This window comes from Lycium ferocissimum, unplaced genomic scaffold (assembly GCF_029784015.1).
Source record: "Lycium ferocissimum isolate CSIRO_LF1 unplaced genomic scaffold, AGI_CSIRO_Lferr_CH_V1 ctg60, whole genome shotgun sequence".
Lineage (NCBI taxonomy): Eukaryota > Viridiplantae > Streptophyta > Magnoliopsida > Solanales > Solanaceae > Lycium > Lycium ferocissimum.
Genome location: NW_026726189.1, coordinates 127047 through 197319, shown reverse-complemented (window position 1 = coordinate 197319; position 70273 = coordinate 127047). Strand labels below are relative to the sequence as shown.

Sequence of the window (70273 nt, the reverse complement as noted above, 5' to 3'; positions counted from 1 at the left end):
TAAACGTTTTCCAATTCGGTGATTAACTTTGAAATGTATGCTTCTAGGGTAAAAGGGCTTTGCATCGCACAAAGTAAAGAAAAAACTCCGGTTTGCGATGTTAATGGCAATTATTTGTTCTTGGAATAATGATATTACTTTCAAGGCTCACATAATATAATTTGCAATCATATCATGTTATTTATCTAATATATATGATGTATTTTTATATATCTTTTGATTTTTGGTAACAATGTTGTGCTTTGTTTCCGTTAGTAGTAGTGAGATATTAGTATAGCTTTTTAGTTTGACGTGTTCAATTTACTTTGGCTTTTATTATAGATTAGAAATTCTTTGCAGAGAGACACTCTATTTTCCTATTGATGTTTCTGATTTATTGGAGACAATTTAATGTTTATGCAAGATTAACATTGAAGCATGGTGAGCATTTATCTCAAACACGTCACTTATTCATCTAAATATTGTTATTTGCACTTGTGTAATATAAGTTCCTTTTTCCTTTTCCCTCAAATGTCTGAACACTTTATAATATGCAGGGACGGACCTAGGTAGAGACAAGGGGGTTCATCCGAACCCTTTCGGCAAAATATTACACTGTAGGTATAAGGTTTTTTTTTTTTTTTTTTAACGTATATATAGTAGATGTTGTATCTCATTGACTTTTTTCATGTGTTTACTTCTTTATATTTTTTAATCCCTTAGTGAAAATCGTGAATCCGCTCCTGATAATATGTAAATGATTGATTTATCATCATGGATTGGTCTGATTTGCAATTGAAAGTCCAATATTTCTAAAAGTTATCAATGGGAACATATTTCATGTTAGGTGCTGAGAGTAACAGTGATAGTAATTCTTTGGCCAAGAATTTACAGTTTTTTGGCATTCTCTTCTTCAATCTTTTCACCTTTCTGTTACTTTAAAGATATTATATGTAACTCTTCTCTAAAATTTATTCTCATTAATTTCTTTCCTAATTAATTTGGACACCAAAAGACTTGAAACATATGAACTTATGATTATTCTCTTTAAAGTAAATGGGGTAACCATCTTTTACCTAGGCAACATTCCAGGTAGGGAGTTGTAGCTTCATTTCTCCATCCAAAGTAAATGAGGTAACCAATTTTCAATTGCGGCTTACAAATATTATGTGACACTTTTTTTTTTTCTCTTGTATTTCTTTTTTCAAACTACAAGCAGATCAAAGTTGCTAACTAGAGACGTTAAATTTTTTAACTTTTGCAAGTCTCCTATAATGCTTTTTATATTACTAACATTACTAAAAGGATTTTTTTATTTCAGCTTAAGGGTGATCATAGAAACTCAAATACTCACAATGAGATATGAAAGTTCTGATTAATATATACAATAGGTTTTTTTTTTTTTAATTATATGAAATTATAACCCGTGAATTGCCAAATGATTTTTATCCTTTTGCTAAGCCATTATTTTCTTATTTGAAGGAAAGCATCATATGCGACTGCCATGTCTTCTTTTTTGGTGACGTCATTTAATTTATTTTTAGAGTTATTGTTCTTATGAGTAATTGGTGCTTCTTTTTTCTAGCCCTCTTCTACTTTTCATCTTTTATCACTTGGTACTTTCTATGTGTTGGAACAATTTTTATATTAATAAAAAAAGTTTTTCGTGATGCAGGAGTTGATATATATGTTTTGACTAATATAATTGTCATTAGGTAATTTATGTAACTTATAAGAAAATTTAGATAAATAGGAAATTTTATGATGACATAGAATTCTTAACCAATATTATATCAAACCGCGCAAAGCGCGAGTAAATTCGCTAGTATATTAGTAAAATGAGTCAGGCTTAATTTACTGGGTACTAATTGAGAGTCATCTTTTTGCGCGGATTGTCCTTTTGGGCTGGTCATTAAATTTTGCCCCTCATATTTGTGGTCTTTAAGTTTTGCCCTTCGCTTGAAAAGGTAGGCGAATGAGGTTCTGGGTTCGAACCCCCACCCCAAGGCATAAAATAAAAAAATAATTTCTCAAGGCAAGCCTGGGGGCGTGTATGCCGGATCCGGCATAACTAAAAATCTGCCCATAAGGCATAACTAAACTATGTCTTAAGGAAAAGTTATGCCTTATGGGCAGACTTTTAGTTAAGGCATAACCAAAAGTATGCCCCAATAGGTCAGAACTTTTCCCTAATGCATGGACTTTGCCTTATAAGGAAAACTTTTAGTTATGCCTTAAGGAAAAGTTTCGCCTCATGGGACATACTTTAGTTATGTCTTATGGGACACACTTTTAGTTAAGGCATAACTAAAAGTATGCCCCATAAGGCGGAACTTTTCCTTAAGGCATAACTAAAAGTTTGCCTTGAAAAGTAAAATAAAATAAAATATATGCCTCAAGGCAAAGTCTGCCCCCTCCGGCAGACTTTTAGTTAAGCATAACTAAAAGTCTGCCGGAGGGGGCAGAGCGAAATTCAAATTCTGCCTTGCGAATTTTTTTAAAATTTTTTACTGAGCAAGGGTTCGAATCCGAAATTCATGGGTTTTAGGCGAAGGGCAAAACTTAAAGACCAGCAATTTGAGGGGCAAAATTTAAAGACCACCCAAAAAGAAGGACAATTCGTGAGAGTCTGTTACGACTCTGTAAATGGAGGTTGATTTCCGCAAATGTTTCTTTTCAAGCCCAATTCATGTTTTGTTTCTATTTAAAAGTTGTACAGGTATAGTTCTCAGCTGATTACTCTTCTTAGAGATATTTCTAAACCTTATAAAATATTAAATTGACGTCTAATGTTTGCAATAACTTAGACCATGAACTAATATTTTCAAATATGATTTTCAATTTACTCAAAAATAATTTTTAAATTATAATCTAACAGAATTATAAGTTGCAACAAAAATAAAAAATAAAAAGTCATTTACTAATAATTATTCCAAAAAGGAAACCGGTGAAAATTTCTGGTTGACACAAGAAAACGTGCACCCACAAGCTATTAATATGGCCCTGTAAAATTGAGGGCAATCAATGGGCCACACAGAGAGACTTCACGCTATTGTAGCCCATTTTACCTGTAAGGGTGGATTGTCATTTGGGCAATTGGCGCGAATGCCCTTCAAATGCGCTGGTCTTTAATTTTTGCCCCCGTAATGCGTGGTCTTTAATATTTGCCCTTTTAAGTTAAAAGATAATAAGAAAAAGACTTTACTACCCCTACCCATAACATATAAAAATCTGAAAGTCTGTAACGAACCCCAAACATTCAATTAAACCTATCCATCATTTCAACAACAAACCTTTCAATCGTTCCATCGTTCCAACATTTCACCTAGAGAAATCTCCATTGATTTTGCTTGCTACAACATCAAAAAAGATAAAATACATAATATATAGCGTTTCAATTGAATGTAATTCAACTTAATTTGATGCTTTATTAAGTTTAGATTTGTTAATATTTGAAAATAACAACAAATCATCTTCTATGAACTAAACAACTGATATGCAGTTGAGATTCACATTGCGAATCATAATTTTACTCAACAACATAGAATTGATCAAATTTATTGCTTTGTTCGATTTTGATTAGTTTATACATTCCATTTGATTAGTATACAATGCTCAATGACTTAGACTTGAAATTATAGTAACTTAGTTGACAAAAAATAATCGAGGCAAAGTTGAACAAGTATGCGGAGGAGGCAAAAGTTTACTTTACAAAAGAACAAAGTATCTTTTGTTAGAGGCAACTTTCATTTTCATAAGTAAAATAAAAAAATACACAAGTGTTAAGAATTAGACAAGTATGCGGAGGAGGGCGGAAGTTTACATTAGAAAATAACAAAGTATCTTGTTAGAGGCAAACTTTCATTTTTATGAGCAAAACAAAAATTTACGCAAGTGTTAAGAACTAGAAAAGTATCTTGGAGGCGAGTTTACTTTACAAAAGAACAAAGTATGCTATTAAAGGCAACTTTCATTTTCATAAGTAAAATAAAAAAAAATACACAAGTGTTAAGAATTAGACAAGTATGCCGGAGGGAGAGTGCGGCGAAGTTTACATTAGAAAAGAACAAAGTATCTTGTTAGAGGCAAACTTTCATTTTTATGAGCAAAACAAAAATTTACGCAAGTGTTAAGAACTAGAAAAATATGCGGAGGAGGCGAGAGGAGTTTACTTTACAAAAGAACAAAGTATCTTTGTTAGAGGCAACTTTCATTTTCATAAGTAAAATAAAAAAAAATACACAAGTGTTAAGAATTAGACAAGTATGCCGGAGGAGGCAGAGTTTACATTAGAAAAGAACAAAGTATGCTGTTAGAGGCAAACTTTCATTTTTATGAGCAAAACAAAAATTTACGCAAGTGTTAAGAACTAGAAAAGTATGCGGAGGAGCGGAAGTTCACTTTACAAAAGAACAAAGTATCTTTGTTAGAGGCAACTTTCATTTTCATAAGCAAAATAAAAAAATACACAAGTGTTAAGAATTAGACAAGTCTGCTTGGGGCGAGAAGTTCACTTTACAAAATTACAAAGTATGCGTGAGAGGCAAACTTTCATTTTTCATAACCAAAACAAAATATTATTAACAAAACAACACCAATAACACATAAGATTGCATAAAAATCAAAATTATTAACAAGACAATACCAAAAAATCAAGACACACATAAATTAACTTAATTCATGAAGTTATGTCGAACAAGCATAACTTTATGCCGGAACCCATAATAACTTCGATTTCAAAAATCATAAACTCTGCTACGGACCGGCATATGTTGCCTCGTACAAAAACATTCTTCAAAAAATCGATTATTAAACAAAAACGAAATATGAACATAAAAAAAGTCATTTCACAGCAAAACTTCAAAGATTCAACAAAGAGAAAACCAAAACGCATATCAAAATCAGCTAAAATATATTACGACATTCATAATACGATATTCAAAAAATCAAAATATATACATGGGGAACGAAACTAAAGTTGAAAAAATCGTAGAGACACTATAACAAAACACTATAATTTTAAATAAAAAAGGATCAATTAAATATAAAAAATGACGAAGACAAAGATATCAATTCAACAAACAACAATTTAACATAAAAACAAATATTGAAACGAGCAAAAGATCCAAATTCGTACCTAAGTTTTAGAACAGATGAGATAGACACAAAAAAGAGGAGGAAAGAAGCAAAAAAAAAGAAAAGAAAAGAGCAAATGACGAAATAGAAAGAGTTTTAATGGGGTAAGGGTAATTTCGTCAAAAAACTTTCATTAAACAGGCGGCAAGGGCAAAAATTAAAGAAGACATAAATGAGGGGCAAAATATAAAGACCAGCCCAAAAGAAGGGCACTCCGTGCAAAAAAATGTTGTCATTTGTTCGTCGCTCTTTTGTGCTAGTCTTTAATTTTTGGCTCCTCAAGACAATTTTTTTTTTTAGATAAGTTTATATTTTTACATCATAATCCTATAAGTTATGCTCCGCCCCTTAAAAAAATTATGCCTTATTAGGCATATGTTCGATCTAGAAAGGCAAAAATTAAAAAAGACCAACCCATTTGAAGAACAAATCGTGCAATTTCTTCCATTGGATTGCCTCTATAAATTCTCTCAGTAGTTGCTCATTTAAACAAGGGAAAAGAGTCAAATTTACCGCTATACTTTGAACTAAGGGGCAAATTTACCCCTAATACTTTGAACTTTTCACCTCTACCTCTACTATTATCAAACTTTGCAAAAACATGCCCAGCCCTAACGGCATGCTGACTGGTTGCCCAAGTGGCTTGCCATGTCAGCCACTTGGCAGCCTGTTAGCATGCCACATGGAATTTTTTTAAAAAAAATATTTTTAAAAAATTAAAAAAAATTGATTTTTTTAAGAAATAAAAAAATAATTTTAAAAAAAATAAAAAAAGTATTTGTATAATTCTTTTTTAAAAAGTGTGTTTTTTATAGGATTTGTAATGTTATGTTACTTAAATAGAAAATTATCCTCACGTTTCGTAAATATTTCTCCTCAGTATGTATATATATGTACTTTATCCTTCCGAAAATTCAATATCTCCTCATAGGGAATTCAATTATTTATCAAATATTTATTTATTAGGCATTAATTTTTTTCCCTACATTTTAATTCATTCTACTATCAAAATGAAGATAACATAGTCAATTTGTACATAAAAATCATGGTATAGAGAAGACAAAATGATGATAGGTCCCTATACAAAACATACTTTAAAAAAAAATAAAAAATTATACAAATACTTTTTTATTTTTTTATTTCTTTAAAAAAATCGGTTTTCTAATTTATTTATTTTTTAAAATTATTTTCCACGTGGCATGCTGACTGGCTGCCTAGGTGGCTGACATGGCAAGTCACCTGGGCAGCCAGTCAGCATGCCGTTAGGGCTGGGGATATTTTTGTAAAGTTTCATAACGGTAGGGGTAGGGGTGAAAAGTTTCAAGTATTACGGGTAAATTTGCCCCTTAGTTCAAAGTACAGGGGTAAACTTGACCCTTTTCCCTTTAAACAACGGTAGACATGTCTTTAGTAGATAAAAATATATTGCGGATAAAGTTGCTAGGGCAAGATTCTGTTGGAAATTTATTTAAATATAAATATTTATTTACAAAAGGGTTTTACTTGAGAAGGTGTCTTTTATGAAAGGAAGTGTCCTTTCAAAATTACATAACCACTCTTGTCTATTTAAAAGAATGATCTTGCCTTTTGAAGTGAGATTTTTAATGTAACTTTGTTCTTCCTCCCAAAAACTCTTTTTCTTGTACAAAAATCGAGTCAATTCCTCAAATGGTCATTGAACTTATAGAGAAATCTCACAAAAGTAACTTTGAATTTTTTTGGACAATAAGGTTATCAAACTATGTCATTATTTCCAATAAAGTAAACCATTCCATTTTTAGACATAAGACCCTTAACCTATTTTTTAAATTAACAAATTCATTTGAATATTTCTACTTTATTTTCATAATATGAAAAATATTAATTCGAACAAAAGTTTCAGAATATTGCAAAATTGTGTCTAAGTAACCAATAAAAGGATACGGTTGAATGATAGTAGAACTGAGCACGGTACTTAACTATAGATTTTTTTAACTGACTGTAAATAATTTTCCTTGATATATAAAATTTAAATTATCAAAAATAATATTTACTATTTTTATATTCTTGGAGATGAACTTGTAATATTGTAATTTTATTTAAGTTTTATAAATAATGTATTACAATTAATATAAAAATGTTTTATACGGCTAATTGTAAACTGAACAAAAAATGTTTTATTATTTTGATTGTAATATATTAAGCTTTAGAAAGCATATATAAATGTTTTTATTTTTACAAAGTAGTTATCCAAAAAAAAAAAAAAAAATTCCTTGAGAAAATTTATCCAAATATTCTCCCAATAAAGCAAGTTTATTCTAATTCTTACAAACTAATAATAATAACACGCATCATGCATCTACATAACGTCTCATGGATCTCAATTATGTCCAAGCATTTCCATTCAGTAAAATGTTTAACATCTGGATTTGAGCCATATAAAAAAATCAAAATAGTTCTACATAAGTTGATATAGAGCCCGTTTGGATTAGCTTATAAGTTACCTATAAGCTGTTTTCAGCTTTTTTGAGTATTTGGCTGGCCAGCTTAAAGCCATTTTGTGCTTAAAATAAGCCTAAAAAATTAATTGGGTTTATTTGGCTTAACTTATTTAAAGCTGCTTTTTTTAAGCCCATCCAAACAGGCTCATAACAAAGAAAGCCTTATAACATACTTAAATGGTTATATTGTTTTGTTCTTTATAGCTTGAAATATTACGTTGAATATTTCTATTTTATTATTAAAGTATGAAAAATGTTAATTTGAACAAGAATTTTAGAGTATCGAAAAATTGTGTCTAGGTAATAGATTTATAATTTATATATGGGTTAAGGGGTCTTACGTCTAAAAATGGAATGATTTACTTTATTGGAAACAATGACATAGTTTGATGACCTTATTGTCCAAAAATTTTCAAAAGTTACTTTTGTGGGATTTTTCTACAAGTTCAATGGCCATTTGAGGAATTGACTCTACAAAAATCCTGCACTTAAAAATCAGAAAAGTTCTTGCTTTCCTAAGACGGAATTTTCCACTGTTTGCTCAGTGTAGATTTCCACAGGCTTGTCATATCCACTAAAACTATTTGCGTACAATCCCATAGCAATCTCGTAGAGGAGAGGGAGCAAATATCGTTTTTAGGAAAGCGTTTCGCACGTGTTTCAAGCCTTCAATTCTATGTTCATTGTTCATATTGTCAACCCTTCATCTTTGTATTCTTCTTCATATATTTTTTGTGTTCTTGGTATATATTTTCCAACGGATTCTACACTTTGAATATGCCACATGATTATATAAAAGGTTTTGGATTAACCCAAATCGGAAGTTTAAAAGTTGGAAAATCTATATACATGAAAGAAAAGCAAATGGATATAATTCGCTTTTAAAGATGCCACAAACGACTTATGTTCTTTCCTCGGAACTATCTGCAAATTTTAAATTCCTTTGCTAAAGTCTTTATATTCTAGGACACCATAAATATCATTACAAATTTGATTTGAAGAATAAGTATTCTCATTTACATATTTTACCTAGTACTACTATGTGCTATTTGGAAACATAGTATGTGTGAGTTGTACTACTGTTGTTGGTCCCAAACTCGGATAAAGGAAGAAATTGCAATAGATTTATCTGTTAACAATAACATAAAACTAATCAACTTGTGACAAATTTTCATACATAGATATAAATACAATAATATGATCAATGAAGATGCATAAATTGCCTGGAATTGATGTATAGCAATAATAGTAATAGTGGTTGTATGCGCTATTTGGGCATTTCAACGAGTTTGTGTGGCCTCTTACTTCAAATGTTATAGTCAGTTTAGAAATATCTGTTTCTCACCAACTTGGTAAAGGGCAACCAGGCCAACTTGGTTTACTTGGCCTAGCAGTTGTCATGCATCATTCCAATTTTTTTTTTCTGTCTTGTTAAATCTTACTAATTGCTTAGACTATACGTGATACTGCCTGCATTCATATTATAATCTGTTTCTTTATTAGTTTTTTTTTATGATAAAAAGTAGTGTGAAACTTATGTTAATGTCCGAGAGCCATCTTTTCCACATTGCTTTTTCTTTTAAACTTTTTTGAGTGTAGGTGGTAGGTGAATACGGGAGAAGGAAATTATGAAGAAAGATTGAAACTTAAGTAAGAGTTAAGCTTTGTCATATGGATGGTATAAGAAGACTATCACTGTCATATTATTTAAAAGGTAATTATAAGTAAATATCTATTATAAAAATAAAAACTAATCTACTATTCCCAATGGGTAAAGCTATGATGATAGTTGAAAAGTGTACATTATTGAACTGTTAATAATACTACATCACGTACAAGGTAACCAAATATTAATTTAAATTTTTTCATTTAATAAGAGTTTTAAGTGAATAGTGGAGAAGGAAATTATGAAGAGGGATTGAAACTACTTTATGAGTTTATCCATTTAATTTAAGGAAAATATTTTTAAAAGATTCAAGTGTTATGTACTGATAGTTCAAAAAATACTAATGCAATCAGGTTACTTATATGGTGATCGTAAGTAAGAAAACAAAAAACAAAAAAAATATTATAATATATACTGTAATATTCCTCTGTTTAAAAAATATCTATTTTCTTTTTCTTGCAACTATTCAGTTTGAACTTTCTACGTGACATATTTAATATCATAAAATTGGATAATATTTTTGTTCATATTTTAAATTTAATAGCATAAAATTCAAAAGTCTTGTTTACTTATGATCACGGAGATTGAGACCAGTTTGGATATAAGTTCGTCAAATCAGTTTATAAGCCATTTTTTAATTTATTTGGGTATTTGTTAAAATAAAAATCAACTTAAATTAAGTTAAAAAGTGCTTAAAATAATAGAAATCAAGAAGTTGCTCAATCCCATTTTTTTTTTTACTTAAAAATTATTTTAATTTGACCAACAACTTTACCCTTTTATTTTTTATATTTTTTATTAGTTTCAATACTACTCTTACTTCTAAAAGTTCTTTAAACACTTTTATCTAAACACGTAACAATTTATTTATAAAATAAATTTAACACTTATACTTAAAAGCTACTTTTTTTTCGGCTACTCTAAACGGGTTTGAGGTGTAAAATCACCTCATGATTGGTCTTAAAAAGACAGCGCGTGAGTTATAAAGCCGCCGTAATATGAAAGGAAAGAAGTAGGAGTACACGCGTGTTTATTCCGTCATCCAAAACCCGACAAAATAATATTAAAAAAAAAAAAAAAAACTAAAAAGCAATCCGTCCAAAACATTATCCAAAACGCAGCCCATCCAATTCAGCCTTTACGTGTCATCTACCGTTAGATTCTTCCACGTGTCACCTTTACCCCATCGCAGCCGTTCCCACTAGCCGATACCCGAACCTTCCCGAATTTATGCCCTGTCACGCATTTTATCCAAAACTCCTCACGTGACTCACGTGCCGCCAGCGCACACCAATTGTACATTACAAGCGCGTGTAATGGACACGTGTTCTTACTTTTATTTTTATAAGTGTATATATACATATAGTGGAAGCTTCATTGTCAATTTATAATTATTAAGGGAGTAGTAGTAAAGACGAACATTGATTTCTCTTCTTCATAACAAACATAAGAGGTTTTAGATATTTTAGTTTAAGAACAATTCTTTGTGTTTTCAACTATGGTTCAATTGATGAAGGTGGAATTAGAGGATGCTTTGGATGAAGCACATGGCCCACTTAACAAGCGATCAAAACTTTCCTCTTCTATCCAAGTCTCTTCTCTTCTCTTTGTCTCTCTGTTTTTACTTCTTTTTGCATGTTCACAAATTTGTACACATGCTCTGTGCTAATTTTGTTTTCTAGATATGCTTCTTCTTTTTCTTTTTTCTGTTCAATTTCTGTGCCTTTCAATTGTCTACAGATTTTGTGTTTGTGCTTGGGTTGCTATATAGCATATAGTAATAACAGATGTATATGTTCCTTCATCTTCATTATAGCGTTAAGTGGACACGAGCTTTAAAAAAAAGATTTTCTAGACATAAGTTTAATATAAATAAGGGCTATTAATTTCAAAATAGAATGTTAAGGTTAAGGATTTAAGTTAATTAATTTAGCAGGCGACTTACCATTTATTATAGATTGTAAATCAATGCTTATTAAGTATAATTACTTGCAATTTCCTGCTAAGTGACTTTCTCTTACACATAGCAAATTAGATGTATTAATTGAATTATTCTGATTGATAATATTAATATGAATCCCCTCAAAAATGGATCTAATTTTATGTGCTTATTATCCTTACCAAAGATCAAGGATCTAACAGTATGTAAATATAGAAAGGTGTAGAAGACAACAAAATGGAAGAGTGTCATATATAAAACTTTTATTAATTTCTATAGAAGAATGATTATTGGTTGAATGGGTATAAGTTGTAGACTTATGCTTATTGATGGATTATTACTAGCTAGCCATTTTATACTGCTCTAGGGTGATTCTTGTGAAGTTTTATTGTATGATTAGCTTATATGAATCGCGTATCTTTTTCCTACAGCAGCAATTAGTTGTAGGAGCTGATGGATACCCAGTACCACCGTCTCAGTACAACCCGTTAGATGAGCCGAGTCCATTAGGTTTGAGCCTAAGGAAGAGCCCATCACTCTTGGATTTGATCCAGATGAAGCTTACTCAGGGGAACAACTCAAAGGTGGGAAATCATGGGAAGACGGAGCAGAAGGGTAACTCTGGAACTATCGAAAAGCTCAAAGCCTCGAACTTTCCTGCCACGGTTCTGAGAATTGGGAGTTGGGAGGTAATATTGATGTTTTAGTTTTGAGTATAGTTTGTAATCTATAAGTTGAAGTTTAGAAGTGATTGGAATTCTGTTGTGTATGTGCAGTATAAGTCGAGATACGAAGGGGACTTAGTAGCAAAATGCTACTTTGCGAAGCATAAACTTGTTTGGGAAGTCCTTGATGGTGGTCTCAAGAATAAGATAGAAATCCAGTGGTCGGATATTATGGGTTTGAAGGCAAGTTACCCCGATGATGGACCTGGAACTTTAGATGTAGTGGTAAGTGGTGATGAGCCATCTCTTTTGTTGTTATTATTGTGGAACTGTTTCCTGCCGCTATTGGCGAATTTACTTCCATAATACTCTTAACTATTACCCTAAAGGTGATGAAAGTACTTAAAGATTCTTGTGTTGCAGCTAGCAACACAACCTCTTTTCTTCAGGGAGACGAATCCACAACCTAGGAAGCATACTCTGTGGCAAGCAACATCTGATTTTACTGGAGGACAGGCTAGCATACACAAGTATGTTTCTGATCTTGTTTTTACTTGTTAGCAATTTATCTTTGATGTGTTTATGCACCGGCACTTATAGTAGTTGCCTTTACCAGATTTTCCTTGTTTTTCTGGGACGCTGACTCCCCGAGTACTCATTTGTTGCCTTATCTTTCTAATAACTGTGGTGTCGGGGCCAGCTTGCGTGCACCTCAACTAATTCTACGGGTACCTGCTACCTCTCACTAGCACAAATACTAGGTAATTCTGTCACCAAGGTTTGGACAGATGGGAAGAAATTACCTAGTGTTTTTGCCTCAGCTTGGATTTGGCCCTGTGATCTCATGATTCTCATCCCACTTTATTGGGTGCCTAATCTGTTGCTTATTCTATCGTTCACTAGAAGTGTCAGATAGTGACTGACAGCTAATTGTCGGGAAATTTCTCCACTAATGTTGTTCTACATCTTTTTATTCTATAAAGTTAGAAATCATATCTTGTTTTTATTATGTAGAGACTGTAGTTTGCATGTGATCAACACTAACCTAAATATTTTCACTTTTTTGTTCGTTTATTTGTTGGATATCACTTAGAGCATTTTTCGGAATTGAACGTAGAGCTTGTCCTTAGCAAGTCCCTGGCATACCAATACACTACAGGGTGTATATGCATAAACTGTATTTTTTGAAATAGTTGCACCTCCTGTATTACAGCTTGAATACTACAATATGTGAAGATTTCTTAAACAAGAACTAAAGTCTTCAGTATGTTAGGTCGTCTGATAATTATGTAGTAGATAGTAGAAATTTTCCGAGGAAGTATGGAATCAAACTAAACCACGTCACTTCGGCATTTCATCTGGATTTAAGTTTCTTCTTCTAATTTAGACAAACCTATTGTCCCACCCTATGTACGTAGAGGGCTTTAGTGTGGTCATTTCAGCTGCATTCTCATAGCGTACAAGTAGAAACACTAGAGACTACATTGAGGACACCGGAGGCTACATAGAGGGCCAGAGAAATTTTAAACCCTCTCAAGTCCACATAATGCCGCCCTTATTCAACCCTTTGACAAAGAAATTCCTCGTAAGTATCACTTTTCTACAAATGTATAAAAATTGCATAAAACAGACAAATCATGTAAAATACCTTAGTTAATGTTTTAATTGGTCGAGACTTTGGTGAAATATCAGTAGTTGTAATGAAGTTTCAATGGTTGACTCAATTTGTATCTGTTATGAAGTAACCTTTCCTTTTTTCTTTTGATAAGAGCCCACCTATATAACAACCTAATAATCATTGCCTGATTGATGTTGAGTAAAGTGAATTCAATGGAGACTAAAGGTAATAGATTTTCTCCAAAATTTGATTGTTTAGGGTCCCCTTTCTGTCAAATAAAATAAAATAATAAATCAGCCGGCTGAACCTGACCTGCAGCACCCTGAAGGCCTAAATCCCATTTTTCGGGGCTGTAGTCATCCGGATCGGCCTTTTGTCATTTATTGTGTTTAAGTTGTGTATGAACTTGACATGATGGTATTGATGTTTCTATGCTTGCTTAGTTAGACCTATTTGTGATCGCAATTGCTGGCATTTCCTTGATTATTATGTCAATGGGTTCAGTTTTGATGTTAAAACTCTCCTCCCTTTTTAATTGGTTCTTTTTTTGTTTGTTTGTAGGCGACATTACTTACAGTGTGGACAAGGCTTGCTAGGAAAGCATTTTGAAAAGCTTGTTCAATGTGATCCCCGTCTGAACTTCCTAAGTCAACAACCAGAGATTACACTAGATTCTCCACATTTTGAATCCAGAATTTCAGGATTTGATGACCCAAATGTGCACTCGGAATTTAATATGAATAATGAGAGAAGTACCACCTTTCTCAACTTGCATGGTGCCGCTTCACCTTCAGGAGCCCATTCTTCTTCTTCAAACGGAGAGCAAGATTTTGTTAGTAGACGATTGGAGAACATTCATCCAGAAACACCTTCACCAAGCTCAGGTAATTATATATTAATGCTCGTCTAGTAGGACCCTAAGCTTTTTGAGAAGTTCGATTCTTCTGCATGGTGCATCTTATTTCTCTCTTCTTTACGTTTCTTAATTTTATGTTTGCTTGGTGGAAGAAGGGCTGTGGTGGTTCTAGAGATTACATTCCATTTCTGCTGCTACAGTTTTCATTTGTTTCTTGAAGTTGTGTTTAAGCATATCTTGAGCAATTTGCTATAATCAAGACCATCGACACCTCCAAATTATAGTTGAGGCTTTATTGCACATAATCATGATATGGTCTTAACTGATCCTGAATCAGTTCTAGTTTCTTTTGAAAATAATTATGTCATTGTTAAGGCTTGCTTTCCGTGAATGCCTTTTAATTAGATGCACTGTCCTTTAACCTGCAGTGATGGATACAAGGGCAATTCATGATGTCATGAGTAGAGATATGGAGCAATTGAAAGGCCTCAGGAACCTAGATCAGATCCAAGTGCCTGGTCTACATCCTTCCATGTCAATGAAAGATTTAGTGAGCCACTTTGAACAACGTTTGTCTGAGCAGGGAACTTCTGAAGTTATAAACCTGTCCAGTGATGAACGGCAAAGCTTGCAGATTCTGGAAGAGATCTCAAGGTGCTTGTTTAGTGACACTCAAAATATGCCAGCATCAGATGAGAAATCCCTCATGACAAGGGTCAATTCTCTGTGCTGTCTTCTTCAGAAGGATCCTGCAACAGCTCATAAGAGTGAAAACTATTGCGATGTTGCAGTTGGAGGAAAGAAAACTGATGAATTGATCAGTTTCTTTCCCGCAGAAGATCCTTCTGCAGCAGAGGATAAATCGAATGATCCAGCTCCGTCAATGTCAAGAAAAGACTCGGTAGGGGATCTGTTACTGAATCTGCCAAGAATTGCATCGTTGCCTCAGTTTTTGTTCAATATTTATGAAGATTCCGATTACCAAGCTAGGTAGCATCAGCTTAGTTTTATCATCATCCAAAAGGATGGTAAAGTTACTTGTATATAGCAGGCATAGCGTCCTCCAAGACACTGCTTAGCTACAGTGTCCAGTTTAGGATTTGACTTGTAATCAAAGCCTTCTAGATGTTGTGCGGATATAGTATATATAGTCGTCTTCTATTTTAGTTTGTGGAATATTTCTCAAATCGTCTGAATAGTTTCTTAATGACACGGTTTCATCATTTTGCGTTAAAATTTACCAAAACATGCAACTAAGTGGTTTTCACAAACAGAATCTTCACATAGAATAGGATAGATTGTTATTTTGTTCATTCGGAAGTCTTTCGAAATCCTTCTTAATTTTCTTTTTGTAAAATGAAAATTCTGGTTTTGTTTGATGAATGTAAATCTTGGTTTCTTCTTTCTTACTATCTCGACTTTGTAACATTGCAAGTCAGGGATTGCCCTATTGGTCTTCAGTCTAAAACTTTTTGAATGAAATACCAACCAAACCACAAGCCCAATGGTACAGCATTTGCCACAGACAGTACACTCACTCGCATGATTGAAAGCCTGTTTGGATGGGCTTAAAAAAAAGCAGCTTATAAGCTGTTTCAGCTTATAAGCCAAAAAAGAAAAAAAAAATTGAGATCTTTTTTTAAGCTAAGTCTAACGGGCCAACTTATTTTTTTGGACTTATTTTAAGCACAAAATGGCTTATAAACTGACCAGCCAAACACTAAAAAAATTGAAGACAGCTTATAAGTTATTTTCAGCAACTTATAAGCTAAGCCAAACGGGCTCTAAATACTTCCTTTCATTTTATTTGACAATTTATGACGAGACTTGAAATTTCAAAGAAAAGCAGGCTTCTTGCAATTTCAGTAACATTTCCAGAAACTGTTGCCATTCACCATAAAAGTCATAACGTTGTTAAGAGGCGGTGACAAGGCCAAATGTAATAAGGTTTGAGAACATCATCCACTTGCCCATTACACTAGATCAAATAAAGGAAGTATTAACACACTGACATCTTACACAAGGAGTAGCGCTTTTAAACAGCAAATAGTAGTGCGAATCACACTAGCGGCATTCGCAGATAGATATATATTACATCTTGAAAGCACAACAACCACCTTCTATATCTGTCCTATAATTGTCTAAAGTAATCTACAAAAAAATAAAGAAGCCAACTAATTAAGAATCATCTGTACCTTCATCATCAATGCCATCATCGTTGTCCTGCATCATATTCATAAGCATATTTATCTGGCTTTGCAACGTAGCATTTTGCCTCTCTACATCGGCACGCTTGCTTCTTTCTTCTAGCAGCTGTATTTGCAGATGTTCCAGGCATTGAGCATCTGCTTCTAACTGTTCGTTCAGACCGTCAATCTCACGATCCTGCAGTATTGTCACATGTTTAGTGTTTCTGTTGAATTTAAACTGGGCAAGATGTAAAATTGAACACATAAGGAGATAGCAAAAACAGAACATGTAGATTAGGAAGCAAACAAATGGTAATTTTGAGAACATCACCTTTCTATTCATTTCCTGTAGAGCGATTCTTCGCATACTTTCAACAACATCCACATTTACAAGCTTCCGTCTCTTTCCAGCAAGCCAACCTTTGGGGTAGCAAGCAGCGTCAAAGTCTGGTGGGGGTAGCAAAGATTCAGCTGACGGCCTTCGACCATTTGCATTCGTAACTGGCTCCAACGGTTCAAATAGCGCCTTCCTACGCTCAGTAAGTTCAGTAGAGGGTTGGGATTCCTGCATCTTTTCATCAGCTGAAGACTCTTCTTGCTTTTGAGGTGTTTCATCAGCTTTAGCAGTGACTTGGTTGTCCAAGTTCTTCACACTGGCTACTAGGTGAAGTATTTTCTCAGCATGAAGAATGTATTATACAAAATATGAATTGTGTGAAATGTGTGTTTATTGGGCTTATAGTCATCAGTTTACTACCTTTGAGTAGCATGAAATGCAATAGGACTACAATTTCAAAATTATATTCTCCAAAAAACCAGCACAACTATAGTATGTTCAGAAGTTGATGACTGGTTCAAGTTCAAATATCACGAGTCACTCTTGTCAACATAAACAATATATTCCTTGTGCCAATTAGACACTGGTATTATAGCATCTTAATCGATTTTCCCTTTGACCCGTTGCTTCACTTTCCTGTGATTTTTATAGATCTAACAGAAGTGATATGAAGATTTAACAAAGGTCTGATATGCTAGCCCATCATCTAAATAATATTTTGTTGGAAATACTATTCCAGTTTAGAAAAATTCCATATACGAAGCTCAAGAGCTCATCCGCTCACTAAGAGCCCGTTTGGATTGGCTTATAAGCTGCTTATAAGCTGTTTTTAGCTTTTTTGAGTGTTTGGCTAGCCAGCTTAAAGCCATTTTGTGCATAAAATAAGCCCAAAAAAATAATTGGGTCCATTTGGCTTAGCTTATCTAAAGCAGCTTATAAGCTGAAAACAGCTTATAAGCCCAAAAAAAATAAGTTAGCCTACCCCAACTTAATTTTTTTTGGCTTATAAGCTGTTTCCAGCTTATAAGCTGCTTATTTTAAGCCCATCCAAACAGGCTCTAAGTACTAATCTTCTCCAGTTGATCACATGGAAGAAACAAGAATGCTATTTGACAATCGTTCTTGAAAAAACTATCAGGCAGTGGCGGATTCACGATTTGACCTTTGTGAGTTAGAGTTCATGATTCTACCACAATCCATTTGATTTACTTGGTTCGAAATATATCATTTGTACTTATTTACTGAAAATTTTAACACATACTCCCTCCGGATCAAAAAGAGTGTCCAATTAACCATTTGCACATACCTTAAGAAAATACTAACTCCTAGGCAAAAATAGGTAATTTGACTAAAATATTCCTAACTAAATAGATATTGAGATTTGATCACTTAATAAGGGGCAATTTTGAAAGAATAAGGTTAATCGTTTCTTGATTTGATAAGTGGACACTCTTTTTGAGGAAAAAAAGGGTAAATGGATACTCTTTTTGATACAGTGGGATTATAATTTAGCCCGAAACTTCCCTTTTGCTTTTTAATTTTGGACAATTCTTCGCAAGTCTTTTTAAGGGCCCGTTTGGCCATAAATACCAAAAACTTTTTCACTTTTTTTGGAATTTTTAAAGTTGGAGTTGGAGTTGGAGTTGTGTTTGGCCATAGTTTTTGAAATTGTAGTTTTTGGTGAAATGTAGTGTAAAAAAGTGAAAAAAATTGAAAAATTTTGAAAAATAAGTTTTTCTTGTTTTCAGTATTCCAGAATACAACTCCGGAAAAAAATGAATAATTTTTATAGCCAAAGTGAAAAAAAAAATCGAAAAAATGTGAATAATTTTTATAGCCAAACGCCCACTAAAGCTCCACAACTCATCTTCAAACGCATCTCGAAGAATTTCCAAATAAATTAAAGGGTCCACTCGGAAAAAAAAAAAAAACATGCGTACATTAAAAAATACAAGTCAACAACGTAGGGCCAAGTCACCATATCCTTAGACAAGATCCGTGTGAAAAAGAGTAGTCTTTCTAAAATAAAATATTATAACAGGAACCGGTCATAGCTTATACTTATACAGGCAAATTCCTTAACAAATAAGTGAAAATTCGCAGAAGAAACATGTAATGAATTAATCCGGACACACTCGTCACAACAAAGACAACCAAAAACAATATTATAATACTAATAAGTCACGGAGTAATTTACAAGAAATTGGTTTTTATTCAAAGATCAAACTTTGTTATTAGCTAGATATAGCAATGACGTGTCGGCAAAGTCGCCACCGAATCTAGCTACCGTTTGACGAAATTACCCTCTATTCCCCCAACCTCTGCTGTTCCGAAATCCAACATAATTGATGTTTTACAAAATCAAGAAAAGAAAATCAATAATTAAGGATATTTTAGTCCAAATCCCTCTTAATTTTAGGAATTAGTGAATTCCTTAACCCAAGCTTAAAACATCAATTATTTTGAACTATTCAGAAAGCGAAGAAGATTTCCAATAATTATTACTGGCCGTCCCAATTTATATGGGGTATTTGACAGGGCATCAAGTTTAAAAAAGAAATGAAACTTTTGAATCTTGAGTTCTAAAACAAGCCAAACGAAATTTTAGAGTTAAATATGTTAAAGGTGTTATTTTGTTTTTTAGAAAGAGTAATAATTTTAGAACTCAAAATGACAAGAATTCACTTCAAATCTTGGCTCTGTCTATATATCCTAGTCATTTCCACTTTCCAGAGAGAGATCTAGTGTACCGCATGCAACTCACAATCAATCAACTCCATTTTTTCAACTTAATCCCGTCAACAAATTACATACATGCAATCAACAATTAAATTCAGAGGAAAGGGAAGAGAAAGAGTACCAGATCGTTTCCTTGACTTCCAGAAAACAGGAGTTGAAGTAACTGGTGAAAATCCCTCAAGAATCCCTTCCATCTTCTGCTTATTTACCTCCATATATATCACTTTCAACTTTCAAAAACTCATCCAAAAACAGAGAGATGAAAATAAAGGAAAATTCTTAATTTTTTGTCTTTTTTAATTCTATGAGCCAAAAAGAGAGAGAATTGATAGCGTAGGAGTTGAACTTAGTGTTGGTGGTCGTTGTAGGTGTGATCAAGAAACGTTTATTACCCACCTTATTTTTTCACACAAATATTGAGGCCCTATTTTTGTCTCTTTGACAAGTAGTATAAAAGAGGATATGGTTTAGGAAAGAAGCATAGAGGGTGACGAAATGATCAAGGCTTATATTTAACGGTTCTGATTTAATTGTTGTATCTGTTATTTTGTTTTTTTGTTTTTCTTGGTGATGCTTGGTTTCTTGTTTTGTGTTCCTATCCATGCCGGATCCCACACCTTATTTTTATTGTTTTTTTGTTTTTCCTAGTTGGGACAAAATGCTACGTGGGTTTTTGTGATTTCTTCTCTAAAGACACCCATCGTCAACGGAGTCCAGCAATTTGACGAAAGGTTATACCCGCGTCCGTCGGGAGTCTACTCTCCATGGGTCATTCGCACTTTTGGCTCTATTTTGTGTTGGTCTTTAATTTTTAGCCAAACAAATTTTTTTTTTTTTACGGACATAAATTTATGTTTTCGTATCATAATATCTCACAAAAAAGATATCTCGCATCCTTAAAGATTTTATGGCCCCTAGACGTGAGCTCGATTTTGAAAGACAAAAATTAAAGACCAGCCTATTTGAAGGACAAATCGTGCAACTAAATGAGGGTCATTCGCACAAATGTCCCTATTTCGTGGTGGTCTTTCATTTTTGGCCGTCTAATTTATGGTCTTTAATTTTTGTCCTTCAGTAGTTTAGGCGCGGTAGATGTTACACCTCATACTTTTATACGTAGATTTCGTCGCGAGTTAGTCGTCGTAGACTTGGAAGAGCGGGACAACCTTCGAGATCATATGGGATTAGACATGTCTATCTTGAGTGTATACGAGTTTAAGACCATGTTTAGTTGGTATTGGAAGGTTTAGGAATCAAGCGAATCAAACAAATTAATTTTGTCGAAACTCGGGGAAAATTAGGCAGAATTCTAGACAGGATTTTGGCCCAACTTTCAGGAGGTATATCTCCTAGTATATAAGGAGTTATGGAGTGCATAGCCTATCTAAATTCAAGTTCAGAGAGTCTTCTTTCCAATGCAAGTGACAGTTTGTAACCTCTGCCTAGCGATTTTAAAAAAAAAAAAATTCGCCTGAGCAGGATTTCGAACCCGGGACCCTGAGGTTTTAGACGAAGGCCAAAAGTTAAATACTTTCATTTTGATGGCCAAAAATTAAAAACCACCCCAAAATAAGGACATTACTGCGAATGACCCGAGGACTCACCATGTTTAGGATGGACTGGACGTTGTGGACTCCTTTAGGCCCCAAGATGATGGATTGGTCTTGGGCCTTCTTATTACCTTTGCTAATTTGGGATTGTGTATGCAGGGTGTTGAAAAGAACTTAGACTCCTAAATTGAAAGAGGAATTTTCACAAATGACTATACTTTGGGTTTTTTTTAAGGCATAGCTACACTTTTGCTAATTAAATTTCGTAGCTACAGTAATATGTATTCAAATTCGATTGTATTCTAATTCGGTTGTACTCAAACAACATAAATGCAAAAAAATACAGGGATATTGAGTTATATTCAAAATTCACCGCATTCATTTGTATACAAAAAAGAATTTGAATGTAGTCAATTCGGCTGTATTTATTCGTAGCTACTTTTACATTGTATTCAACTTACTGTATTTAGATTCGGTTCTATTCAAACAACATAAATGCAAAAAATACAGGGTTATTCAGTTGTATTCAATTCATTGTATTCATTTGTATACAAAAAGATCTCATTCGAAATACAGGCAAAAAATACATAAGACACACTGTATTTCACACTAAAAAAAATGAATACACTCGGGTCTAAGATACGAGAAATAAAATAACTCCGATTTGAGATACAAGAAATAAAATATACTCGAATCTGAGAGACAAGAAATAAAATACACTCAGATCTGAGAAAAATTCCGACCATAGAAGACAGTAATGGAGGAGAGATGAGGGCCAGAGAAGACGACGGCGGAGATCTGAGAAAATACACTCAAATCTAATAATAGATTTCTCGACGCGGCGGTCTACGGCCATTGCCGCCGCCATCGCTAGTGAGGAGCATACGGAGGGCTTTGCGGCGGTGGAGGTGAATAACTAGGCATGCCTTGGGCTACGTGTTGGGCTTCTTACTACTGCACATTGAGCTGCCAGAAGCTTGAATTTCGTCGTTAAGAGGAGAAAATCAGAGCCATCTGTCGTTAATCAAATGGTTCTCCGTTAACGGCGCCGTCATTTCTGGCACCGGTGTTTTGTTAGATCTGGAAGGCGAGTGGTGAGAGATGGAGTCGATACTATGGCAGTGCTAGAGTTGAGGGAAAAAGGAGAGAGAGTTGAGGGAGAAGAGAGAGAGGGTTGAGGGAAAAGAATGATACAGTGGGAAGGAATGTATATTAAAAGGTACTCCCTCCGTTCCATAATAAGTGTCACCTTAGCCAAAAGAATTTGTCCCATAATAAGTGTCACCTTAGGAAATCAAGACATAAATTGGCTAGTTTTTTCAAATCTATCCTTAGACAAAAGCTGAAAAATTAAAATAACATCTAACTGATAATTGGACAAGCCATATAGTAATTTGGTATTGTTAGATTCCCAATGTCAAAAGGACTACTACTCATGCATGCTCTAATCAAGAGGAAAAAATAATTTATTTTTATTATGTAGGAGTAATTTAGTAAACTTCACATTGCATTAATGATTTCTTAATCTGCTTGTTTTTTGCTAAGATAACACTGACTATGAGACAAAGGGAGTATTAGTTACCTTGTGTAATTGAAATACAACATTTAACTACTAGATATAATTAAGGCAAAAGCGCTTGGGACCCCCCTGAACTTGCAACTTTTTATACAGTGCACAGCTAAACTATGCGGAGGATTAAAAACCCCCCTGAACTTGCAACTTTATGCGTCGCGTCCCCCTTAAGTGTCCACATGGCACAGAAGGTGACTTCAAATGTTCATTGGCGCGTGAGGGGGTCATTTTTTGTCCACATCGGACCCCACGGTTAAAAACTTAAAATAACCATTTTCCTTCCCCCGAACGTCTCTCTCTATTCTCTTCCTATTTATACACCACAACCCCTTCTCCTCCACTATATATTAGAAATTTCAAGAATTCTCCATTAAATTTCTTCTCTTTGCCATCAATTTTCTTCCTTTCCATTAATCTTTGAACCAATGATTTATAATACTAGACTAATTATGGGTTATTGTATAAAGGTATGTTAATTGTTAAACACCACGAGGCACGAACCCATTGTCATTAACGTGAGATACTAACTACTATTCGCTTAATTCGAACAATTTATTGTTAGGTTTTGAAGTATATATACGAGGATCCACACGAATCTGCAAGAATATTGATTTGTTAATTTCTTTGGGATATAACTTAATTACCACAAACTCACCACATGGACGCAAAGTTTTATGGTTACTTTAAATTTAATAGCTCGGATTCGAAAAAATCTAGTACTCATATTAGTTAAGTTGGACATATCGCTTGGGTTGCTTGTCTCAAGTTTGAATTCATACTTATGTTAATTGTTGTTAATTTGTAAACCGAGATTAAGCATGTGAGTTGGAACAATATCTGCGTAAGAAGATTAAAATGCAAGCTCGATCGAGGCATACTTTCTTAGAAATGCAAAAATTTGAATATCTTTGGAGGGCGGACTTTTAGTTATATTTAGTTATGCGGATCCGTGAGACTTTTAGTTGTGTTTAACTAAAAGTACGGAGAAAACGGCGACTTTTAGTTATGTTTAGTTATGCGGGTCGTGACTTTTAGTTGTGTTTAACTAAAAGTCTGCTTTGAGAAACTTTTAGTTATGTTTAGTTATGCACACATTCTCATATCGTTTCTTATTCTTTGTATTATACGGTTATTAGTATTAGGAAAACTTAATACATTGATACGTAATGGTGATTTTCGGGTTCGAAGGTTGAGTATTTTGGAAAGGAAAGCATCAACGATAGAGGAAATAACAAAAGAAAATATGAAAATGCGGGAGTTAGCCGAATATCCTTGAATGCTTATTGTTTGGGCTCCTTCTACCGAAAGTTAATTATTTATTAGATTAGCTCATTGGTGGAGGAGAAATGAATCTACTCACTCCCCCTATACTTCCTAAAGAACAAATGTAATGGAAGCTGTACAATGAAACGTGCTTTTAGAGAACATATGAAGGAGACAAACCATCGGTGAGGGGTTGAAATTTTGACGATAAAAGAGGTTTAAATCCCAATGTTTAGTTTAAAGTTAAAATAAATGGGTAACTTGGGTCGGGTTGTAATTATCTACGTGGATATCTACGTGGACAACCACATCGGCATTTTTTACACGTGTACGGCGCGTGTTTACACGGCTAAGGGTGTGGACACTTAAGGGGGTGTGGGCACTTAAAGTTGCAAGTTCGGGGGGTTTTTAATCCTCCGCATAGTTTAGCGTGTGTATAAAAAAGTTGCGAAGTTCGGGGGGGGGGGGGGGGTAAAGCGCTTTTGCTTATAATTAAAATAAGTGTAGTTACTAAATGTAAATACCCCTTATATGTTCTCTACACCACATGAATTTCCCAAATTGAAACACGGGAATATAACAGACGCATTTCAATGGATGTCACATCTCGACCTCGTCTGAGATCTATTGTCTGAGATTGCAGAAGAGTACCAAAAAATGCGCCCCGGACCACATTATCTCTCTGAACAATTTAACTATTTTCTCATTGTTGAAGATTGCCAAAAGTAAGATGCCGGACCACATTATCTCTGATCTAAAACAGCAGCCTTTAAGTAATAGTAAAGTTACATGATCACACATTCATACCGACTGATGATTATTTTAGGTAGGCTACCTACCTACATATACCCATATCACACCCCCTTGAAATACGGTCCTTTTATGGACCTTGGGTGACAAAATAGCTTGTGCACCGAGCTGTCCTTTGGTACACCATTTAGAAATCACAACCACAAAAACACAGAAGAGGAAAGAATCGGATATGATTTCTACTTCTAAAAGTAGCAAAATTCCGACGTAGACTGAAACTTGGAGGAGTTTTACAGCCTGACAAGGTGCAAGACTCTTAGTAGCCATCACACCGTAACTTACTATTTTAAGACACTCCCAGCCAACGGAAAAGAAAGAAATGATAAAATGAAGAAAAGAGACATGCCATATACAATATTTGTACCATCCAAAAAAATTATCAGCTCTGAAACCGAAGGTATATGTATCAACAGATGCACAGGAGATCAAATACCTCCTATATGTCCGATCCTCGTCGGTCATTGTTTAAAAGATCGGCTGTAACTTGTAAGTTTCCAGTTTAATATTTTTTTCTTTCCAGGGGTCAAAAAGCTGAGTTTCTATGTAACTTTACATAATGGGCTAATCTCTACCCATGGGGCCCGATTCTCACCCCACCTATATGTACAGTTCGACGAACTATACCCTAATCCTTTACAAAAAGAAGCTGGGAGCCCTTCCATTCTCGTTTGCAACGCCAAAATTACAAAATTTAAGCCCCCATCCAAAACAATTTGAGTAAAATGATCACATCATGTTTCACCTAAAGCACAAGGTATGCAAGGGGGATTTTCTGACTGGTCTTTTGGTGTGATAAGCTGCAGGCAGTGGTCATGAAATACATGCCCACAGGGAAGAACAGCAACGGCTGGTGGAATAGCAGGTCGAGAAATAGGGCCTTCAGGATTGAATGCCACATCCCTCTTGCACAACAAGCACTTCTCTCCAATGGGTTGAGGTGATTCCTCCAAACCTGCTGAAAAGATTCCAACTCTACATTATTACAATGTTGTTTCAACAGTAATATTTAGCAGTAAAATGAGTACATTATCACTATTTTCACACAGAAATACAAACAACAACAAAAAAGATGTATTCGCTCTTATGACTTTGTGTAATGCCCTTCTGAGATACTGATATAATGCTGGAGTTCTTAGATTCCCTTCCAGTTGTAAGGGGTCCAATTCCAGATTTTTTGTACTGATGCACTATAGTCTTTCATGAAATAAAATTTAGCTACAGTTATAAATAAAAAAAGAAACAAATGAAGAGCGCAAGTGGCTGAGCGTATAGCTGTCCACAATTGGCTGGTTCTACTATAAACTTTCAGTAAAAATTGTGAGGAGAAGATGTGGCTGAAAAGCCTGATTGGTAAATCATAAAAGAAGAGAAGACGCGGTTCTGAGTTATTTATACCATTGCTTACCAATATATCACAACTGAATCGCACGCTACATGAAAATAGATGGAGTACATAAAACACTCAACACGTAACAGAGCTAATGGAGTATATAAAACACTCAACACGTAACAGAGCTAAGTTGACATCCTTGATGCACCTGTATACCCACCATATTCGCTCAACTCAACAGGGTGCATTGCCTACAGCTATGATGGAGAAACATAGGTTGATTTTTTGATGTCACCTTTTGGGTGTATGTCTGTGTAAAAATATAATTCACATAAAGTACCAAGAAAAACTTCGCATTTGTTTTGGTTCAGTGACTTCTCAATTCAACAACTAAAATATATATCATACGGTACATTTATCAGTGTATCTCAGCATTTGTAACCATCCATATCCCGAATCCTATAATTTAGATGACAAATCCAACATATAAGCATGTGTATTGTACTGTATACCTGTACCTGGCTGTCCATGTAACTTATGTCCTCGACACATGAGGAGAATGCAGCAAAAGACCTCTTGAGAGTGTTGAATAAAGGATGTTTGACTAAGTCAAAGATAATTGAGTTGGGGATAATTTTTAAAATATTGGGGCTAAGTATTAAAATATCCGAAAATTTCATATAACCCGTTTTCATATATTAAAAAAAAAAAAAAAAAAATTGGGTTCCTTCTCCTCTCATTCTATCTTCTCCTTCCTATATTGAAATTTCAAATTTTGGGTTCCTTTTCCTCTCATTCTATCTTCTCCTTCCTTCTCTCTTTGTTCATCCTCTTCTTCCTTTATCTTCTCTGCAATTTCTTCATTTTCTCCTTCTTGTTTTTGTATCTCTTGTCAAGATTTGTAACACTAGAGGGGATTATGCAGTCCATCCAAAACAACCAAGAATTATTTAAACAGCTTGAGAACAATTTCAGGTTGTTTAGTTCAAAATCCAGGAAGTTGTTTAGATATCCTGAGAATTGTTTAAACAACCCGGAAATATTTAAACATCCATTGGTTGTTTAGAGGCGAAGGAAGAGGAGGAGGCCGCGCCGGAGGATGGGGCAGAGTGAAGGGGGACGGGGAAGAGTAGGGGATTTGTGTGAATAAGAAAATATTGGGGTTCTAAAAAAATGTGTCATTAACACTAATTAAAAAAGAGATCCCCTTCCCATTTCTTAAGACTTGAGTCTTTGACACTTAATTCAAAGACTCAAAAGTCTCTTATAATTTTTTGTCTCTAGTCACATCTACGGTGTCAAAACTTGTAAATTGTTGCGATACAGATGCCACAAGAAATAGAAACACAATAGTGATGCAGTATTTTGACACATATAATGCAGCTAGATGAGTGATAAAGTCAGAGCAAGAGGCAAAAACACAGACTTTCTCCGATGAACTCACGGAAACGCTAACAAACAATTAAGTTGCGTATATATCCGTGGTGAAGAAACAGATTGCATACTATTTCCAAGACTTATAAAACAAACCATGTGAAAAGGGAAAGCACCAGAAAGAGTATCTTGTAGATCAAATACTAACAAACTACATTACAAAAATACAAAACATAGAAGCATGTGAGATAGCTTGAGATACCTTGCGACTTTACATGGGGAGAAGGAGAAGATGCAGGAACTGGAGCATTAGTATTCTGCCTCAGATGCGCTATCAGCTGTTGATTGTGTTGAGTCAATGTTCTCCTTCGCTGACAGGTCGGAGCAGTTGGAGGGGCTCCAACTGCTCTTCTTTTAAGGGAAGTGTGGCCAGGAATATATGAAGCCTGAGGGGTCACATCAACCTTTGATATTGGAACGCCTTGACCTTGGTGTAGCAAATGTAATGAGAGCACAAATCAGGAATCAGCAGGTTTTGGTTCTAAAATGTGCATGCCACCAAAAATGCAAAAGATAGATATTGTCAATGGAATAACCAACGCTAGAGAGTTCCTTATATTGGGTTTTCATGGCATACCAGCATGATACGGGACTCCACTAACATTATAATTGGCTGGTGAAGCACCTTGATGCCGACCTACATGACATCAGAACAATCTCTTCAGATGTTACGTGGAGGTCAGATTACTTCAAATACATACAAAAGCAAAATGGAGCATTTATCTGATATGAACAAAGTTAGTAGATACCCATAGCCAAAGGGGGGTGAAGAAGAGCAGTGGGGTGCATTTTAGATCCAAGATCTTGAGACTGATACGAATTACCTACAAATGGTCGCCAAAGCAGAAAACAAAAAATGAGAAAAGCACCAAACAAAAAGTACAATGTGAACTCAAGCTCTGCAATGTTCTAATCTCTGAGTTACGTGGATTTGTTTAAGAGTACGTAGCCAGTATGGGATAGTGGAAGTATCTGGAACAGGTGCATCCTTTTTTTTAGTGTAATCTGAAGAGTCCACACGGAATACCTAAACCAGTTCTACATGGGTCCGTCAAAGCATATCAAGATCCATGCAACGTAGCATATCTGCCACACTACTTCCAAAAGTCCAAATAGGTATAAATGAAGTCAACCACTTTGACTGATGGGCATAATCATCATCCTCATTCTAATTATCATCTTGCACTTTGTTTTTCTTAGCTAAATCAGAGGCCATTGCACTTCACTTTACAGTGCCTGACTAAGGATTTCATATATATTTCTGGCTCCTTTTTTTTTTCTTTTTTTTTTTTTTTTTTGAAAGGTAAACTATTTTTCGGGCTTCTTTTTTCATTCTATAAACGCATTTTTAAAAATGATGAGATACCCTCTCCATTGAAAATACAAGTGCATGCTAAAATAGTTCCAACATGATTTACCCCGTCTAATTTGCTGGATGCCTCCCGTCCCAGGAAGAACACCTTCTCGAGTAGCTTGAGAAATAGCCCCGTCATTAAGCTGGACACCTAGCCTCTTAGGAAATTGATTGCCAGGGGTAGGTTGGATGCCACTCCATCCCGCAATTTGAGCTCCCACTCCTTCAGGAAATGCATTATTCCCACAAGGATGTGGAACATTAACAAAAGATTGCTGACCTGGAGAAATTTGATTAAAGCAGAGTTAGGCACCACACTAAGTCAACAAGCAGCAGCTGAAGTAGACAAAGAGGCAAGTTATAGAATCCATGAGGACAAGAGAAAAATATATAAGAGAAACTCAAATAGCCATGCATGTAGCGCCACACGAAAAAAGAGAACACCTAATCAAAATCACATGTTTATAGCTCACATTCTCTCATCCTACTCATTAAAAAAGTGGTTGTAGAGTCATGTTTAGGCAGACCAACTTTATGACCTTACAGGCCTATAATTTGTCAAAACATCAGATCAACCATTTTAACACCTCATAGACATAACTCTCTGAAACGTAGTGCTCTGCCAACTGACAAGACAACCAAGATATAGAGCGCACAATTACAACTTCGTCTACCCCCCACAGCCATAGAAAAAGTAGAATACAACATCTATTTCGATTTATGAGTTTACTTTCATTTTAGTTTGTTTAAAAAAGAATGCCTCTTTCATATTGAGCAAGTTCCATATTCCAACATTCCATTTTACTCCTAAGGACACTTCCTAACAGGAATGGCGTGACATATATAAGACTACAAGATTCAAAGGGTACTTTTGGTATGTTTACACACCTTTAGTTTAAGTTTACAAGATTCAAAAGCTTTCTTTACATTCTTAAAACTTCCTGTCCAATTTAATTAAGCCAAACAAAAAGCAAACAATCCACCGTATCCATAAAATGAGTGTTGCAGAAATGCGGAAGCTAAGATAAATACAGAATCATACAAGATTAGATAAGATTAAAAAAGTGTCCACATTCACCAGATGGTGCAATATCACCAAATTGAGGATAAAACGAGAGGTCACTTGAGATAGTTTGGTCATGTCCTGCTTCGACCTACAGAGCACCAGCCCGTAGGTGTGAAACTATGGTGAGTGAAGGTGTAAAAAAGGAAAGAGGTAGACCAAGAATCACATGAAAGGAAGTTTCCTCAGAAGACCTACAATTCTTAGAATAAATGCAAACTTAGCTAGAGATTGGGTACAATGAAAGAAAAGGGTCCATAATCGTATAGGTGATATCATAGGGAATAACTTTTAGTCTTGTTAGTACATTAAATTTTTGGACCTATTGCTTTTCTAGGAGTAATTTGACCTTATCATAGACTTATACGGCAGTAATATAGAGAAATTCTAATAGTTTATTATTTATATTTATATTACATGTGTTTTAACTTATTTTTCACTTTTATCTTCATTTGGTATGATGATGAAATGAATTGAGCTTAAATGGAGAAACGTGGCAGTGGGGATTAGCCAACTCCAACCAAAAGCGAAAAGCGCAATAAAGCTCCAAGGTCAATTGGGGATCTAAGCGCAAATAAAGCGCGGGCTTTAATAAAAAAAGGCGCAATGGTGCAAAAATACAAATATATTATATGTTTAGTCTAAGACAAATAATAATAAGCATGAATAACAAATATATGGACAAAGAAATTGTAAAAACATTATGATAAAGTGAAATATCAATTATCTAGTGTCCCCTCTTCAAGAGAGGCTCATTGGCAAGGAAAAGCATGTCCCCTGATGATGACACTGAAGCGCACATAAAGCGAGGCGAAGCGCTCAACATGTTTTGAGCCTCGCTTTAGGGCTTAAGGCACTTTAAGCGCGCCTTTGACAACACTGACTCCAACTTGCTTGGAACTGAGGTATAGTTGTTAGTGTTGTAACCTCCACTGCTATATGGTAAAAAGTACTCTTCGTTCTGTCATTTTAGTTTATCTGGTTATGAGCATAAGTAGGTATGAACTCGAGCAGAGCCCATATTGACTCACAGTCAACCAATACTCTAATAGGCCTTACTATTGTCGCTTAAATCAGCTCAGATCCCATATTCTTAGATCTAAATCCAGCAAGGACAAAGACAAGATTAGTTTTGACACAGGTTAACAGAAAAGTTGCAACTTATGGAGACCAAACGTCCAAGCCAGCAACTTATCAGAATCCCAAATCCACAATCCATCATCACAGCTCCACCCTCAACTCACCTCCACCCAAAACCAGGAGAAAAAAGTAGTGCATCATTTTTGAGATGCACCGAAAAAGAATAGAAAAAGGAAAAAGTATCTTCAATTTTTAAGCAGTTAGGAACCTTGTTTTCCGGTTGTCCACTAGGAAACGTACCTTATCCAAACATATCCGCTTGGAAGCGAAGGTAGAAGAGATCATTCCCTAAAAGTGTGTCCAATTACGTACCACGTACTTAATAATGATTGTGTTTCAAAAAGAGGGAGTTAACGAAATATCACTGCTCCCACTCCCTGAGCAGAATACTACTATTTGGTTGAGTTCAACACCCTTATAGACCCCCCGCGACACCTCCAAAAAGTTGAAAAGTCAAAGACTCTCCAAAGAATAAATGCACAGGGGAAAAAATGCATAGGGAAGAGTTCTCATTAGAGCTACTACTTTCTATATAATTCTGCATGAAACGTAAAATAAGCAGAACAAGTGCACTCACTTTGCAGTTCAGTGCTTGTTAACAATGGAAAACCATCAACTGCTTGAGTTCCACCCAATGAAGATGGATAACCTTTCATGGACATGCAAACCCAAATTAAGATAATTCTCACATTTTAAAAGTTCAACAACTTTGTAAGAAGAATCTACTATTCTAGTATAGTGGTAAAACCTCAGCACACCCATTTCCCTGTTCCAAAGATGACATAAGCTTTTATGGAGATATAAGGCAAACAGTGCATGTATGCTAGTCTCATCCTATACCTCTTTCTTGAAGAGACTTAAAAAATAATCTCGCACTTGTAGATTCTGCCAGTGTAGGTTCTGGATCTACTTCTGGAGAAAATTCACGTACTTCACTTTTAGGCACGGAATAATTTCAATCCAGAAATATTTGATAGGATTCAGCACTAAAGTTGTTTAAGACAATTATGTTAACAAGTTAGAAGAAAGCATCATTTCACGGAGCAAACTCCTCACATGGCCCAAACAACCTATGCAAACACAGTCCACACACTGATAAGACTTGAAATATGGCCTTGTTCCTAGAGCTCCCACTAGATCCTTTATTTCTTTACACACTGTTCCCATTTCTCATAGCATTTTGTTCACACTGCATCACTAAGGTATTTCCTCTTTATTTATCAAGATGTCTGCAAATGCGACTTAAAAGAACGATAACTTCCGTTGGAAGACGAGAGTGTTTTCACATTCAAAGAAGCTAATAATATCGGTCAAATCAATTTCATTTTCTTTTTTTGATAATGATGGTCAAGTCAAATTCATTTGCAAACTTTCTTTAAAATGAGGTCTATAGACTCTCCAACTCAGAACATATATGGCAAGAAAAGTAACAAGCTGAGCCAATTAGACTCAGGAATATTTTTGGATTTCTGATACAGTAAGCAGAAAAAATCAGTTCTGATTTTTGACAAACTGTTATTTCAGTTGCCATGCATATACACTAAAACTCCTTGCTGAAATTAAAAGTGAACATCTTTGAAAGAAGAGGCCGTTCTCTTGAATAATGGTCATTCTCTACTAGGTAAAAAAAGGATCAAGAAATCCAATCATAAGAAAATATCAGCATAAACTAGTGTTAAAGTACAAAATGGATAAATCGATAACTGTTGGATTCAGGAAACAGAAAAAGAAGTTCATAAACACACCTAAATGGTCTTGCCTCACTCTGCCGCCGCCATGACTGAGAATAGGAGATACCATGGAAGATTGATTCCTGGGAATGTTTGTTTGTAGGTTGCTCTGCTGCATAAGAGTTGGTTGAGCTGCTACCCCAACAGGTTGAGCAGATTGAATTGCTGCCATTCTACCAAATCGAACATGAGGGGGTAAAGTTGAATTGCTGCTAAATGGCAATGGATGAGGAGGCAAACCACCTGAATTGCTGCTAAATGGCAATGGATGAGGAGGCAAACCACCTTGGGCATACTTGAGAGGATCAGGTTCAGAGAGTCTTCGATCAGCTTTACCAACAGCACCTAAATTTCTGGTGTTAGATGAGTTGAGTCGCGCATCTGGTGTTACATACATAAATGGAGGTGAACTGCTTCTAGAGCCCGGAGCAAGCACAATTTCATCATCGTTTAAAGGGCAGGTTGAAACACTCGAATTCCTGGCTGAATTTGGCAAACCACCACTATCACACTGAAAATTTGTAATACCACCAGGACCACCATGAATTAAACTTGGGAAATTTCTTCTCATTTGTTGGGCATGAGAATTGTTACTTTGTGGCAAAACAGATTCCTCCAGTCTGCTCCTGACCTCTTTGCTGCTGAATTTAAGGTTTGATCTATCCTCTATGTTACTTCCTACTCCAAGGGTCAGAAAACTACCATCAATGTTCTCTGGTGAAGGGAAAGGAACAGGATTGACCCTGGCATCATTATGAATTCCTATTCCGCCAATGCTTTTAGTATTATGCATGTTATACCCAATGTCAAAAGGACTTCCACTTGCCTGCAAGCTATTTTGACTAATACCTCTTGCTTTCCCAGTCCTTTCAAAACACCCAGCTCCACTGCTTTGCATAGGCATAAAATTCATGCTCGCCCCAGGATTCTGGATTCCCTTGAACAAGACACCTTCATTCATGAGACTATTTGAGGCCGGCATGTTGTTATTCATATTCAAATGGTTTATCTCTGCACCATTTCCTATGCAATGTGGCATTTCTGATGGAAAGCTGGGTGCAATATTTCTGACGTTCATTAAATTCTGTTCAAGATGTTGATGATGCAAGGTATTGAGATTCTTCAAACCGTTTATCTCAAAGTTGTTCATCTCATTAACATTTCCTGGAAGAGGACGGACCACAGGCAGAGATACGAAAGGGAAGGATGCGACATTAGCCCCTGAACTGAACCCGCCTTGGATATCACCGTTATAATCAGCAGCTCCACTTTGTCGGATGCTGAGGGAAAGATCATCAAAAGCGTGAAATGAAGTAGGGTCTGGCAGGTCCTCTGGTTCATCACGTCCCATTGAATAGCTTGATTCTGATCAATTAAATCAAAAGGTAAGCTTGACTACTCCCATTCACACAAAGATATCTACTTCATAAACTAGAGGAGATGACAAGCAGAAAGAAAAGCATAATAAAATTATACTTAAATGCTCACCGAAGCTGATGCTGTAATTGCACATAGAACAAAACAAAATCTTCTAAACTATTCTAGAGATGAGCCGGTTAAACACTCTTTTGGGTGGGGGAGTGATCCACCTTGGTGTCAAAGAACATAGAGTATTTAGATAGAAAACGAACATCATGATTCTGAGTTCTGACCAATTTAGAAGAGTCATTTCCTTCCATTGCAGAAGGATAAAACTAATCATTTGCTACCAGTTGGCTCAAAAATAAACCAAATGAAACAGCTTCAACAAAAGCAAAGTAATGCAGTAACATCACAGTTGAAAGACAAATAGGTGACACTATCACGAAATTCTCAACGAAAGCAAGTTTAACCACAATAACTTTTAACCTTCTAGATTCCACTGCTAATAAGGATAGGAAAAATCACATTTTCACCAGATTGATACACCATTAAAGCAAGATGAACAGGTTGAGAATACAAAAAAAAAAAAAAAAAATTAAATCACACATTTCCATATGAAAGGCTGTAAAAGGGGATGCAATTCACAAAATAATCAAGAGAAGCCAAAGAATAAAGACAGCCAAATTCTTCGCTCCATTTTCATTTGTCAAGACCTATTAAGGCTCCCTTCATATACTTCTCGTGATTCAACAACAACAACATACCCAGTGTAATCCCACAAGATTGATCGCTATTCCAAATTGAGATATACGCAAAGATAACTTTCGATATGTCAATCATGGAAACTAAAGGTTAACTACTTAGAGCAGTAGACTACACAAAATGTGATCACACCTCAGGGACAAAAACAAATACAAATCAAGAAGCACCAGAACATCATCAAAAGCCCAAATAACAAAAAATGAAAACAACGAAAATCAAACCGACATACAGAGAGATAGCAGAAAAATTTCTACCCAGTAAGCACGACACACAATCGTCTCTATTGCCTACTCTTGAGCGTTACAAGCCCTAAATGCCATTTTACCGCACTCAAGAACAGTAAAACCTAGAAAATGGAGGAAAACGGATACCCAATAAATTCCTCTTTGTGATTATTACAAGAATCCAATAACGGAAGTGCACATTTAATGGAAAAATAACAAACAATAAAAAAAAGTCTAACAATCCAAACAGTATTACTGTGTTTATACCATCAAAACTGATCACTAATCTCCCCACATTAATTACACCATCACCCCAACCAATTTCAAAAATTAAAACAAAAAATTTATTCAAGAACTTTATATCTATATCAACAAAAAGATATTCAAATTCATAGATAAAGATTAAAATCTGTACGAACTCGCCCGTGTGTTTAGAAGAATTCGTACCAGTTATGATCGGACAATTTTTCAAAAAAATGAAAAAATATAGAGAGAGAAACAAAGGGGGTTTTAGAGGGAGAGAGTGGTGGTGGTGGTAGGGGTATGGTGTATGAAATGTTGTATATATGTGTGTTTTTTGGCGCTTATAAGGGCTCTAATAGTAAGAGTTTTTAAAGGGTTCGGTGTGGGACCAGTTGTTCTTTTTTGCTCTATGACACGTCGACTGGGAAAGCTTTACTTTACTTTGTGGCTTCAACTTCCTAGATGACGTGCCATTTTTGATATGTGGGCTTTTCGACCTTTTTTGAGATAATCCTGAGGGTACTTTTGGAATTTAAGAAAATTCGAATATAAACATGGCGTCCTTAGAACGCGCTGCACCCACGGCTAGAGCCGTTTAGGAGTCTCTAATGGACAAGTCAGCGTAAATTAAGCGAATTTAAATCGTTGACAAGATAATTAAGTTGGATTATAATGGGTCATTTGCACGATTCCCCTTCAATGGCACTGGTATTTAATTTTTAAAAAGCCATAAGCAAAAAAATAAGTTGGTGTGGTCTTTATTTTTTTTTTGGCATAAGTTGTTTTCGAACTTATAATTTGTTTTAGATAAGTTGAGGCAAACAAACTCAATTAATTTTTTGGGCTTATTTTAAGCAAAATGGCTAAGTTATTCACATTCGGGTAAAAAAACTAAAAACGAACTTAAGGCTAACTTATAGGCTCCAAACGGGCTCCTAGTCTTTAATTTTTACCCCTCAAATTGTTGGTCTTTAATTTTGGCCATTCGCCTAATACCCCGAGGTTTCGGTTCGAACCTTGATATTTTTTTAAAAAATTTGATTTGTTGCAAGTTAAGCCTATTCGTTTTGACTTGGCTAACCTTCGGGCAAAATTAGGCCTATTCGAATGGGTTTTTTGCCGAATAGAACAAATATTGATATTTTTTTAAAAATATTTATTTGATTTCAAATTTGAGTTTTAGGCGAAACACAAATATTAAAGATTTCAAATTCGTGCTTAAAGACCAGTTAAAGAGCATTCCACACAAAAAAAATGGATTATAATCTGTTCAAATTTATTTAAATCAAGATGAGCGAGCAATTCATCCAATTTAAAATTATTTTTCACTTGTCTGTTTGTTTGTCTATAATTTATTTTATTCAATTAATAAATGTAACGAAGAACAAAAGTTTTTTCTTTTTATTTTTTTCAATGATCATGTCTAACCAGCCAAACCTAAATTAACCTTTCAAGTTTTGTTAATAGTCAATTTGGACTGTATGGGTTATCTAAATTTTCAAATGAGCTAACTGAGGAAAAGGCAAATTAATCCGTATTTGGCTCAATCCGCCATTTGTTAAATACATGGATTGGTTGAATAAATTAAATTTTAATGGCTAAGCTTGACATTCTGTTTTCGACTGGTTCTTCGCAGAGGGCCAATATTTCACTCAAATTAAAGTTGGATAGTGTTTTAACTTTGTGATTGCTGTTTTAACTTTGTGATTGCCCTTTCACATTAATGGTGTACAATTTTAAAGGGGGGGGAAAAAGAGCAATCCTAAGGGAAAGTAGAAAGAAAAAAAGGAGACAAGACAAAGGCAAAGACATTGAAGTCTTTGGCCACGGCCCCAGTTCACATAGAAAATTGATTATCCATGGCACCGCACAAGTGAGATTCAAGAACAGGACAACATTATAATGTTATAATGTATTGTCAGCAGCGATAAGACATGTCACAACCCTCGTGAGTCGTGTCTATCCTAACCTTCTGTTTGTCAATTCTTCGCTGCAAAGGAAGTGGGGGTTGAGTGGATTGTCAAAAGTATGCTTTGGTAGATAACATCTTGCTTTTTCTAAGGGGTAAAATTTGCAGAGGTTTTATTTTCGACAAGTGGTTTAACAGGAAGTAGTTGTTAGACTAAAGAAAACTTGAAAGGAAGACTTCATTTAAATAAAGAAAATAGGGAATTGTTAGGAATCTAGAGAATTCTTGAACTTGAAATTAAACTATCAAGTGGAAGCAATTATACCCTTGGGTTTAAAAAATTTTAAACAAGTATATATACCCTTGGGCTGCCAGAACTCTTTTCTCCACCAGTGAGAGACATGTTTCTCCTCAACACAGGGAAAAGGGTACGAATAATTCGAAGACCCCACAAAAATTAGGTCCCAATTCTGTAGGTCCACGTAGAGATGGCAATAAGGCACAAATAATGCGCATGGACATAGTAAAAAGCAAAATTGCGAAGAGAAAAAAGATTATTCAGCATAAATAAGTGTTGCAACTTGCAAGTATTCCGAATGTCCAGAGAGAGTGAACGTGTACTACAAGAGTACAAGTCCCCTTCAGCAGGTTGAATTTACTAATCCATAATGCCAAAAGTTAACGGAATGCAAAATACTTGAAATATTGACGACGTACTCATCTCCACCCTGCAAATATTTTCTTCTGTAGGAACTTGATTATCTCCTGATGAACGTCTTTTCACAATATGCCAAGGAAATTACTCCTAGAAAAGATGAACTATGCTCTAAAAAAAGAAGAAAGATTAGTGAATTTAGGAAGAGAGCAAAATTGGATATCGTATTTCTATGCAGCTACATAAAAAAGGCCTAATTTCATCCCAAGACTATTATTGTAGCATCATAAGCCTTCCATGGCTAATTCTCAGAAGACAGATACTATTCCCTTTTTAGATGCTGCTGATGGTTACGGAAGAATATGCAGCCCAAGGATGCGACAAGCCCCATGAGGTAACCAGCTATAGCTCCATAAGTCACACAAATAGGCCATTCCTACATGCAAATAGCAATTGTCCGTGGATGAGAATGAGCATAAACCACTTACTAAAACACTCTCCTAACCAAACTATAAAAAGGACGCTTCCCCCCACTTCTAAGACCTAGAGAATGAAAATGCATATGAAGAAATTAGCAATCAAGCACCAATGGAACCAGTGAGTCGCTAATAACTGTGGCCTTTTTAACTGGTATAAATGCAGATTAATTAAGCAAAACAACTACACAAGAAATATGCACCAGCTACTAGTTGGCACATCTAAGACAGTAATAGAAAATCACCAAGAGCTAACTAGAACAAAGACGCAACTAGATATAAACAAATGTGTGAAACACTCTTGGTATAAAACTGGCTCTCCCTCTTTCACTTTCCACCTTAACTGCTATAGTTTCCATTCATCTGGCATGTATAAAAGATGCAAGATTTGATTAAAAAAATTGAGTGAGGAGGAAAAACATAATGGAGATTATGATGGAAGATGCACTCATGTTGTGAAATAGTTAATTACTAGGTTTTATTTGCACAAGCATGCCTCCAAGCAAGAAAAAAATTAAATTTCCTAACTCTTAATGGACGTATATCCTCAAGTGACAAAAACATAATAGAAGGCATAACACCAGAAGGTGAAACAGCGTGACTGCAAATTAGATGAATTTAGATGGGATAACTTGGACACTCCTTGTATCAGGATATAACACAAACTGTTTTAGTTAAATTATAATCTTAGCGTGAATATGTAGATCTTCACAAAGCAGACTTCAAGTGGTGCCCTTACTTGAGCAAAAAGTTTTGCAGATAGCAGTGAAATCTGATCTTACCCCGACGCAAAGGGGCCACAGAGCGAGAACCTCTTTTCTTCTCTCCTTTTGATCACTTTATCTTTTGCATTCATTCTGGTATAGCAGAATATATACTTCATTATGATAAATGAAATATTTGCTTAGTCTGTTTAAAAAGAAATCATCTAACAGATTCTAGATCATTTCTTTTTAAACAGACTAAGCAAATATGTCATCCAGCAGATTCTTCATCAAAAGAAATAATCTAGCAGATTCCCAACACCTCTCATTTGAAGACATGCTTCACTTCGAAGTGTCCAGAGCAACAAAAAGAGGTTTCCCGCTGATGTGTGTGTTTACATAAGGGTGAGAGATACTAATCTGGGCAACGATGGGGTGGAAACCCTCTACAAGGAAGCACAAAAAGAATGACACAAGAACAGGTCACAACTACATAGAACCTTCATGTTATCAAGCGAATCAGTAAATTAAGCCACCAAAAAGATAATGTGCAACGAATGAGCTTCAACTTTAATTGATTTCTGTTCATATACACTCCTTTTTTTTTTTTTGGTAACTTGTTCATATACACTCCTTGAAAAAACACTATTTCTTTCTAACCAAAATCACCACCGCAGATAATTAGGAATGATATCAGATGCTTTGCCTTCTAACAGAACTGGGTATCCTACTTTATATGTGCAAAGGTCATTAAGGTGAGCAAGGTTTGTTGAGGTGGCTCTACTTTTCTTAAAAAGAATTCAGAGAAGAATTTGTTAAAAGGGAATATAATAGAAACAAGGGCATGCTGAGACTTTAAACAATGTCTTTCTATTGCAAGACTATCAAAATATTGTATGATTGACTACTGAAGCTGTAGCGAATGCAATTAATGCATCTGAAATTCAAAAACTCTGCACCATGAAATGGACTACAATCTCTATATCGTGAACCTTGAGTCCTTGACAATCAGGTAACATACCTGCCATGGGCTTTCCCAATCAAGTGGCATTGGCCAAGCACCAAACCACGCTCCAATAACAGCTCCATGAGCTGGTAGACAGATCATGCAGTCTGTGGACTCATTTGCCCTGCAACAAAAAACATACTAAATGAGCTCTAGGATAGCTCTTAGATATGAATATCAAATGCCCATGGATGAGGAAATGGAAATTACTTTGTTCTAGCAAATACACGGTGCCAATCAGTCCATGATGAGCCAAAAACACAAGCCGCTGGTACAAACTGCCAAACCAACATTTAATAAATTTATGTCTCCCAGAAAATAATTTTGAAAAAGAAAACATCTAAACCAACATAGGAGGAAAAATGATCAAGGACAAAACACCAATGCTACATCACATTAACGTGTGACTAAGTGGTCAAAGTATCCTGTCATTTCTTTAGCTTTCTGAATGCAAGCAGGATTTCCATGCTGACTTTTCTTTTCTTCTTTTCTTTCCTTAAATACATCAACCAGATTACTTGTAAGCATGAGATGAATCCACTAAACTACAACTGTTGTAATATTCCCGATAGCTATAAGACAGCAATCTTTTCATGCAGTAAACAGCAAGTCCTAGTTGTTAACACTTACAGTGAATAGTGACATCAGAAGAGACCAACTAAGGGTCTTGGGGAAATACCTGTGATAAGACAGGATCGACGACTAGTTAGGACAAGAACTGCATTTACGAAGCTATAATAAAGAGAAAATAACGGAAACCATTATATTTTGAATTAACATAGTCCTAGTTGAGGTTGGACAGGACAGCACAAAAGTGACTCCTAAGTCCTAATAACTGAGACAAAAACTCAAACTGGAACCTAGTGTGGGAAAAATATATCTTCCCAGTAGTCAATAGAATGTTTGAATTGCTAATCGCTGGCGTTTTTGTGCAACACAGAGAGCAATTAAAATGCTTGATGTAACTCATAACATTGTCATAATCTATTTTCCCATCCAACCTCAACTACGGCTTCATGTTTCAGTATCATCATAAAAGACTAGAAACACATGTACAGGATAACATACTCGAAACCAACAGGTGCTCCTAATATAGTAGCTCCCACTGCATTGACTACAGCTCCTACATACATGAAATAAGATAATTCACAAATATCACTATATGAATCCTAAACAAATGACATTAATAATATAGTTACCAATAACAAACATTACTAACCGGCAGGAATCGCCAGCAAGCCACGTCCTACAGCTTTGACATACTGTGAAAAAAAAAAAAAATCAATTACAGTAACATAAACTGTGTTTAAAAATTGAAAAACCAAATTCAAATAAAAAGAAGTTGAAACAGAGATTATAGGATTACAGAGCATTGGTTCCTATTGTGTCGAAGGTGACTGTAAAGAAGAATCAGTACTGGAGCCAAAAATACCTGAGAAACTAAATTAGAATCAAAATCAGGAACATGTAAGAATACAAATATTAACAGATGATATTTATATTGGCGAGAAATATACCGAAATGAGACGAAGAGTTTGTGATGGATGTGTGATGAGATCAAGGGAGTAGATGTGATGAGTTACCCAGAAAGCTAAACCTAACCCTATTCCACATGTCAGATGGAGAGTAAGTGCTTTCAATGGTGATACAGACAACAATATCGCATTTCCACCAATTGAATCATCCTTGTGTTGCTGTATCTTCTTCTTCTGCTCCATCTTCTTTTTCCTAAATGCTGCAACCGAACCGATAAACTGTTTTTCACTTCTTGATTTTAAATCAGGAGAGTTATTTGGGCCTAAGCATACGGGCCAAGTCTCAACAGAGCTTTTGACCCAAAATTGATGTCAAATTTCGAAACTAAATCTTAAATTAATGTAATATTTTAAAATTTGATTCAAAAGCTTTTTATAATTTTTCTCACATCAAAATGACCCAAAATTGATGTCAAATTTCGAAACTAAATTGAATTAAATTAATGTAATATTTTAAAATTTGATTCAAAAATAAATCAAATTTTGATACTATGTGAAAAATAATGAAGGAAAAAATATTTTAACAAGATATGTTCATAATTTGTCCAACATTTATATGTTAGTTTTTAGAGAACCAACTCACTCAAAATATTATATAGTAGAGTGCTAGGTCTGTAAAAAATGGTATTTTAAAAATATAATTTGTTTAATAAAGTGTACAATAACAACAACAACAACCATATACCCATTGTAGTCCCACAAGGTAGTTATATAAAAGCAAATTTTCATTCCACTTTATTTAATTCAAATCAAATTTGGAACCGAATTTGACATTATAACTTATGTATCTAGTTATTTAATTCTAAATAAATAATCTATACATAGTTAATGAACTTTAAGCATAAAATACACAATTTAACTAACAAGTATTTTGGGATAGATGGAGTTAGGGATGGACGTTGCGGTGGAATTCGATTTTGTATTTATTAGCACCAATTCAAAGAACGTGAAAAATAAGGTAGGAGTTTAAAAGTAGGCTTTAAAAAACAAAAACAAAAAAATTGACATAAATAAATAAGATTAGGACCTAAAAGTAATTAATTAAAAGTTTTAAAAAATTGAAAATTATAAATATTTAATAGCTAAACTTTTTAAAACAAAAAAACAAAAAAATTGACTTAAATAAATAAAATTAGGATCGAAAAGTAATTAATGAAAAAGTTTTTTAAAAATTTGGGAAATTAAATTTTGATAAAAAGTAATTAATTAAAAAGTTTTAAAAAAATTTGAAAATTATTGAAGCGACTACAAAATTCCAGGTAATTGCATAATGAAGGAAAAAATATTTTAACAAAAAATGTTCATAATAAAATTGTCCAACATTTATATGTTAGTTTTTAGAGTGAACCAACTCACTCTCGTTCCCTCTTATATATAATAGTAATATGGTAAACAATTCGGTCCCACAAGCTTAAAAGTAAATAAATAGCCAAAGTTCTAAAACTTGAGTTCTTGGTGAATTTGGTTGGATCTGTTGCCTATGATATGCTCAGGGAATACTTAGGTTTAGGATCATAATAAAATTTATCATTATTGTTATTCATACATGGTAAGTAAACATCTGACATGGCAATTGTTACCACAGACAGAAGACAGACACGAGATGGTGTTTGATATTCGGTTCGGTATTTTCAAAGTTCGATTTTAATATGCTAATTAATAATTAAAAATAAATATCAAATACCAAACCTTACACACTAAATCAAACTTTGGTACGATAAATTGCAATTCGGTTCGATAATTAGATTTTTGGTACCCAAATGGAGTACATATTGAATCGCCTAACCAGTGCAACTAATGTGAATTCTTGATATGTAAAGAAGGGCTCAATTATATTGGGCCTCTCCAATGTTTAAAGACTATGAAGGTTTTCCAAGCTGGCTATTTTACTTTGATCGTTTTTGGTCGGTGTGATCAGATCTCAGAAGCTCTTGTTATTTTTTATTTCTATACGATCTGGCTTTATTGGTTCATTTCCATCTTTTTCATTACAAGGTATCTCGTATTATCAGTTTTGCCTATTTAGACAGCTAATTGCGTTGACCTCTAATTGTACAATTAAATAGAATAATTTGTTGTCGCTAATTAAGCAACATATATAGTTTATTAGCACTTGCATAAGAAGAAATTGTAATTCAATGTACACTGTTCTTAAACGTCGCAAACATCATGTTAAAATATTTTTAATTCTAATAAAAATTGATGGATGTTTAAGTGTGATTGAAAGTTATTTGGAACTTAATGCCTGATGATGTATATGTAACTATAATAATTAAGTTGAGATCTTGTCTCTCATATTTTGTTAAACCTTCAATTTACACAACACAAACGGAATTGCATTTTTAAGTGGAAAGATGAATTTATAGAGAAGGAAAGAAGAAGAAAAAACCAGTGATCAACCTACAAACGTGAATTTTGTGGGGCATGGATGAAGAATATGAGGCAAATGATGCAAATAATCACAAAGTATATTTCTAAAACTATAGCTGGTAAGGAGTAAGAACTTTTAATTCAACAAAAATATGAAAGAATACAAGTGAATCTAGCTTAGGTAAAAATTTATCCGTAAACTACACTAATAGATGCATGATATGTGTTTACTAATAGATTATAAAATCACTAATTATATTAAATTGATTTGCTTTTGTATAATTATTGAGTGCAGATAAGTATTTATCCTAATTTTAATTTAGCACAAAAAAATAATAGTCGAGGGCTTGAGGCGCACCCAAGTTGACCGGAACATAGGTAAAATAGTTAATGTACACACAAATTAACTAAGAGACCACTGTAATAAATAAATAAATAAAAAAGAAAAGAAAAAAGAAAATATAGGCATGAGGCACATGCAACTCTCACAACCATTTTAGTTTTTGCCTAAAGTAGCGCATGTGACAAATAATGGTGACATATATTGCCATTATTTCATATCTGTCAAATGTATTCACCATTCATTTCCAAGTCCAGCATTAAAAACAGATAAATATGCTACCATATTTAGTACATACTTTCTCATAGACTTCTACTAACACTTGAAACTGAAAAATGTAAGAATTTGTTAAAAAGAGCAAAATGTATATTTATCATACGTTTGTTAAAGACCACATGACCGTTATTCCAGTTAGCAGCATTTTTGTGCCAAGTTGCTTCTTTTTTTGTTCCTCTCTTCCAAAGAAACGCGGCTCTTAGCACTTGTTCCTCACATCACATATATAATATACATAATACATAAACATAAATAAAACTAACCTAAATGCGAAATCTCAAAGAAACTCAACCTTACCCCAAACTTGTTCTATAAACCCTAATTTTATCTACCCATTTGCCTGTGTAATACGCACCAAAATCCAACTTTAAGTTGGTTTTTCTTCCTTTTGAGATTGCCCTAATCTTAGTCACTCACAAAATATCCTATTTTTTGCTCCAATTGTAAGGCAATTGAAGTTTTATTAAGTTGAAGGGAAGATGGAGATAAATAGTGTGAATGAATTTGGTGATGGGGTTGCATGGTATAGAGGAGCAATGGTAGGAAAAGGAAGTTTTGGTTGTGTTTATTTGGCTACTTTAAAGAACCAAAAACTGAATTACAGCTACCTTCCAACAGTTATGGCTGTAAAATCTGCTGAAGTTTCTATTTCAGGTTCAATTCAAAAGGAAAGGGAAGTTCTCAACAACATCAAAGGTTGTCCTTACATTATTCGCTGTTTCGGTGATGAAACTACTACAGGTAAAAATGGTGCAATGGTTTATAACTTGTTGTTGGAGTATGGTTCAGGTGGAACCCTAGCTGAGAGGATTGAGAAATTTGGGAGCAATGGATTGTGTGAATTTGAGGTAAGGAATCATACAAGATCTATGCTTAGAGGGTTGAATTATATTCATGATATTGGTTATGTTCATTGTGATATGAAGCCTGATAATATATTACTTGTACCGAATTCGAACGAGGGAAAAAAAAGTACTGAATTTAAGGCTAAGATTGGTGATTTAGGGTTAGCTAAGAGAGAAAAAGTTCAGAGCAAGAAGAGGAGGTTGGAGCCTTACTGGAGGGGCACACCGATGTATTTGTCGCCTGAAGCTGTTTCGGATAATGTACAAGAATGTCCTGCTGATATTTGGGCTTTAGGTTGTATTGTGCTTGAGATGTTAACTGGAAAACCTCCGTGGGATAGGAAAGAGGATAATGCTGAGGATGTACTTAGGAAGATCGGGGGAGGGCACGAATTGCCTAGAATTCCGGAGAACTTATCGAAGGAGGCAAAAGATTTCTTGAAGGGTTGTTTCGTTAGGAACCCTAGGTATAGATGGACTGCAGAGATGCTGTTGACTCATCCGTTTGTTGACGGATTAATTGATGATGAAGGAGTTGAACAACCACAGGAAGTTGAGGATATAAATGTAATTGATTCTATTCTTTTGGTTACTGAAAGTGATGATGAGTTAGCTTATTATTCAGAAGATTGGAGCTACGCGTCTGAAGATGAGTCCCTTGGTTACTGGTCCGAGGAAGATTATGAGGAAATAGAGGATGAAATGACATCTTATTTTGCTGAAGAAGGGATATTTAAAGTAGAAAAAAGTATAACTGTTATAAGTTCCACTATTGATGGTGGTTCTGATCATATACTTGATCCATCAGTTAAGGTCCCTTCAGGAAGTCCATCAAACAATTCGTCGAAATGTCCGTTAAGTATTACCATTCCTGCAGGAGTCTAGGAATAGTTGGCAGGATGGAGATTTAAGCATTGCATTATACATTAAATTCATTGATTTGTTACTAGACGTAGCGCTGTAGTATGTATGCAGTTCAAATTGGGTTGAGATTAAATGATAAGATCTGTTATTCTTTTTAATTTACTGCTTCCAAGGCTCTAACTTTACATTTTGCTGTTTCAGAACTCTCTAACTGTCTTAGTTTGTGTTTGTTGCTCCATGTTTCTTTCATTCTTTTGGAACAGGCTGAACTTTGACCACTTTGGATGAATGTTTTTGAAGTTGGATGATCTATTAAACCTTTTTGCAGTGTTAAGCTAGACTGCCCTTACATTTCTGAATTAGGGGGTTGGTGTAAACATAAGGATTTTATATCTTAGCTCAACTTCAATCTGTCAACGATTATTTTTCAGGGAACTAATCTTTCTGGATTGTTCGGAATGATGTACTTTGATTTAAAAATTAACAAGTAGGAAACTTGTCATGTCTGTTCTGTCATAAGAACTCTTAACTAACCAGATTATGTTTGTAATCAGAAATCTTGAAACAGCTGTTGTGTGCTTCATCACTGTCTTCTTATCATGAAATTCATGAACCAGCTAACAAACTAGTGAAGATTTCAGTCACCTGTCTTTTGAGTCCACTTCTTTCTTACTGGAAGATAGAAATGGTTAATTCTCATAATTTTTATTCTTATCAAAATGCATGATACCAAACTCTTATCTCCTTGATTGGCTTTTAACTTGGCCCTGGTTTCCAGGAATCAAAGCGAATTTATCTTTGAACACACCTGAGTGTTTCTCTCTATCTGAGGCCAGTTATTAAATCCTCTTTGACATTTTTACTTACCGTTCAGCCTGCAGGGAAGGGGAAAAAAATAGAGGGACAAGAGGGAAGCCCTTGGTAGTTATTTAATTCTCCTGTTTCACAAAGATAGAGTGTTCTATGGATCAAGTCAACAGGGAAAACCCGTGATTCAAGGCTTCTGCTAGATGATTTTGGCACATTAAGTTTGGGTAGTTTAAATTGCAGAAGAATTATGGAAGATCGTCTGCCAAATTTTATTGAATTAGAGAAACAATATAGTGAGAAGGGAGGACAATCATATAAACCTTGTGCCAGTTGAATAAGATGAAGAATCAACAGATCCTTTTAAACCTTTCTACTGTTATTTAAACTTGCAGTGTCCTCATTTCAGGCTCCTGGATTTGCATTTCTTGTTTTAAACTTTCCAGCTTCATAGGACACCATAACTAGTGCAACCTCTTATTAATAAGTCAAATTCATATTTCCGTTCTTACTTGTGAATGAGCTTATTGACAGATGAGATTTCAGGCTTGGAAAAAGATGGCTATCGCTGAAGTTGATTCTGAAGCAGAGGTGTCTTGCAAGCCTGAAAATGAAGAGCTGTTTATGAAGCCAATGCTGATGAAAAGATAACATCACTTTAAGGTATGGTATTTTAACATTGAGTGAAGAAACTGCAGGTATCGTGAGTGAATATTAATTTTGATTTTTGTTTCATATGCAGCTGCTATTTCACATCTGCTTTTCATTGGCAGGCAGAAGTTACCAATTTTCTCTGAAGTACTTGGATATGTTCGTATTCTCCTTAGTACATGAATTCTGTTTTTATTCTTCCCATTTTATTTACTTGGTTTAGTTCAAGAGAATTGCATCATATCTGGAACTTTTATCCCTATGCACATGTGAATTCAAACAGAGTTGACAAGTAAGCGTTCATTTCCTTATATCCACCAACTAATGTTAAAATAAAAGCTATTAAATTCACCAAGATTTTAGAAACAAATCCCGAGGATAAAATACTTCAGGAAATTCTTCTTCTATTCCATTTGGATTTTTTACATAATCCATGTAATTTAACCTGTTTATAGCAGGTTGTCTACCTTATTTTTCATTTTAATAGTTCCACGTGTTATAAACTGTTAATTATTGTCATCTTGTAGGTAAACTAATAAAGTAAAATTATTCTACATTGTCGGCGTATTGATTTTATCATTGGTGTGAATTTTATAATTCAAAGGAAGAGGGAACCTAAACCTAAAGAGTGTTCTTTTTGTTCTCCATTTCCTTTTACCAAAGAACACTTCTTTGGTGGGTCACTTCAACGAGGAATCCATGTTGCTTCTTCGTTTACCACTGTTGATTTGGGCAGCGAAGGTCATTCATAAAGAAACATTAAAATAGTTTAGGTTTGCTAACTCGGTATTATAACCAACATTGAGCCCGTTTGGATTGGTTTATAAGGTAACTTTTTCAATAACTATTTTGTGCATAAAATAAGTTTAAAAAAATAATTGAATCCATTTGAATCTAAAGAAGCTTATAAGCTCTAAAAAAGTTATAAGCCAAAAAAATAAGTTAATCTACCCCAATTTTTTTTTTTTTACAGCTTATAAGCTGCTTATTTTAAGCCCATCCAAACATACTCATAAATCCATTATTAATGAAAATAGCTGGATTCCAAGAAATAGGCAAAAGGACACGAGGTGTAACAGACAATTATAGTGAACATAGAGTCAATGGTCTTAAAAAGCGGCTCGAAACTTGATTAGTTATCAATTTAGAATCCAATTGACTTTTTAAGTACAGATTGGCATAATTTATTTCTTCTGTATCATCTGGTAGTCACTTACAATTCAAATGGGAGAAAACAATTTTTTTTAGATGTCTTTTGTGTTATTTTATGCGTGAAAATAAAAAACTCTTGTAGAAAAGATATAAAATTGAAAATGAATACACTATTTTGTCTTTTTTTGTAGAGCTGCAATGAGCGTTCATGAAGCATTGCATATATGTTACAATTTCAAATTAAAAAAGGGTGAATTCTGCCCATATGTTAAGCCTTCATGAGTGGTATACTCTGTAAAAGGGTCGGAAGTGTACACAAGTTAATTCAGACATGACTGTTATTTAGAAAAAAATACTAACTAATATAAATTCAAGAAAACCCATACATAAGGTTGAACTCATAACTTATGAAAATAAAAATAAAAACCATAACCTTGAGTTGTTTGCGTCATCATAGGCTAACCATTTAAATTATTTATGTTAGTTTATAATATAAGAGGTCTTAAATTGAATAAACACATCTATTTGTGAAAAGACATGACTATTCTGAAAAGTTATTTTTCAAATTCTATAAATATAAAGACACTCTTGAAATGACATAGAGAAAATTTGCAGCTATAAATATAGCCATAGGCTTTGTTGTATCCTGAAGGGAATTGCTTATATTTTCTTCAATCTGTATGCAGGCAATATCTCTTTAAGAAAAGTCGATTTATCCACGTCTCGAAGCCATTTTCTTCTTCGATTATGTTTACATATTTTTCTAACAATTTCTGTAGGACCAATGAGGATATTGCGTTTTGCCTGTGAAAACAAAAAGCAAAAGAAAGATGATCACGCCATTGTTGAGGATATTTTCTATTTCTATGTGCCATCAACTAGATCTCCTATGATTGCTTGCAGCTTTGAGTCACTGCTTTACCACTTTACGTATGACATAAGATTTCCAATCTATAAAGAAATTCTTTATTCTTTCCCTCTTAATTAGTCCCTATTTATACCACACCATTGTACGGATGAAAATATCCGTTAAAATTATAATATGAGGATGGTATTTTAACTTTTCAAAAACTGTTTGTGGACCTAAAATGTTTACATGCTTGTGGGAACAAACTGTAAGTATGAGAATAGGAATATAATGAAATTTACAGTACCATAAAAAGGTATGTCGCTTGTCCGATGTTGGCATAAAATGTTTATCAGTAATCTAAGACAAAATGTTTTATTTTCCGTGCAATTTTGCACGATTCATCTTATATGAAAATACTCATCCAAACAATTGGGGAAGTTATAAAACTATTTTGTTGCATTTCCTAAAGTGATATAGAATCTTTTGAGAGATTGTGGAAGCCTGGAAGGTAACTGATTAGTGGATCAATATTGGGAAGAGTAAACAGTTTAATTTTCCCATATCCTGGAATTTTTGCTGAAATGCTTCTCCCCAAATTCCTGAACGCATAAATGGGCCGAGTTTAGCAGACTTGCTTTAGTATGGACAAACAATTTATTGAACCCAATGAGTTTCTTGAGTTTTACTTATCAATCCTCTAATTTTCCGCACCGTTTGTCGTTAAATAGTTAGTGAGTTCACGTTCTCATCATTTTTGATAAAATAAAGTCCGCCATGAAGACATTTATAAACAACTCTATCATTGTTTTAGTAGATAACCCTAATTAAAGTTTAATAGTACATCCTAACAGAGGATGGCCACATTTGTTCGAATTATCTCTTTCAACTTGAATCTCATGAGGCAAACCTTGAAAATTTTAACATAAACAGGAGGAATTCACAGATCTTCCAGGCGTAGAGCGCACAGGGCTTTGAACCTAAATTCATTACCTACAATGAAAATAAACATGTTGGTAACAGAACCTTCTTCAAAAAGCTCTGATTATTCAAAGATTCATATATCCGAAGCATATTTGGAATTGAAGTATAGTTTATAAGTGTTTTCTTTTTATAAGTTTTATATAAGATATTATGAGAGAAAACTAAAAATCATCACAATGTTGTAGAGTAAATAGAATAAATTTATATAAGGTACCATGAGTAAAAACATAAAAAAGTACGACAGTTTTGTAGAGTAACTGAAATAAGTTTAAATGAGGTACCATAAGTGCGAACTAAAAATCATGACAATCCTATAAAATACAATAAGTTTAAATGAGGCACCATGAATAAAAATTATAAATCATGACAATCTGATAAAATAAATGGAATAAGTTAATATAGATACAATCGATGAAAACTAAAAATGGTGACAATTCATAACAACTTCGTAGGTATGTAAGTTATCCAACAAGCTAACTAGGTGGAATATTGTATTAAATCCCATGAATTTATCTGACTCACGTGCCACGATTCTGAAATGACTTTTTTTTTCTTCCTTTTTTTAGTTTGTAGCTTTGAAATCATAATCACATGATATGATTTGTGAGCATCTCAATAGAACATCTATGTTGAAGATAGCATAAAATCCTACTAATTTGTCGTAACTTGCATGTTATTGTTGTCGCGTTGCTTAATCATCTCTGCTTCTCAACTTAAGAATATATTAGTCCAATTTTTTTCATAAAACTTAAAAAAGGCCATTTTTTAACCGAGTTTAAAATCGGGGATAATTTTTAAATATAAGCACAATATAGCCTATTTTTGCAAACCACCTAATTTAACAGCCTTAGATGATCCTGTTTGTCCAAATCTGACATAGATAAACCGGAGGCCCAAAGTCATGCAGCTCAATGTTGGCCCAAACCCACAACGCAATCATTTTTTTGTGCGGATTGTCCTTCTTTTGAGGTGGTCTTTAAATTTTGGCCCTCAAATTGGTAATTTTTTAAGTTTTTTCTTGACTTGAAAAGGTAAAAATGCGAGGTTAATTTGAACCCCCACTCAGACATAAATATAAAAATAATTTCACAAGACAAGGCTTTGAGAAAAGTTTGGATCTGACATATGTTGTCTTAAGGTATAACGAAAAGTTTGTCTTATAAGGCAACCTATACTGGATCTGGCGTAACTTTAGTTATGCCTTAAATAACTTATGTTGTCTCCGTGGTTGCCTTAAGGCATAACTAAGCCTTAAGGCGTAAAAGTCTGCCTTATAAATTGCCTTAAGGCATAAAATTTATCTTGGATCTTAACAACTTTAGTTATGCATTAAGGCACTTATGTCGGACCTGGCATAACTTTCCCCAAGCCTTGCCTTGCGAAATGGTTATTTATTTTTATGCCGGGGTTCGAACCCAGAATCTCAGGATTTCTACGCGTAGAGCAAAAATTAAAGACCAGCAATTTGAGGGACAAAAATTAAAGACCACCCCGAATGAGGGGCATTCTTGCGAATTGCCCCAACACAATCATTAATTCCATATCATTTTTTTGCACGGATTGTCCTTCTTTTGGGGTGGTCTTTAATTTTTGTCCCTCAAATTGGTGGTCTTTAATTTTTACCTTTCGCCTAATACTCTGAGATTCTGGGTTCGAACTCCAGTTCAGTTAAAAAAAGAATTTCGCAAAGCAGAGGTTTGGATTCGCAACGTAAAACTTTGCCTTCAAAACTCTACCTTAAGGCAGAATTTTGAAGTCAACCAAAACTCTACCTTAAGGGCTCATTTGGTTGGGAAACAACTTATCCCGAGATTAGTTATTCCACCCTCAAAGTGGGATAAAATAAGGCTACAATCCCGAGATAATTAATCCCGGAATTAGTTATCCTGAATTTTTATTCCAACCAAACATGGAATAAAGAGGTACTAAAATTTTATTCCGGGATTATTTTTGCTTATCCTTCACACCAAACGACCCCTAAGAATTTTGTATGTAAAACTTTGCCTTAAGAATTTTTTTAATTTTTAATTGAACGGAGTTTCGAACCAAAACTAAGGGGTCAAAAATTAAAGGCCAGCCCCAAAATAAGGATATTCCTGCGAATTGCCCATTCCAGATTGCAAACACCTCATCAGCTTCCCGCGCTCTCCAGAATTTTCTTGTAAGTCTCGAGTCTTGACTCATAACCACCTTTTGAAAACCAGAATTCTCTGGTGCAATCATGTTCCTTCTCCCTCTCCTTGCCGCCACAACGTGTACTTTTTCCCGAACTCAGTAGAATTTTTCCAATACTTATATATACCCCACATCGCCCTGCATTTACCATAACCAAAAATCGAGAACAAGAAAATCTCTGTAAACTCTCTCAAAAAGCACACAACCATAAAAACACACACTCTGTTTCTTGAAAAACTTACATTTCTGAAGTAATGGCGAAATCAGAAGGCAAAGCTATTGGCATTGATCTTGGTACAACATACAGTTGTGTTGGGATCTGGCAAAATGACCGTGTAGAAATCATCCCAAATGATCAAGGCAACAGAACTACTCCATCCTACGTTGCATTCACCGATACAGAGCGACTCATCGGTGATGCAGCCAAGAATCAAGTAGCTATGAACCCACAAAACACCGTATTCGACGCTAAACGCTTAATTGGTCGGAGATTCTCCGACCCTTCTGTCCAAAGTGACATGAAACACTGGCCATTTAAGGTTGTCGCTGGTCAAGGTGACAAGCCCATGATCGTCGTTCAGTACAAGGGTGAAGAGAAACAGTTCTCTGCTGAAGAGATTTCGTCTATGGTTTTAACGAAAATGAAAGAAGTAGCGGAATCTTTCTTGGGGAGTACTGTTAAGAATGCTGTTGTTACTGTTCCTGCTTATTTTAATGATTCTCAGAGGCAAGCTACGAAAGATGCAGGAGCGATTTCCGGGCTTAATGTTATGAGGATTATCAATGAGCCTACTGCTGCTGCAATTGCTTATGGTCTGGATAAAAAGGCGTCGAGAAGTGCGGAGAAAAATGTGTTGATTTTTGATCTTGGTGGTGGAACTTTTGATGTTTCTTTATTGACTATTGAGGAAGGGATATTTGAAGTTAAGGCTACTGCTGGTGATACACATTTGGGTGGTGAAGATTTTGATAATAGGCTTGTTAATCACTTTGTGCAGGAGTTTAAAAGGAAGAACAAGAAGGATATTAGTGGCAACCCTAGGGCTTTGAGGAGGTTGAGAACTGCTTGTGAAAGGGCGAAAAGGACTTTGTCGTCGACTTCTCAGACGACTATTGAGATCGATTCATTGTATGAAGGGATCGATTTCTATGCTACAATTACAAGGGCAAGATTCGAGGAATTGAATATGGATTTGTTTAGGAAGTGTATGGAGCCTGTGGAGAAATGTTTAAGGGATGCTAAGATTGATAAGAGCCATGTTCACGATGTGGTTCTTGTTGGTGGATCCACTAGGATCCCTAAGGTACAACAATTGTTGCAAGATTTTTTTAACGGCAAGGAGCTTTGCAAAAGTATTAATCCTGATGAGGCTGTGGCTTATGGTGCTGCTGTTCAAGCTGCAATTTTGAGTGGTGAAGCTGATCAAAAAGTTCAAGATTTGCTGCTCCTTGATGTCACACCTTTAAGTCTTGGTATTGAAACTGCTGGTGGTGTGATGACCGTGTTAATTCCAAGAAACACTACTATCCCAACAAAGAAAGAGCAGATTTTTTCTACCTACTCCGATAATCAACCAGGTGTGCTTATTCAGGTTTATGAAGGAGAAAGGCCAATGACAAAGGATAATAATCTTCTTGGAAAATTTGAGCTTAAGGGTATTCCACCAGCACCAAGAGGAGTACCTCAGATCAATGTCTGTTTTGACATTGATGCTAATGGAATTTTAAATGTGTCGGCTGAAGACAAGACTGCTGGTGTGAAGAACAAGATTACAATTACAAATGATAAAGGTAGGTTAAGCAAGGAAGAAATTGAGAGGATGGTTCAAGAAGCAGAGAAGTATAAGGCAGAGGATGAGTCCATGAAGAAAAAGGTTGAGGCAAAGAACTCATTGGAGAATTATGCTTACAACATGAGGAATACAGTGAGGGATGAGAAATTCTCAGGGAAATTGGATCCATCTGACAAGCAGAAGATAGAGAAGGCTGTCGATGAGACAATTGAGTGGTTGGATGGGAACCAGTTGGCTGAAGTAGATGAGTTTGAGGATAAATTGAAGGAGTTGGAGAACTTGTGCAATCCAATAATTTCAAAGATGTATCAAGGTGGTGCTGGAGGAGATGTGCCCACGGGAGCTGATGCGGGAGCTGGCTATGGCCAAGGAGGATCTGCAGATAATGGTCCAGGGCCTAAGATTGAGGAAGTGGATTAAAGATGATATAGACATTTTTGTTTTAATGATCTACTTGTACTCTAATTAGTGTAGCTTTGAGTCAGTAAATATGTGTCTGTTGTTTGGGTGCAGAGTATTAGGATGGGAGAGTAATTACTATGAAAACTATGTAGACCCTCTAGCTATGTTTTTCTAAATAAAACTATTTCTTGTTCTAGTTTTTCCAACACTTCTTAGACGTCTTGGCAAAGATACCTATTCTTTCATCTCATGTGTAATTTCTTACAACATCTTTATTAAGCTGTGGTGCAGCGCAAAGTAAATAACGTTTCAGAAGTATGACACAGAAAATACCAGTAGCCTTGAGAGGGTGTGCATGGCCAAAAACACATTAACTTATGACGCCCTACATGCATGCTCTTTGTGAAAACTTCAGTTAGATTCTTTTAACGCTTTGGTTACAAGAAAAAAGGATTGGTATCAAATTATCTTGAAAGAAGGATTGGTATCATATTATCTTGAATTGGTGGACAACATAAAACGTTTTACAAATGTTTGGAATTTAATCCTTAATTCACACGTTAGGACGTAAATAGATTCCCCTGCCACCTAAAACTGTCAAAAATTGTCAAGGTATTTCATTTCAGCTCTCACAAGCATCATCAAAACATGAAGTAATCCTTCAGTGTTGCCAGACTTAATACAAGGAACCATATGAAGCTAATCCGATGAGGTATTCTCGAGCATAATAGTCTTATCTAAAAAACCAGGAAAAGAAGATACCAAATGCTTTAATTGAGACCAAAACTATATTGGTCCCATCTCTGGGACTGGGTCTATGGAGATTAAAGGGAAAAGGAAGGGATCAAATTGAGCCAAAGCAACATAAACACCACCTGGAAGAAGATCCTATATAACAAGCTCTAATACTCAACAGTCAAGAAGAGTAGCCATAGCCTTTGGTCTAAAGCTAAAATAGTTCAGCATTGAACACTCTCCATCCCCGATATCCCCTACTTTTGCTCTTTTCACCTTTTCCAACTTTCAACAGTTACTCAGAAAAGGGAAGATTAGTGAGACCAATAAAGACATTTAACTCAAAAAAAAAAAAAAACAATGAAGATTGCTTTCTTTCCTTGTTTCGTTATCCTGTTATGCGCTCTAGCAGTAGCAAGCAGAGGTGTCCATCTAGCTGCTACACCAGAAAGGAACAGTGAGAGTGCTGTTGCAGACATTAGTGGCAGCAACAATAATTCTGAGTTAGCAAGCAGGGACTTTATAGCAGATGTTGAGAAAAATCAGAGAGGAAGGGGAGCAAATGGGGGTGGAAGTATTACTCGTCAGCCACGTACTCTTGATAAAAATTCAGCTGTAACACTTAAGCAGCCTTCTATATCCGTGTCAACTACTTATGTCATTTCTAGCTTGCCTCTACTCCTGGCTCTCCCCTTTGTCATTCCCTAAGATGTTCTAAAATATAGCTCAAGCATTTTTCCTTGCCTCTCCTCTTGGCTCTGCCCTTTGTCATTCCCTAAGATGTTCTAAAATATAGCTCAAGCATTTTTCTTTCTTTTTTCAGCTATCCTCATTGCGGTTATGACTTGTGACTTCATGAGTGTGATGTTATGTTTGTTTGTTTTGGTAAAGTTGTATGTCTATCAGAACAGCTGTGTGTGTCGCATAGCGTGCTAAGATAGGTGATGCATCATACGAGTCTTTCTTCATCTCTCCGTCCTTAGTTGTTTGTATGTGTGTGTATTGCAGCAAAAAAATGATCAAACAGTCATGTATGCAGAGCATAAACAACAAACATGAATTAATGATAACCAAGAACTCTTTTGCTAACTGACCAAGCACAGTGATACTATTAGATTGCCAAATTGTATAAAATGATATTCAAGAACATTAGCATATAAAAGATAGTCCAGATAAGATATCCGTGCTTCCCATTTACTGCTACAATTCTACAGAACAGAGCAGTAGGAAATTTTGAGTACCAAGTTCTCTTAAACAAATTCAGGGGAAGTGCTTTCAGGATTTTTCTATGTCAAGGGAAGAACACGTTGTTACAGTGTTACTAAAAATTGCTCAATGGGGTCAAGCTGTGGTGCTCCTCTCGACAGAGAACTTTAACACCTGATGTAACTAAAGTTGTTCCAAGATCTTTACTCTTTCATCAAAGAAAGAACATAACTTCTCAACCTCAAGAAGAGAAGCCCATTGGAAAGGATGCTAATCTTCTTGGGAGTTGCACACCAGCATAAAGGGGTTGTCACAGATCAGTGATCTGCCTAATGGCATACTGAATGTGTCATCCGAAGACCAGACTGCTGGCATGAAGAACAAGATCAACACAAATGACAAAGGAACATTGAGGGAAATAGGAAATCCAGAGAATGGTTCAAGAAGCTGAGAGGGGTTCAAGAAGCTGAGAGGACAAAGCCATGAGGAAGAAGATGGAAGCAAAGAATGCATTAGAGAACTATCCCCACCAAAAGCACGCTACTTATGAGGCCCGACGTGCATGCCTGATGCCTCTATAAGAAAACTTCAGTTAGACTGTTTGAACACTTTGATTAGAAGGAAAAAGGAGGGCATCATATTCTCTTGAAAGAAAACGTTTGGTAAATGTTGGAATTTAACCCTTTATTCTCACACGAGAATATAAATTTATTTACATGTGTGTTTCAACTGTCAAGAATTTGTCAACCTCAGCTTTCAGAAGCATCAAAGCATAAAATTATCCTTCAGTATTGCCAAAATAATAAAGAACCACTTTGACTAATTGTGATAAGCTATTCTCGAGTATACTGTAAGCTACCTTGTGTGCAACATTAGTCTTTATTTTAAAGAGATAGACCCACAACTGCACCAACACAAAAAGGCAGATTCCAAATGCTTTAACTATAAGATAACACATTCTCTTAGAAGTATACTAATGATCGGTTATGCAAATCCATCCTCTGCTCCACCTTCCAAATGCGATTACACAATTACCTAGTGTATATCACATTGGACAATCAGTGAATGATTGGATACTACCAAGTTTGTGAAGGATTCAAGATCATACTTGGCATGAAATATGGAAATGTGTCACTCAGGGATGATCAAATAGTGACGGATTATATCTTAAATTCGGATATTTTCATTAATATTGGAGTTTCTATTGAGCATAAAATGGTTTACTTTTCCCTTCAAGTGCACTCCAGCTAGGTTGTTCATATCCACACAGCTAAAGGAAGCACTTTGCCATAGACTACAAAAAGGCAACTCTCGAAGACCAAATATTTTGGTCCCACCCCTGGGGTTGAGCCATATTTTATAAAAAATGTGAATGAAGATTAAAGGAAAAGGAGAAAGGAACCAAATATTGAGATAAAGCAACAATAAAACCATCTAGAAGAAGACCCTATATAACTACCTGTTATACTCATCAAGAGTAGCCATAGCTTGCTTTGGTCCAAAGCTACATAGTTCATCTCCTAATTCCCTACTTTTGCTCTTTTAGGTCTCTCCTGTTCCAACAGGCAATACAGAAAAGGAAAGACTACTGAGATCAATAACAAAACATGAAGATTGCTTTCTTTTCTTGTCTCTCTATCCTGTTATGCATTCTAACAGTAACAAGCAGGGCTTCTGAGATTTCCGATATATCTGAAAACAAAGATGTCCATGTATCGAAACATCTTGCTAGTGCACCAGAAAGAAGCAACGAGAGTACAGTTGCAGACATAAGTGGCAACACGGTTAAGTTTGAGTTAGCAAGCAAGGATTTTATAGCAGATGTTGAGAAAAATCAGAGAGGAAAGGGAGCAAATGGGGGTGGAAGTATTACTCGTCAGCCACGTACTAAAAGTTCAGCTGTAATGCTAAAGCGGTCCTCCACTCCATGTCAACTACTTATGTCATTTCTAGCTTGCCTCTTCTCCTGGTTCTGCTCTTTGTCATTCGCTAAGATGTCCTAAAAGATAGCTCAAGCATTTCCCTTTCTTTTATCAGCTATCCTCATTGCGGTTGTGACTTCGTGAGTAATGTTCTGTTGGTTTGTTTTGGTAGAGTGATATGTCCTTTAGAGAACAGATGTGTCGTGTAACATGCTAAGATTGGTGATCTCTCTTCATCTCTCCCCTTCATCTTCCTTTCCCTCCTTGTTCTTTGCATCTGTGTGATTTCAGCTCAGGTTCATGTATGCAGCACATAAACAAAGAACATGAATTAATGAGAACCAAAAACTCTTTTCTAACAGACCAAGCACACTGGACTTATTAGACTGCTAGAATGTATAAAAAGATGTTAAGAATTTTAGCATATAAAAGATATTCCACCTGAGATATCCGCGCTTCCCATCTACTGCTATAATTCTGCAGAAGAGAGCAGTTGGAAATTTTGATACCAAGTTTCTTGGACAGGCTCAGGGGAAGTGCTTTCAGGCTTTTTTCATGTCAAGGGCAGAACTAAGCAACGAGTACGTGTACAGTGTCACTAAAAAATCAATGTTGTCGTCCATAGTGTCAAATCGGCCCATGCATTTATGTTACATTAAACAGAGGGATCTTTAATAACTGTAATAAACAGGAAGAACATATAACTTCTTGTACAGTGCTTAAGTTCAGTGTACGCAATACTAATCATGCTCTAGTTTTCCATAATAACTAGACACCCAAGTTGTTTGCCACAAGGAGCTTTTGCCACTCGAGCTGTGTCCTAAGCATGTTCTCACATATAAGGAAGCGAAAAAACTTTTTAAGGTATTTATAATCCATGCAGCATAGAAGCAGAAATAAAACTGATGTCCAGGGAAACAAAAAAGAAAAAAAGAACAACCTCCAATGAAAAAAATAAAAGGAGTCTCTTTTACATGTCGATCATTATAAATTGAAGCAGCACAATATTGTTGGCTTCTTTCAAATATCATACAAGAACTTCTCGAAAAGTTTCATGTGTTCTGCTTGCAGCGAGATGGCAACTGATTGACTGCCATCATTGGTCGGACTTGGCAATATAAAGCTTAAGCCTTCATAAGCAATACCACCAGGTCCCATAAATATTGGCCTACCCCAGCCAAAATCAGCATCATGGATTGGCAGCCTAGACCAACTAGTTATTCCTAAATTCGGGCACTTAAACGTATGTGCACCACGAACAAGTGCCTTCAGGTCAGGCTGCAACTCCAAATAATCAAGAGCTGATCTTAAGTAATCGTTGTCCATTATAGCCAATTGATCATGAATTTTACTGGCAGCATACCAAATAGGCTTCGATTGGAGATCACCAGCGACTGCAACAGGAGTGGCAGTAAATATCACATTACCAAAATAGCCTGGAGGGAGAGAAGGTCGGAGTCTTGCACGCCCATCAGTTGCTATGTACAACTTGGTTTCTTGATCCTGAGTGAGTCCTCGTGCCATGCAAGTGGAGCGCCACACATGTCCTGCCAACATCTCATAGGAGCTGTAATTAACTGTATTTCCACATTCCTTGGACTTAGCCTTGAGAGTATTGATTTGGTCGCGGGTTAGTTTGAAGATGGACACGTTTGTTTCAGGAACAGTTTCTGAGTTGGGTGTGTTTGGTGAAGTTACTTTGAGAGTGGGAGGTGGCTGGTACTCGATGTGGGGGAACTGAGGCTGAGGTGGATCACGAGCACGGAGAAGGGTCCGGTCAATGAAAGGTGGGATGGTGAGGTCAAGACCACGAGCCATATCGGACCATGTGTTGATGAAGTGAAGACCAGAAGCTCCATCTGCTGCGTGATGTTGCATGCCCACACCAAGGGAAACTCCCCCACATTTAAAATGAGTTATCTGTTCAACAGATTGATATATCAATTTCAAGTGATCATACAAAAATTACATAAAAAATCCCAGGTCAAAATAGAAAGAAGGCAGATAAGAGTGCAATCAAACAAGATAAATTAGTGGGAACTTTTCTTCTCTAAATGTATGATGTAATTTTTCACGTAAAATCCAAAATTAATATACTTACTACAAGCAGTTTGATAATAAAGACATGATGTATACTTGGGGCCTGCTTTGTGGTAAGGACATGAGAAATGTCTCTTATCTTATTTTTGATGTTTTGGTTGGAATAAAAATTGGTGCATAATTAACCGTCGTTTGGTAAATATTGATTAAAGTAATGAATGCGTTAAGGACACGAAGAAATTAAGAACCACCAAAATACAAATCACATATAGGAACAAAGACCCTGAAGAAATTATAGTAGAGAAAATGACAGGTGCCAGCATGTGGTATGTGGGAATATTTCATCCAATCTTGACTTCCAAAAATAGGCACTCCTGATTGTTTTTATCAAAAATCTTGGCATAATCCAGTACGATAAGGCAATATTGATTAAAGTAATGACACGAAGAAATTAAGAACCACCAAAATACAAATCATATATAGGAACAAAGACCCTGAAGAAATTATAGTAGAGAAAATGACAGGTGCCAGCATGTGGTAGGTGGGAAGGGGAGAGAGCAAAAAATGAAAGCGCAAAGCCACCTAATTCATCCAATCTTGACTTCCAAAAATAGGCACTCCTGATTGTTTTTATCAAAAATTAAATTACAGGACCATACACCATAAGAAAGTGATCTGAATGCTAACTAATTGGAGTAACTAATTGCTGGCAACTTGGCATAATCCAGTGCAATAAGGTAATATAAAATTGAGTCTATGCATTTTGCTTCTTATCATCTTTTTTATGTGCTAGGGATGGGAGGACAGACCCAGATACTCTTTCCGTCTCAATTTACCTGATATAGTTTGATTGCATACCAAAAAAAAATTCAGAAAAAAATTGGAACTTGTAGCCAACAGAGAAAGTCTCTCTATTTCCCAAAGTAGGGGTAAAGTCTGTGTGCACTCTACTCTCCCCAGATCCCACTGTGTGGAATTTCACTGGACATGTTGTTGTTGTTGGAACTTGTAGCTAACCATGACATGAAACTTTTATGGTTACAAAAATATGTCACTAATAATAATATGAAAAAATTAAAATTAAATTATTTTAAGTAAAATAATGGATCGTTCCATTTATTAATAAGAAAAATACTAGAAGAAGATAATTTTTGACCATTAATGTGGTATCTCATGTATGCCCTAGGCCGTTAGAGAGATCTTTTTGTGGAATTTAAAACCTGCACCCTACCCCAGGAATTGAGGCTAAAAGTCAATCCTGGTATTCAACAACTCTTCTTATTTGGAAAATGTATCCCTCATTTAATTAACTTGATCAACAATGTCTGCACACTTAGATCTGAAAATGCTTTGACAATGGAGTCTTTGACTAAATTAACTTATCTTGGCTCGACAGGAGGGTAATGTTCGTCTGATTAAATTAACTTTATCATCATTCCATATGCTTTAGATCTGAAACTATATATATTCATTTTTTTTTTATTTCATATATTTTAGTTTAAATAAATGTGAAATTTAAGAATATAAAACTTTTAAATTTTTAGTTACAGGTGTGTACATATAAAATTTCAAAAAGTATCTTTGAATTTTGTAATCTTAAATATATTCATGTCATTCTTATAAATGAGAGTTATTAAACTAAAATAAAATATATTAAAAGTTTAGAAAATTTATTAAATATAAAAAGTAACATAGATATGAAGTACATTTTAAAAGTAAAACACATAAATTGAAGCAGAGGAAACACATGAAGTATTCCTTTGCCTAGCTTTTGGCCTTCCTAGAACACAGGAAAAAGGGGGACAATTTTCTTTTCATCCCACCCCCAAAAAAAAAAAAAATTGGGCGTAGGGAAAGGAAAAATGGGGAGGGGATTAAAAGGTGGGGGGAATCGAACACTTATCAACAAGGTGAAAGTTAAGACAGTCAACCAATTGAGCTACTAAAATTCCGCGCAGACAAAATTACTTATGTGTGTGCCTTTATTCATATTCGCTATTCGAAGCAATGGATACAGCTATTTCTAATATCCCATTCGTTTTATTTGATGTCTCTGTTTAATTAACAAATATAATAACATACATAGCGTAATTTCATAAGCGAGGTCTGAAAAGGATTTTATATCCGCTGACCTTAACCTATCTCTATTTAATTGGGCATGAATTTTAAGATAATATGTACTATGAATTGTTAGAACTAAAAAGTTACTAAACATAAGTATTATACTTTTTTAATAGAACTAAAAAAAAAAACATAAATTGAAATATATGAATTACAAACTTATGGGTTTTAGCATTTAGTAGGCGTTTGGCCATAAAAAAACAAAATATTTTTCACTTTATTTGGAATTTTGAAGTTGAGGTTGAAGATGAAGTTGTGTTTGGTTATAGCTTAAACATGTTTTTAGGTGTTCTTCAAATTATTTGGAATCCATGGTCAAACATGGATTTCAAGTAGAAACGTTTTCCAGAAAAAAGTGAAAAATTGTTATGGCCAAACAAGGTCCTAATCAATTATAGTACACATACATATATTACCAATTTTAGTAATCATGGTTACCAAAAACGTACCTGCAACACTAGTAAAGCATAAGAATGAATTCCCTGAGAATAATCAACGGCTGGGATAAGTCGTCGTAGCTCCAACGTGGGTGCAAAATCACCAAAATCATCAACCACACCATCAGACTCAGCTTCCACTAATAGCACACCTTGTCCCTTACAATCAATCTCTATCCGTCCATCTTCATCCCTACAAAGCCTCCCAGCCATCGGATAAAACGGCACCAAAGCTTTACTTAACGCCTCCTTAAGCACTTTTCCGTCAAAGAAATTTGAGGATCCTGTTGGCCTGTAGAAATAAACACTTGGGGTATGGAAATTTGGGACAACTAAATCTACATTAGAGTTCCATAGTTTGATTTGTGGTGTCTCTGTTGCTGGTTGCACCATCGTTGATTCTCTCACTTCAATCTTCATCGTTGATTGATCAACTCTGTTTTTTTGGTTTCTGAAATGAAAGCACAAAAACTTAAATAATCGATTCAAATTACAAATTCATTTTCAGTTTCCCACTATGAATGTGATCGGACAGCTACTTAACGTGTTATATACCTATCATTAGCATTTGTTCTAGTTTCCCCTACCTCAGAAAATGAAATAAACATAAATTGATTAATTGAATAGAAAATGAATTACCTTGGCGTAGTTGAGCTTTTTGCCTTTATGTTATGGGTGGTGATATGGTTGGGAGTGGGTTGAGAAATATAAATCAATAGAAATGATGAATAGAGTTTATTATATAGCAATGGGGGAGGTGGTACTTTGGTAATTGTGTTTTTTTTTTCTTAATTTACATTTTATAATGTATTTTAGGGTTCACCTACCGCGCTTGTCCGACGTGACTAATTCCACTAAAGTTCTACTGCTCAGTGTTCGCGTTCCAAGTAACATTTGCCCGATTATTATTATATTATTAGAGTAAAAGGTACGAAATGTTCCATACGGTTAATATGACATGTTTTTCAAAATTACGGAACGCCTTTCTTAAAAAAAATACGTATTTTATAATCTCAATAATATCTAAATTTTATCTTTTCTTTTATCGCTTAAATGTTTTCACTTAAGTAAGGATTCAGTAATTGAAACAAGGTACGTTGATTTTTTTTTGGTCTTTCACACGATGTTTGGCTTTGGCTTTCGTATTGAGGATCGCTAAATTTGAATTCATGTTAGTATGTCCTATGTTGGAGTAAAGTCTTTCATTGAGGTGATCATATTTTTTAGAAAATTTCTTTTTTTATTTTTAAACGTATTTTCTTTTTTATATTATTTATTTTTCATTTTCTTTTGATTGATAATGAAGCCACAATCCTTGTTAAGAAGATGTTTTCAGTTAAGAAACGCTTTGGTAATTGAAACAGTAAGGCATTCAGATTTCTTCTAAAAGTAAATAATATTTCTCGTTTTGTTGAAACAAATTAAGTTTATCAAAATGGTGGATAGTTAAGACCGGATTAAATAATAATCTAAGCTATGAATTATGATGATATATCATATATGTCTTATTTATAGTAAACGGAGTACGGAATCCGATTATTTGTGTTAATGAAAAATTAATTAAACTCAAACCATGAAATTATAGGAATCTCAAGTACCAACCGAAAAATAAATAATCGAAGCAAAAGTGGTGGGGCGATAGTGGAGAGAGTTGGTGAGATGGTGACCTAAAACTTAATTCCAGGAGTGTCTGTAATTCAACATTTTACCAAACTTTAATGTTTTATTTGTTTGTCCAAAAAGATAAGAGCAAAGCGAGAAGTGGGGCAGGGGTGGAAAAATTCTTTATAAGAAAACCAAAGAAATTTTCTGTTTCTTGCAAATTTCTTGCAACATTGTATAATATGGACTAAGGTATGGGAACAAGTCGATGTGGGCCTCCACGGGGGTTGGTGAACTCTTAAATCTTAATCACTCAACGCTTCTCTTAGATTATTACCAACAAGTTTATCATTAAGTATATACAATAGTATTTTGCTTACATTTGATATTTGTACATATCATTAAAGAGGTTAGTTTTTCATTTATAATAGTGGTGTTGGTTTATGGATTTATTTGATATCAGGAATATTTCGAAAAGCTAACATGCATGGGCAGAGGCGAACCCAGGATTTTAAGACGGCGGGTGCACCATTATCTTAACATACACGGCAACAAAAATTTTAATGACGATTGGGGGATAATACCATGTCGGACCGGTCACTAATAGCGTAGCAGTGGCGAAAATACAAGTATATAGGCGAAAAAAATTATGTTGGAGCCGAGATTTGATCTCGGATGGTGACCAGTGAGCACTCAAGGCCCAGGGGCATTCCTGCCAACTGAACTACTTTTGCAATTATATTTGAGGGGTCCTTTTAAAATATATCATAGTTTTTCAAGGTGTATATATATATATATATATAGAGAGAGAGAGAGAGATTTTCTTTAAGTTAGGGGGCACGTGTCCCCCACCCAACACGTTGGGTCCGCCCCTGCTTAGGGGTTAATTTGTTCTTAAATCAAATGTTCAGACAAATAGACAAAGAAAATTAAAGAGAAGCATAGAGTCGAACAAAATCATATCGCACTCGACTAATCTGTTATCTTCTATCAATAGAGAAATTGTGTTCCTCGTCTATCAAAACTAAAATACATAAAAAGTAATAACCTATTTAGCATTTTTTTTGTCTTTGTTGAAATTTATAGTAACTACTAAATAATTAAAAAAGTATTTAGTTAAAAAAAATCTAAGTCATAATTATTGTATTCACTCATTTTTGTGATTATTTTCTTCAATAATTAAACTAATTTGATTTAATGTAAATAATGAGAGCAGAATTTTTTTTCACCAAGTACTCATTACTCATTTTTCTGCTTTCTTTTTCACATGCTTATTTTAATGTTTTATTCAAGGATAAGTCAATCCATCTAATCTCCATGATGTTCAACTTTTCTCACACGCAATATTTTGGGAAGAAAAACAAACAGAAGGACATGAAAGTTTAATAGTATGCTAATTCAACGCCGTTTTTAACTTTTGAAACAAAATCGCTAATCTCCAGAGAGTGGGAGAAATGATTTAATTGCTTTTGTACCCACGTAATCCACGTTGAATAATATCTTTTGCATCGTGGTCAAAAATCGTGTGAATGAACAGCTTATATACGGTAACCTTATTTTGTATTTTTCTTTGTTTAATAGTACAGTCTCAAATCTACTCAATGAACTAATTCAGATTCACTTTGAATAAAATTAATTCAAGGGGAAGCGCTCCGCTTTTTTTATTATAAATTTTTCTATTTTTAAACTCGAACATAAACTCTTTAATTAAGGAAGAATATTTTTCATTAATTCTATCATATTTTATATCACTGGTTCATTGACTCTCGGTGAAATATGAAAATTTACCAGCTCGGTGCATTTTTTCCCTGACAATTCTTTCCACCTTGCATTATTATTAAAATAAAATATGCAACTATTTACTTTTTCTCTGCTTTCATGTTGAAACTCAGCATAAAGCTCCTTTAGGCAACCTACTACTCTTGACGCACTTAAAATTAAAGATTTGGATGAGCCATGTATTTAATCAAGATCAGCAACATAACTTCACAGATGTTGACATAATGGATTGTGGATATGTAGTGGTACATACTTTCTACCAAAGTGCTTCACTTTCCTCAGTACAGCAAATTAAAGGATGATGACGCGTTGTGCGACAATAAGAGATAAAAAGAATTCATGTATTCATTGACATGCCTTTCTTCCTTAACCAATTGAGCGATGACAAATTCTAAATCTATTGTCGCATATGAACAACCATCGCTTCTAGTGGATCATCCTAACCCAGTGGTTAGATACATTTAAGTACTTAGTCAACGCCTCCCTTTGCTACACGAAATAGGATGGGTCGGATCCGTCCTATTAGTTACGGGTTAGCTAGTGACGGAATCAAGAATTTTACTAAGCACAAAAAAGTTCAAAATCTATTTTTTGTATATAGTGTATTGACCTTATGTATATAGTGTAATTTTCTGATGAAAAGGGTCGTTCATATGAAGCTCCTTGATGAGCCCCCTAGCACTACCCTGAGTTCAACTGATCACAGTAATTTTGACTTATACTTTGAACACTGTAACTCAAGAGCTTTCTGAAACATAAAATTTAAATTCTAAGTCTGATTAACTTTATTGTTTGATTTGTTGACACGGTATACTAGAAATTGTATATTGAAGCCCAGAAAAATTGTATATATATGAATTATAAAACAAAACTTCAGTAAGACAGAAATTATAATACATAGACTACTTGTTAGATATTATGAATAAAAAATTATCTAAATCCTAGTGTAAAGATTATCATGTATCGGTATTGATGCTCTCATTTCATACTAATGAATCTGTCCACGCTTGTAAAAGACCACATTATATTTATGAAGTGATTTTTTGTAATATTCAAACGTAAAAACTAACAAAAAGTAGATTGTATTGTCCTAATTGTTATAACCTTCTTATTCTCTAATTTCAAAAAAAAACTGAAGTTGAAAGATAAATGAGATTACTTATTTATATCCTCGGGGTATGATACTCATAATCTATGTTGTTTTGGCACAAGTACAATAAAGCTAAATGAGATTCTTCCGCGGATTTTTGTTACTTTTGAAGTGAATAAACTATTTATCTTCTACTTTCGTCTTCTTTAGCTTTCTAAAGAAAATGGCCCTTATGACAACTCTCATCCTATCTTTTGTTTTCGCGTTAACTAAATATGATTAACTAAATATAGTATCAATTCATGTGACTATATTATCATTGTTACATTGTTTACTATCAGAAAACACTCAAAGAGTTTTACTCTAGAATCAGGAATTAGAAATTCACATACACTACTAAAAAAATTATATTTTCCCCACTCTTATAATGTCGGTGAATCGGAAAAATATAAATTATATTTTCCCCCTTTGGTAAAAATATAAATGGTAGAGCTTTCACACAGAAAATTTATGAAGTTTCTTAGCGTTTTAATGGGAACCAGTTTCCCACCATGCATTTTCCAGGTGAGATTGTTCAGTGGGAATTAGGTGGAAAAATCAAGTTTTATATCATAAATTTCCCACTGAATGTCCGTGGAAAAAACATCTTTTTCTAGTAGTGATACTCGATAAAAGAAAATAGGTACATAAGATAACTAAACTCACTAAAATGATGAATTGTGTTATTTAATTTAGCAAATGCTTATTGCCATCTCAAAAGTTTATACTTTGATGATAATAATTAATTACAACCGGTAAAGATTGGACATCACTTCGACATGAATTGAGATTTGAAGCAAAAGAAGAGCAATTCTGTCAATAGCACATCACAACTATCTTCAAATGTATCAACCGGGAGAAGAGAAATAATAGCAAAATGACAAAACTATAATTATAAGAGTCCGAAACTAAAATGACCCAATAAAAAAAGACTTGAACCAAAATACCCTAGAAAAAAAGTTGTATAAAAGTACCTTTAATGTAGTAAAATACTGCTCTAAACACTTAACTGTAACTAGGGGTGTACAAAGTAAACTGACAAACCGCACCAAACCGATAAATCGAGTCAAACCGAGAAAAAAAAAATCGACTAGTGGTTTGGTTTGACTTGATTTGGTGTTGAAAAAAAAAAACCCGACCATAATTGCTTTGGTTTGGATTTAACTAAAAAAAGTCAAACCGAAACAAACCAACCCGACATTACATGTATTCAATTTTTAAAATATTTTATAATAAAAGTATTTATTTGTAATGTAATTTATAAATATTTCTTCAATTATTTCGTAGTTTTTTTATCTATTATCATATTATTCAAGCTTGAATTTTTGAATTTTGAATGTCAATAAGTTTTATATCCTATGGACGTTAGTAACTCAAATAAAGTCCAAACCAAAACCAACTCAACACTAATGCTAACAAAAGAAATTCAATTTACCACTACGAATGACAATAATGTTAGATATTTATTCTTTAGTTTTGCATAATTGATTTAGAGAGTGAAAATTCATAACTTAAGTTTTTTCTTTGTAATGTAATTAATACTTATCAGTCGTACTTATTTTAGCATGGCATAGTATTTTTAGATTATGGTCATTTTCTTTATGGCTTGTTAATGAGCAATATTTATTTTAACCGATTTTATTAGCTTTTGTTGAATATTTTAATACAATGTCATCACTCTTCTCACATTTTGTGTTATTTTCTTAAGAAGCACCTTAATTATATAGTTGTATCTTACTAGGAATAAAGAAATATTTGAAGAAAAACTTATATGTTTTATATCAAGAATATTCCGGAAAAAAAAATCCGAGAAAACCGAATAACCCGAGAAAACTCGAGGTTGAAAAACCAGAATTTTATTGGTTTGGTTTGGTGTATAAATTTAAAAACTCGACAATTAGTTTGGTTTGGTGTTTAAAAAATCCGAACCAATCCGATCCATGTACACCCTTAACCGTAACGGCATGGTTAAGTCCTTTAACGCAATATTTTACTGTGCTAAAGTATATTCTTTCTCTCCTTAAGCGCAATAAAATACTGCGCTATAGGACTCCGACATAAAATCATTG

At 34.8% G+C, this 70273-nt stretch overlaps 8 protein-coding genes and 1 long non-coding RNA gene across 12 annotated transcripts; 4 read left to right on the top strand and 5 right to left on the bottom strand.

Moving 5' to 3' along the window:
- Window positions 1-10645: 10645 nt before the first annotated feature.
- On the top strand, window positions 10646-15515 carry LOC132045132 (uncharacterized). 2 transcript variants are annotated; one of them, XM_059435671.1, is made up of 6 exons: window positions 10646-10852; window positions 11635-11889; window positions 11977-12150; window positions 12289-12395; window positions 14045-14367; window positions 14768-15515. In XM_059435671.1, the coding sequence occupies exons 1-6, from the start codon at window positions 10760-10762 to the stop codon at window positions 15331-15333; spliced, it is 1518 nt and encodes a 505-aa protein (XP_059291654.1). In that variant the 5' UTR covers window positions 10646-10759; the 3' UTR covers window positions 15334-15515. The 2 variants fall into 2 exon arrangements, with proteins under 2 accessions (XP_059291654.1, XP_059291652.1); XM_059435669.1 differs by having other exon boundaries at window positions 11632-11889.
- A 695-nt stretch (window positions 15516-16210) lies between these two features.
- LOC132045111 (protein HEADING DATE REPRESSOR 1) lies at window positions 16211-20050 on the bottom strand. Its single transcript, XM_059435643.1, has 3 exons — window positions 19726-20050; window positions 16860-17185; window positions 16211-16724 (listed from the first exon to the last, which is right to left on the bottom strand). Exons 1-3 carry the CDS (start codon window positions 19817-19819, stop codon window positions 16518-16520), a joined length of 627 nt encoding a protein of 208 aa, XP_059291626.1. The 5' UTR covers window positions 19820-20050; the 3' UTR covers window positions 16211-16517.
- A 5070-nt stretch (window positions 20051-25120) lies between these two features.
- LOC132045094 (uncharacterized) lies at window positions 25121-35741 on the bottom strand. Of its 3 annotated transcripts, none has more exons than XM_059435620.1 (8): window positions 35647-35741; window positions 33137-34216; window positions 32867-33094; window positions 28983-29198; window positions 28314-28388; window positions 28142-28201; window positions 27767-27991; window positions 25121-25755 (listed from the first exon to the last, which is right to left on the bottom strand). In XM_059435620.1, exons 2-8 carry the CDS (start codon window positions 34200-34202, stop codon window positions 25532-25534), a joined length of 2094 nt encoding a protein of 697 aa, XP_059291603.1. In that variant the 5' UTR covers window positions 34203-34216; window positions 35647-35741; the 3' UTR covers window positions 25121-25531. The 3 variants fall into 3 exon arrangements, with proteins under 3 accessions (XP_059291603.1, XP_059291604.1, XP_059291605.1); XM_059435621.1 differs by having other exon boundaries at window positions 25121-25752; XM_059435622.1 differs by lacking the exon at window positions 25121-25755 and having other exon boundaries at window positions 27909-28045.
- A 2332-nt stretch (window positions 35742-38073) lies between these two features.
- On the bottom strand, window positions 38074-41925 carry LOC132045127 (glycosylphosphatidylinositol anchor biosynthesis protein 11). Its single transcript, XM_059435665.1, has 8 exons — window positions 41710-41925; window positions 41559-41624; window positions 41412-41454; window positions 41261-41315; window positions 40823-40871; window positions 40403-40470; window positions 40208-40316; window positions 38074-38442 (listed from the first exon to the last, which is right to left on the bottom strand). The coding sequence occupies exons 1-8, from the start codon at window positions 41908-41910 to the stop codon at window positions 38329-38331; spliced, it is 705 nt and encodes a 234-aa protein (XP_059291648.1). The 5' UTR covers window positions 41911-41925; the 3' UTR covers window positions 38074-38328.
- On the bottom strand, window positions 38959-40199 carry LOC132045128 (uncharacterized). Its single transcript, XR_009412350.1, has 2 exons — window positions 39804-40199; window positions 38959-39767 (listed from the first exon to the last, which is right to left on the bottom strand). It is a non-coding gene; the product is annotated as an uncharacterized LOC132045128 (long non-coding RNA).
- A 2953-nt stretch (window positions 41926-44878) lies between the features above and the next one.
- LOC132045130 (mitogen-activated protein kinase kinase kinase 20-like) lies at window positions 44879-46580 on the top strand. Its single transcript, XM_059435667.1, has one exon. It carries the CDS (start codon window positions 45193-45195, stop codon window positions 46441-46443), a length of 1251 nt encoding a protein of 416 aa, XP_059291650.1. The 5' UTR covers window positions 44879-45192; the 3' UTR covers window positions 46444-46580.
- A 6633-nt stretch (window positions 46581-53213) lies between these two features.
- On the top strand, window positions 53214-55441 carry LOC132045109 (heat shock 70 kDa protein). The gene has a single exon (XM_059435641.1). The coding sequence runs from the start codon at window positions 53293-53295 to the stop codon at window positions 55249-55251; it is 1959 nt and encodes a 652-aa protein (XP_059291624.1). The 5' UTR covers window positions 53214-53292; the 3' UTR covers window positions 55252-55441.
- Window positions 55442-55749: 308 nt separating this feature from the next.
- LOC132045126 (uncharacterized) lies at window positions 55750-56704 on the top strand. The gene has a single exon (XM_059435664.1). The coding sequence runs from the start codon at window positions 56329-56331 to the stop codon at window positions 56674-56676; it is 348 nt and encodes a 115-aa protein (XP_059291647.1). The 5' UTR covers window positions 55750-56328; the 3' UTR covers window positions 56677-56704.
- Window positions 56705-59947: 3243 nt separating this feature from the next.
- Window positions 59948-64457, bottom strand: LOC132045145 (shikimate O-hydroxycinnamoyltransferase). The gene is made up of 3 exons (XM_059435684.1): window positions 64334-64457; window positions 63707-64145; window positions 59948-61016 (listed from the first exon to the last, which is right to left on the bottom strand). The coding sequence occupies exons 2-3, from the start codon at window positions 64112-64114 to the stop codon at window positions 60117-60119; spliced, it is 1308 nt and encodes a 435-aa protein (XP_059291667.1). The 5' UTR covers window positions 64115-64145; window positions 64334-64457; the 3' UTR covers window positions 59948-60116.
- Between the last annotated feature and the right edge of the window lie 5816 nt (window positions 64458-70273).

What these genes read in the sequence shown, in the direction of transcription:
- LOC132045145 (XM_059435684.1), bottom strand. Translation starts at nt 64,114, where the DNA reads ATGAAGATTGAAGTGAGAGAATCAACGATGGTGCAACCAGCAACAGAG. An exon ending in ATGCTTTACTAGTGTTGCAG is followed by an intron (nt 61,017 to 63,706) that starts GTACGTTTTTGG and finishes TCTGTTGAACAG; the next exon opens with ATAACTCATTTTAAATGTGG.
- LOC132045109 (XM_059435641.1), top strand. Translation starts at nt 53,293, where the DNA reads ATGGCGAAATCAGAAGGCAAAGCTATTGGCATTGATCTTGGTACAACA.
- LOC132045094 (XM_059435620.1), bottom strand. Translation starts at nt 34,202, where the DNA reads ATGGGACGTGATGAACCAGAGGACCTGCCAGACCCTACTTCATTTCAC. An exon ending in AGTGAGGCAAGACCATTTAG is followed by an intron (nt 29,199 to 32,866) that starts GTGTGTTTATGA and finishes AAATTTCTCCAG; the next exon opens with GTCAGCAATCTTTTGTTAAT. An exon ending in CATCCAGCAAATTAGACGGG is followed by an intron (nt 28,389 to 28,982) that starts GTAAATCATGTT and finishes GACCATTTGTAG; the next exon opens with GTAATTCGTATCAGTCTCAA.
- LOC132045126 (XM_059435664.1), top strand. Translation starts at nt 56,329, where the DNA reads ATGAAGATTGCTTTCTTTCCTTGTTTCGTTATCCTGTTATGCGCTCTA.
- LOC132045132 (XM_059435669.1), top strand. Translation starts at nt 10,760, where the DNA reads ATGGTTCAATTGATGAAGGTGGAATTAGAGGATGCTTTGGATGAAGCA. An exon ending in AACTTTCCTCTTCTATCCAA is followed by an intron (nt 10,853 to 11,631) that starts GTCTCTTCTCTT and finishes TTTTTCCTACAG; the next exon opens with CAGCAATTAGTTGTAGGAGC. An exon ending in GGACAGGCTAGCATACACAA is followed by an intron (nt 12,396 to 14,044) that starts GTATGTTTCTGA and finishes GTTTGTTTGTAG; the next exon opens with GCGACATTACTTACAGTGTG.
- LOC132045127 (XM_059435665.1), bottom strand. Translation starts at nt 41,910, where the DNA reads ATGGAGCAGAAGAAGAAGATACAGCAACACAAGGATGATTCAATTGGT. An exon ending in ACAATAGGAACCAATGCTCT is followed by an intron (nt 41,455 to 41,558) that starts GTAATCCTATAA and finishes TTTTTTTCACAG; the next exon opens with TATGTCAAAGCTGTAGGACG. An exon ending in CTTGCTGGCGATTCCTGCCG is followed by an intron (nt 41,316 to 41,411) that starts GTTAGTAATGTT and finishes TCATGTATGTAG; the next exon opens with GAGCTGTAGTCAATGCAGTG.
- LOC132045130 (XM_059435667.1), top strand. Translation starts at nt 45,193, where the DNA reads ATGGAGATAAATAGTGTGAATGAATTTGGTGATGGGGTTGCATGGTAT.
- LOC132045111 (XM_059435643.1), bottom strand. Translation starts at nt 19,819, where the DNA reads ATGGAGGTAAATAAGCAGAAGATGGAAGGGATTCTTGAGGGATTTTCA. An exon ending in GAAGTCAAGGAAACGATCTG is followed by an intron (nt 17,186 to 19,725) that starts GTACTCTTTCTC and finishes TTCACCTAGTAG; the next exon opens with CCAGTGTGAAGAACTTGGAC. An exon ending in TACAGGAAATGAATAGAAAG is followed by an intron (nt 16,725 to 16,859) that starts GTGATGTTCTCA and finishes ACAATACTGCAG; the next exon opens with GATCGTGAGATTGACGGTCT.